General features: G+C 44.8%; 1 protein-coding gene across 1 annotated transcript; it reads left to right on the plus strand.

Moving 5' to 3' along the window:
* The first annotated feature begins 5,669 nt into the window (after positions 1-5,669).
* Positions 5,670-58,948, plus strand: LOC144761203 (potassium channel, subfamily K, member 16-like). The gene is made up of 5 exons (XM_078646696.1): positions 5,670-8,305; positions 22,919-23,033; positions 45,446-45,612; positions 53,548-53,716; positions 58,410-58,948. The coding sequence occupies exons 1-5, from the start codon at positions 8,093-8,095 to the stop codon at positions 58,664-58,666; spliced, it is 921 nt and encodes a 306-aa protein (XP_078502822.1). The 5' UTR covers positions 5,670-8,092; the 3' UTR covers positions 58,667-58,948.
* Positions 58,949-72,089: the final 13,141 nt, after the last annotated feature.

The raw sequence follows: 72,089 nt of genomic DNA on the forward strand, positions 1-72,089 counted from the left end.
TGTAAAACTTTTCAAAGGACCGAAACCAGTCTTTAAAAACATTCCCAAGAACATTTCCCAGGATTCGAAGGATTGCCAGAACATTGTTTTAAAGGACTGTCCCGCACAAGACATTGTTACATTCCCTCCCTTGTTAGAGAAAACTCCGCAACAGGAGTATAAGTTAAAGCTCAGGTCTAATAAGTCAGCCAGTTTGATTGTATAAGTCCTCCCCTAGGTGAAACGGTTAGACTGTTTCTGACATGTATAAAATAGACCCCCATAGTGAGAGAGTCAGTCAAAGCTCAATCAAATGTATCGTTTTTCTGAGTTTCGTATTATTCATCAGCATAATGATTTCCTGCACCAGCTATGCTTTCTATCTGTGTTTTTCAGTTCCTCATGTAAATATGTCTGCTCATGCTACAGTAGAGCACACGTTTAGTGATCTGCCTCCTCACGAATATGCATACCGCCTCGCTATGCGTAATAACACATTTATCCGTATGTTACATTATTCACACCAGACCAGCAATGCCACTAATTGTTGGGTGTGTGGTCGACTCCCCCCTTTCCAGACACCGAAGGGAGTTCTGCCACTCTTTCCTTATCCATTCTCACACAATGGTTCGTGTGGAGCATGGTCCACGTTAACGTCATCCTCAACAGATATGTCTTTTCTTAACAGTACATGTTTCCCAGACAAGCAAGGTTTCCCCCACAGAACAGGTTTAGATTTAGAAAATGAAGTATATAATTTAGGAAATTATTCGTCGAATTTCATGGTTCTGAATGTTCAGTCTGATACTACTCCAGACTCACCCGCTATTTCAGTACTACCAGTCAAAGGCGAATTATGTGTCCGTAGTTATGGTTCTGTACATATAGGTCATAGTGAATGTACTACTGTTATCAAGTATAGTGACAGTAGGAAATCTATTTTCAAAGCTTCACGTCATTCTTATTTTATTTGTGGTCAAACTGCATATGTCCGTCTGCCCCTCGATTGGGAGGGAACCTGTTACATTGCTTTCCTACTGCCACCTGTTTTTCTAGCCCCACCTGACTATCATAGGAATTCTTTCTTAGTACACACTAGACACAAGAGAAATCTCCCGATTGTCGATTATACTGAAACTGCCGCAGAGCAATTCATTGATATAGATAAAGGTGTTTTCCCTTATTTAGGTACAGTTGTAAATAGTAAGCTTATTCGTAGGTTAACAAGAACCCTTGAAGCAGTAGTAGATGAGACTGCCTCCGCTCTAGGTAACTTAACTGAAGAGCAATCCTTTATGAGAATTGTCGTTTTACAGAATCGTCTCGTCCTTGACGTCATACTGGCCGATAGGGGCGGGGCCTGTAGAATTCTCGGATCCAGTTGTTGTATTTTCATTCCAAATAACGCGCCGTCTGTTTATTCAGCTATAACCAGACTCCATAAAATTGCCCATCTGTTACACCAAGATCCAGGCACCTGGACATGGTCCGGTTGGTTCTGGAATATAATTTCCGCATGGGGATGGAAAGTCCTGTCCTTCTTAGGTATTGCAGTAGCGATCATATTTAGCTGCTGCCTCTGTATACAATGTGGCCCTGCGATTTGCAGCATGTGTGCTACCTCTTGTATTCCTAGTCCCAAGCCCCGTTCTAAATCTCGTTCCAAGACAATTCGAGACGAGCAAATGGTACTGTATGAAATGATAGACGGTATCATGAATATTGATGTTTCCTGATGGAAACGTAGTGACAAGGAGGGAATGTGGAAAAGTAAATTTTGCCATGTTCTGTGTCCCTACGCCTCATCCATCATATGTTATGTGTGCATGATCAATATGCATATGTTATTCCCCATTTCTGATTAAAGACGCAATTACAGTTGTGTCCACCTCTAGTATGTTAGTTTCCAGTCCTCGTGAATACTACGAATATCAGGCCTATGTAAATAATGTTGCCACGTTTCTCAGTGTGCACGTTATTCCATTATAAAGTCTCCGTTTCTAGGCCTCAAAAGGGCCCGGACCACAGATTCAGCTCCTGTTTTCTGAAAGCCTCGCTGAGGAGCGATACAGCCCCCACCTGTATCCTCGACCCTTCACTTACTTCCTGCCTTGCAGTGCCCGGTGCACCCCGGCTCTGCCTCTGAGTCTGCCAAAAGTATGTTATAGTTCCAGCTATCAGTTCAGTCCTCCTCCTCTGCATTCCTAAGCTACTGAACTGCATCAATAGTTTCCGTCATTGTCTAGCCTTCTCGTCTCCATGTTAGAGAAATACTGTATTTAATGGTCATTTAATATTCTTCACGCACTACATGTAGAATAATGCATGGTCCAGTCTTAGAATCAAGTTAGCTTTTCCCCTCATGACTTCTAGTTTATATCAACGTGTTCCCTAAACATCAGATACCAGATAGGGTTTAGGTACATGTCGCTCCGACCCTCCAGACTCTAGTCTCTGCTCCTAGCACAGAGTTCGTAGCCCCCAGCTTCTCCTAGTAACACGTCATTGCTAGTTTCCGCGCACCATTAGGTTAGAGGTCCCGGCTCCTTAGGTAGCCCCCTCCTATGTTTCCGCCCCATTCAGGACATATTCTGTTACGTTTTTGCATCACATGTCTAAGTAAACTCCCAGTTACACCCCTTATTTCTGTTATCTCTCGCGACTGCTACGCGTCACGCCTTCTACTCCACCCACTGCTACGCCTACTGCAATGTAATGCTATGTGTTCGCGCTATGTATATATGCCTGTGTTTTGTTATTGAATGTTAGCGCGCTCATCCCAGACCTAGCCCCAGCAGCTGCTGGGCCTCTTTTCCCCTGCTGGGCCCCAGTTGTCCTGCTGGGCCCTGTCATTCTGTTCCTATGCAGGTTGTCCTGATCCTGTCCTTATGCTGTAATAAACCTGCAGAAACTCCTACTACCTCGAATCTTGACTCTTATTTATTGAGCTATCTGTTATGCTATAAGTCTAGTCAAAAATAGGGTATTATTTATTTATTTACCACAGCCACACGGCACCAGTCATTCGGTGCCATGCTGCCCCATGTCACACCACGCTGCAGGGGTCCTGCTGCACGACACCCGGTTGTCTCAGTCTGTGCCACGCTGCAGGAGTCCTGTTGCACCTTGCCATGCTGTGACATGTTCTGCCAGCCTGTGCCACACTACAGGAGTCCTGCTATGCCATGCTGTCCCATGTCACATCATGTTGCAGGGGTCCTGCTGCACTACACCCTGCTTTGCCAGTCTGTCTGTGCCACACTACAACAGCCCTGCTGTGCTATGCTGTGCCACACTGCACGAGTCCTGCTATGCCATGCTGTGCCAGTCTGTGCTGCATTGCACCTGTCCTACTGTGCCAGTCTGTGCCACACTGCACCAATCCTACTGTGCCATGCCATGCTGTGCCAGTCTGTGCCACACTGCACGAGTCCTGCTATGCCATGCTGTGCCAGTCTGTGCCACACTGCACCAGTCCTGCTATGCCATGCTGTGCCAGTCTGTGCCACACTGCACCAGTCCTGCTATGTCATGCTGTGCCAGTCTGTGACACATTGCACCAGTCCTGCTGTGCCAGTCTGTGCCACACTGCACCAATCCTGCTGAGCCATGCCATGCTGTGCCACACTGCAAGAGTCATGCTATGTCATGCTGTGCCAGTCTCTGCCGCATTGCACCAGTCCTGCTGTGCCAGTCTGTGCCACACTGCACCAATTCTGCTGTGCCATGCCATGCTGTGCGAGTCTGTGCCACACTGCACGAGTCGTGCTATGTCATGATGTGCCCGTCTGTGCCACATTGCACCAGTCCTGCTGTGCCAGTCTGTGCCACACTGCACCAATCCTGCTGTGCTATGCTGTGCCAGTCTGTGCCACACTGCATGAGTCCTGCTATGCCATGCTGTGCCAGTCTGTGCCACACTGCACCAATCCTGCTGTGCTATGTCAGTCTGTGCCACACTGCACCAGTCCTGCTATGTCATGCTGTGCCAGTCTGTGCCGCATTGCACCAGTCCTGCTATGCCATGCTGTGCCAGTCTGTGCCACACTGCACCAGTCCTGCTGGGCCAGTCAGTGCCACATTGCACCAATCCTGCTGTGCCATGCCATACTGTGCCAGTCTGTGCCACACTGCACCAGTCCTGCTATGTCATGCTGTGCCAGTCTGTGCCGCATTGCACCAGTCCTGCTATGCCATGCTGTGCCAGTCTGTGCCACACTGCACCAGTCCTGCTGGGCCAGTCGGTGCCACATTGCACCAATCCTGTTGTGCCATGCCATACTGTGCCAGTCTGTGCCACACTGCACCAGTCCTGCTATGCCATGCTGTGCCAGTCTGTGCACCAGTCTTGCTGGGCCAGTCTGTGCCACACTGCACCAATCATGCTGTGCCATGCCATGCTGTGCCAGTCTGTGCCACACTGCACCAGTCCTGCTATGCTCTGCTGGGCCAGTCTGTGCCACACTGCACCAGCCCTGCTGGGCCAGTCTGTGCCACACTGCACCAGCCCTGCTGGGCCAGTCTGTGCCACACTGCACCAGCCCTGCTGTGGCAGTCTGTGCCACACTGCACCAGTCCTGCTGTGCCATGCTGAAGGTGTACACAGAAGGAAGAGCTCTGAGATGGGTGACAGGTTAAGTGCGGTGTCATCAATGCAGCCTCTGTCTGAGGGCTCTTTGAGCTAATAATTGACTGTCTCCTTCCACTTGTTCGTTTAGATTAGAGCGGAGGGGGGGGGGGTCGGGGGAGAGGGGGGGTAGAGGCTTTCAAGTGTTGCTGCGACCGGCCTGTACTTTCCATGATCTCAAAATGTCAGCATTTAGTCATATGTGGAGCCGGCCATGCAGGAGAGAGAAGCTATCAGGTGCAGACAGAGGTAGGACAGGGAAAACAGATCACCTGCAGCAGCTGTCTTACTGCTGACTTACATGGAGAGACACCACCAGCAGAGGTAACAACAGCCCCGGAACCAACTCCAGCAGAAGCACAGGTCTGGACCAGGGTACAAGACACCAGCAGCAGCTGTCTTACTGCTGGCATACACAGACGGACCCACCATCACCACCAGAGGCAACAACAGCACCACAGGTCTGGAACAGGCACAAACCACCTGTAGCAGCTGTCTTACTACTGACCTACATAGACAGACATCACCACCAGAGGCAACAACAGCACCAGAACCAACACAAGCAGAAGCACAGGTCTGAACCAAGGCACAAGTCACCAGCAGCAAGTGTGCTACTTCTGACCTACACAGACAGACACGACCATTAACACCAGAGGCAACACCAGCACCAGAACCAACACAAGCAGAAGCACAGGTCTGAACCAAGGCACAAGTCACCAGCAGCAAGTGTGCTACTGCTGACCTACACAGACAGACACGACCATTAACACCAGAGGCAACACCAGCACCAGAACCAACACAAGCAGAAGCACAGGTCTGGACCAAGGCACAAGTCACCAGCAGCAAGTGTGCTACTGCTGACCTATACAGACAGTCACAACCATCAACACTAGAGGCAACAACAGCACCAGAAGCAATGCCAACACTAGCACAGGTCTGGACCAGGGCACAAGACACCTGCAGCAGCTGTCTTATTGCTGACATACACAGAGAGGGACCCACCATCACCACCAGAGGGAACAACAGCACCAGAGGCAACAACAGCACCACAGGTCTGGACCAGGCACAAACCACCTGTAGCAGCTGTCTTACTACTGACCTACATAGACAGACATCACCACCAGAGGAAACAACAGCACCAGAACCAACACAAGCAGAAGCACAGGTCTGGACCAAGGCACAAGTCACCAGCAGCAAGTGCACTACTGCTGACCTACACAGACAGTCACAACCATCAACACCAGAGGCAACAACAGCACCAGAAGAAAAGCCAACACTAGCACAGGGCTGGACCAGGGAACAAGTCACCATCAGCAGCTGTCTTACTGCTGACCTACATAGAGAGACATCACCACCAGAGGCAACAACAGCACCAGAACCAACACCAGCAGAAGCACAGGTCTGGACCAGGCACAAGCCACCAGCAGCAAGTGTACTACTGCTGACCTACACAGACAGTCACAACCATCAACACCAGAGGCAACAACAGCACCAGAACCAACACAAGCAGAAGCACAGGTCTGGACCAGGCATAAGTCACCAGCAGCAGCTGTCTTACTGCTGACAAACACAGACGGACCCACCATCACCACCAGAGGCAACAACAGCACCAGAGGCAACAACAGCACCAGAACTAACACAAGCACAAGTCTGAACCAAGGCACAAGCCACCTGCAGCAAATCTGCTACTGCTGACCTACACAGACGGTCACAACCATAAACACTAGAGGCAGCACCAGAACCAACCAAGCACAAGCACAGGCACATGTCTGGACAAGGATACAAGTCACAAGTCACCTGCAGAAACTCTCTCACTGCTGACCTACACAGACGGACACAACCATCCCACCAGGGGCAACAACAACACCAGAAGCAAAGCCAGCACTAGCACAGGGCTGGACCAGGGAACAAGCCACCTGTAGCAGCTGTCTTACTACTGACCTACATAGACAGACATCACCACCAGAGGCAACAACAGCACCAGAACCAACACAAGCAGAAGCACAGGTCTGAACCAAGGCACAAGTCACCAGCAGCAAGTGTGCTACTGCTGACCTACACAGACAGACACAACCATCCCACCAGAGGCAACAACAGCACCAGAAGCAAAGCCAACACTAGCGCAGGGCTGGACCAGGGAACAAGTTACCATCAGCAAGTGGGCTACTGCTGACCTACACAGACAGACACAACCATCCCACCAGAGGCAACAACAGCACCAGAAGCAAAGCCAACACTAGCGCAGGGCTGGACCAGGGAACAAGTTACCATCAGCAAGTGTGCTACTGCTGACCTACACAGACAGACACAACCAACCCACCAGAGGCAACAACAGCACCAGAAGCAAAGCCAACACTAGCGCAGGGCTGGACCAGGGAACAAGTTACCATCAGCAAGTGTGCTACTGCTGAACTACACAGACAGATACCACCATCACCACCACCTAGTCAACAACAGCACCAGAACCAACACAAGCACAGGTCTGGAAGAGGACACGTCACCTGCAGCAAGTATTTACTGCTGACCTACATAGACAGACATCACCACCAGAGGCAACAACAGCACCAGCACCAACACAAGCAGAAGCACATGTCTGGGCCAGGACACAAGTCACCGGCAGCAAGTGTGCTACTGCTGACCTACACAGACGGACACAACCATCCCACCAGAGGCAACAACAGCACCAGGAGCAAAGCCAACACTAGCACAGGGCTGGACCAGTGAACAAGCCACCTGTAGCAGCTGTCTTACTGCTGACCTATATAGACAGACATCACCACCAGAGGCAACAACAGCACCAGAACCAACACAAGCAGAAGCACAGGTCTGGACCAGGGCACAAGTCACCAGCAGCAAGTGTGCTACTGCTGACCTACACAGACGGACACAACCATCCCACCAGAGGCAACAACAGCACCAGAAGCAAAGCCAACACTAGCGCAGGGCTGGACCAGGGAACAAGTTACCATCAGCAAGTGTGCTACTGCTGAACTACACAGACAGATAACACAATCACCACCACCTAGTCAACAACAGCACCAGAACCAACACAAGCACAGGTCTGGAAGAGGACACGTCACCTGCAGCAAGTGTTTACTGCTGACCTACATAGAGAGACATCACCACCAGAGGCAACAACAGCACCAGCACCAACACCAGCACCACAGGTCTGGACCAGGCACAGGTCACCGACCCAAGAGCGGCCAGCAGAGGGTATTAGTGGGATGGAGTGACCCACTCAGGTCCTTATCCCGAGGCACGTGCGCCTGCCCCCGGGTGACCTTGCAGCATGAATGGTCGGCTGCCCATGCCTCGAGGCACTCCCGGTGTGGATGGTGTGTACATGTGGATGGAAGCTCCAGGGGACCACGCGTGTGGACAGGGTGGCATGGACATGGCTGTCTAGGTCCCTCTCTTCAACGTAGGCGGTGGTGGTGACCCCACTGAAGTTCAGCGTCTCCAGCACGTGCACCCGGGGGTGCAACAATGGCCCTCATTCCGACCTGCAACAAGCAAGGCAACTTGGCACTAGCACTAATACTGGGCTACTTTGTCTATCTGCTTCTGGGCGCTACCGTCTTCCAGCTGCTCGAAAAGCAGGCGGAAGAGCATTCCAGGGTCCAGTTCCAGATGGAAAAGCTGAAATTCCTTCAGAACTACACGTGCTTGGACGGTCCAGCGCTGGAACAGTTTGTGCAGGTAGGCGCTTGAACGATTTTTTTATTTATTTATTTATTTTACATTTTTATTTTTTTATTTTTAAAAGAAAAAGCAAACTCAAGCGGGGAGATCAGTGGTTCTTAACCTTTTGACTTCTGTGGACCCCTACTTAATCATTACTGCACCCCGGGGATCCCCAGTGATTCATTGTTGATATCCGGGGACTCCCCACTGAGTCAATACTAGAAGCCGGGGACCCCAGCCTGAGCATTTTCTATGATTTGAACCGCAAAATAATATACAAAAAATGCAGAAACAAGCATTCACTAACTATATGAAAATGATAAAAATATTTTATTTAATTACAAACAAGTTTTAAAAAAAATCTAAATTCTCACTTTAATGGGGAGAATTGGAGTTCTCTAAATTCAATTCATTGTCCACACTACATTCTGTTTGATGCACTTTCTCTGCTCCCGCAAATCAACCAGCAGACACCCATTTCATTTTTAGCCTCCAATTTAAAATTCCTTCAAATTTACAGAACTTCTTAAAATGTTCAATCTTGCTTTTTTGTATACTCTTTATTAGTCTGTTAATATTATTTAATTTTCTAAGCAGTCGTGACCCCCTGAGTAGGGGTCTCCGGACCACAGATTAAGAACCACTGGGATAGATAACATATCATTGCATATCTTTCTAAGAAATCCGTATAGAAATGCTATATCCTGTGAACTTTGCTGACTTTATGTACCTTCTCCTCAGGGGTAAATTATCTGAAAACAATTGTTTGGCTGGCCATTGTTCCAACAGAGCCGCTGGGGGTCATTATGATGTCGGGCGGATTGAATGAAAACAAATATTTACCAATTAAAAAAATTAATTATGACATAAAACAATTAATTGCCAATTAATAATTAATTAAAAATTAAATATTTACCCATTAAAATAAATAAAAATAAATCATTAATTAAAATTATTTAAAATTAATTTACAATTCCTAAAAATTAATAATTAATTTAGTATCCGGTACTAAAACTTAAAATTTACTTAAAAATAACATTATTAATATATAAAAATAATACACATATAATTTAGAACAAGTAAAATACTTAACAGAAAAAATATTACACATACATAATAAAATACATTATAATAATACAAATATCGATATTAGTAACTTCGATATTACTTACATCGATATCAAAAAAATCAATATTACTTACCTTAGGGTCGATATTCTGTCCAACGATATTCTTGACCTCGATATTATGTACCTTCGATATTTCCAACACGATATTTTTGTACGTCGATATTTCAAACTCGATATTTTGACTGTGCACCTCTTAGCACCAGTGCAGGGCAGGCACCCTTGCGCTATGTTGAAAGGGTGCCTGCGATGCACGGGCAATTGTTTATGTACCGGAAGGGACACCTTCATGCACATAAACAATCTTTAAATGTGATTTGCTGTTTCTATGTGTGCTGCAGAATGCATGGAAAGACAAAAAACAAGGAAAGAGGAGAAGCTAATAATCTTTCCTCATATCGCCATTCGAACAACAGGTTTTAATTGGTCTTAATTTTAGGTTCTGCCCCAGCCTTGTACATCTGGTGCAGCATCAAAAAGCATGGGTGTGGCGGTGGAACGCTCACCACAACACCCACTGCACACCCTTTTCACGCTAAGTAGAGCGTGAAAGGGGGCCTTATTTACGAGATGGCGTTAAGCCAAATTAAGTGGCTTCATACTGCCTTGTAAATAAGTTGAAGAATATTGTTACGTTCGTGGAGTTCCCAAACTATTTGAACATTTAAAGAACCTTCCCTAAGTTTGCGGAAGGGACGTTTGCCACGTGCATGCAGGGGTTCGATAGATTTCCCCCATGTTGCTATCACTTCCCACTGTCGCATCAGCATCACCATCCCTGTCGCGATATCTACGGCTCCATGCAGCTTGACCAGGATGTCCTGTAAGACTCCAGGCACAGACTCCTGCTCTCCACCTGTGACTTCATTCTCTTCCTTTTACACATTTGTGGGAAACACAAGAAACAACGCTAGGCTAAATCAGTGCTCGACGGACTTGCAGTAGCAGGTGCAAGGAGCTGCACCACAGGAGTTTGGTATTGTTGTTTAACTTTTGTACAGCGCACAACGTGCCATTGGTGTATCCCTCGCTGTAAAACATTTTGAAAAGAGACACTTTAACCCGTTCGTGCTGCCGTCGGCCATTGGCCGACGGGAGCACTACCTCCCTAGTGCTGCCGTCGGCCAACGGCCGACGCTACCCCGCCCACCCTTTAGAACGCCCACACCGCGGCGGAAAAACTGCAGCGGTTAAGGCGTTAAGATACAAACAAACACACGAAAGGGCATTGTAAGGAAAAGACACCGCTGTGCACTGACTCTTGCACAAGTGATGCTGGATGGTTCGGATAGACTGTGCTACTAACAAGAGGACTAGTCTGGTCCCCTTTGTTCAGGATAAATACTCTCTCTCTGTCTCTTCTCCCCCCGCCCCACTCAGGTGTGGACAAACGTCTGGGCAAGGAAGGTGAAAAATAAAGCTTTGATTTACAGTAGAGTACTGTGCATTAGTTCTGGAGCACAGTGTTGTGAATCAGTTCTGGATTCGAGTACTGTTCATCAGTTCTGGATTCGAGTACTGTGCATCCGTTCTGGAGTATAGCACTGTTCATCAGTTCTGGATTCGAGTACTGTGCATGAGTTCTGGGCTAGAGTACTGTGCATCAGTTCTGGAGTAGAGTACTGTTCATCAGTTCTGGAGTAGAGTACTGTTCATCAGTTCTGGATTCGAGTACTGTGCATCAGTTCTGGAGTAGAGTACTGTTCATCAGTTCTGGATTCGAGTACTGTGCACCAGTTATGGAGTAGAGTACTATACATCAGTTCTAGATTAGAGTACTGTGCATCAGTTCTGGAGTAGAGTACTGTTGATCAGTTCTAGATTAGAATACTATTCATCAGTTCTGGAGTAGAGTACTGTGCATCAGTTCTGGAGTAGAGTACTGTACATCAGTTCTGGATTAGAATACTATACATCAGTTCTGGATTAGAATACTATACATCAGTTCTGGAGTAGAGTACTGTTCATCAGTTCTGGAGTAGAGTACTGTGCATCAGTTCTGGAGTAGAGTACTGTTCATCAGTTCTGGATTCGAGTACTGTTCATCAGTTCTGGATTCGAGTACTGTTCGTCAGTTCTGGATTAGAGTACTGTACATCAGTTCTAGATTAGAGTACTATACATCAGTTCTGGATTAGAATACTATACATCAGTTCTGGAGTAGAGTACTGTTCATCAGTTCTGGAGTAGAGTACTGTGCATCAGTTCTAGATTAGAATACTATACATCAGTTCTGGAGTAGAGCACTGTGCATCAGTTCTGGAGTAGAGTACTGTACATCAGTTCTGGATTAGAATACTATACATCAGTTCCTGGATTAGAATACTATACATCAGTTCTGGAGTAGAGTACTGTTCATCAGTTCTGGAGTAGAGTACTGTGCATCAGTTCTGGAGTAGAGTACTGTTCATCAGTTCTGGAGTAGAGTACTGTTCATCAGTTCTGGATTCAAGTACGGTTCATCAGTTCTGGATTAGAGTACTGTACATCAGTTCTAGATTAGAGTACTATACATCAGTTCTGGATTAGAATACTATACATCAGTTCTGGAGTAGAGTACTGTTCAGCAGTTCTGGAGTAGAGTACTGTGCATCAGTTCTGGAGTAGAGTACTGTTCATCAGTTCTGGAGTAGAGTACTGTGCATCAGTTCTGGAGTAGAGTACTGTTCATCAGTTCTGGAGTAGAGTACTGTGCATCAGTTCTGGAGTAGAGTACTGTTCATCAGTTCTGGATTCGAGTACTGTGCATCAGTTCTGGAGTAGAGTACTGTGCATCAGTTCTGGATTAGAGTACTGTGCATCAGTTCTGGATTAGAGTACTCTGAATCAGTTATGGATTTGAGTACTGTTCATCAGTTCTGGATTAGAGTACTGTTAATCAGTTCTGGATTAGAGTACTGTGCATCAGTTCTGGAGTAGAGTACTGTTCAGCAGTTCTGGAGTAGAGTACTGTGCATCAGTTCTGGAGTAGAGTACTGTTCATCAGTTCTGGAGTAGAGTACTGTGCATCAGTTCTGGAGTAGAGTACTGTTCATCAGTTCTGGATTCGAGTACTGTGCATCAGTTCTGGAGTAGAGTACTGTTAATCAGTTCTGGATTAGAGTACTGTGCATCAGTTCTGGAGTAGAGTACTGCTCATCAATTCTGGATTAGAGCATTGTGCATCAGTTCTATATTAGAGTATTGTGCCTCAGTTCCGGATTAGAGTACTGTTGATGAGTTCTAGATTAGAGTACTGTGCATCCGTTCTGGATTAGAGTACTGTTGATGAGTTCTAGATTAGAGTACTGTGCATCAGTTCTGGATTAGAGTACTGTACATCAGTTCTGGAGTAGAGTACTGCTCATCAATTCTGGATTAGAGTACTGTGCATCAGTTCTATATTAGAGTATTGTGCCTCAGTTCTGGATTAGAGTACTGTTGATGAGTTCTAGATTAGAGTTCTGTGCATCCGTTCTGGATTAGAGTACTGTTGATGAGTTCTAGATTAGAGTACTGTGCATCAGTTCTGGATTAGAGTACTGTGCATCAGTTGTGGATTAGAGTACTGTTCATCAGTTCTGGGGTAGAGTATTGTGCATCAGTTCTGGATTAGCGTACTGTGCATCAGTTCTGGATTAGAGTACTGTGCATCAGATATGGAGTAGGGTACTATTGATCAGTTTTGGATTAGAGGTCTGTATATTAGTTCATAAGGAGTATGATAACATTACTTCTGAGGTACAGCATTGTGAATCAGTTCTGAAGTAGAGTACTGTTCATCAGTTCTGGGGTAGACTACTGTGCATCAGTTCTGGATTAGAGTACTGTGCATCAGTTCTGGATTAGAGTAATGTGCATAAATTCTGGATTAGAGTACTCTGCATCAGTTATGGACTTGAGTACTGTTCATCAGTTCTGGATTAGAGTATTATGCATCAGTTCTAGATTAGAGTACTGTGCATCAGTTCTGCATAAGAGTACTGTGCATCAGTTCTGGAGTAGAGTACTGTTAATCAGTTCTGGATTAGAGTACTGTGCATCAGTTCTGGAGTAGAGTACTGTGCATCAGTTCTGGAGTAGAGTACTGCTCATCAATTCTGGATTAGAGTACTGTGCATCAGTTCTATATTAGAGTATTGTGTCTCAGTTCTGGATTAGAGTACTGTTGATGAGTTCTAGATTAGAGTACTGTGCATCCGTTCTGGATTAGAGTACTGTTGATGAGTTCTAGATTAGAGTACTGTGCCTCAGTTCTGAATTAGAGTACTGTTGATGAGTTCTAGATTAGAGTACTGTGCATCCGTTCTGGATTAGAGTAGTGAGTGCAGAGTAGTGAGTGCAGAGTAGTGAGGGCAGAGTAGTGAGTAGTGAATAGTGAGTGCAGAGTAGTGAGTAGTGAGTGCAGAGTAGTGAGTAGTGAGTGCAGAGTAGTGAGTAGTGAGTGCAGAGTAGTGAGTGCAGAGTAGTGAGTAGTGAGTGCAGAGTAGTGAGTAGTGAGCGCAGAGTAGTGAGTAGTGAGTGCAGAGTAGTGAGTGCAGAGTAGTGAGTGAGTGCAGAGTAGTGAGTGCAGAGTAGTGAGTAGTGAGTAGTGAGTGCAGAGTAGTGAGTAGTGAGTGCAGAGTAGTGAGTGCAGAGTAGTGAGTGCAGAGTAGTGAGTAGTGAGTGCAGAGTAGTGAGTGCAGAGTAGTGAGTAGTGAGTGCAGAGTATTGAGTGCAGAGTATTGAGTGCAGAGTATTGAGTGCAGAGTATTGAGTGCAGAGTATTGAGTGCAGAGTGCAGAGTATTGAGTGCAGAGTATTGAGTGCAGAGTATTGAGTGCAGAGTATTGAGTGCAGAGTGCAGAGTATTGAGTGCAGAGTATTGAGTGCAGAGTATTGAGTGCAGAGCATTGAGTGCAGAGTATTGAGTGCAGAGTAGTGAGTGCGTAGATTAGTGAGTGCGTAGAGTAGTGAGTGCGTAGAGTAGTGAGTGCGTAGAGTAGTGAGTGCGTAGAGTAGTGAGTGCGTAGAGTAGTGAGTGCAGAGTAGTGAGTCTAGAGTAGTGAGTGCAGAGTAGTGAGTGCAGAGTAGTGAGTGCAGAGTAGTGAGTGCAGATGCAGAGTGAGTGTGTAAATGCAGAGTGAGTGTGCAGAGCAGTGAGTGCAGGTGCAGAGCGGTGTGTGCTGTTGAGTGCAGTGCAGAGTGGTGTGTGCTGTTGAGTACAGAGTGGTGTGTGCTGCTGAGTGCAGAGTGCTGTGTGCTGTTGAGTGCAGAGTGCTGTGTGCTGTTGAGTGCAGAGTGGTGTGTGCTGTTGAGTGCAGAGTGCTGTGTGCTGTTGAGTGCAGAGTGGTGTGTGCTGTTGAGTGCAGAGTAGTGAGTGCTGTTGAGTGCAGAGTGCTGTGTGCTGTTGAGTGCAGAGTGCTGTGTGCTGTTGAGTGCAGAGTGCTGTGTATTGGCAATGTAAATGACAATGCCATTTATTTATGATTTAAAGAAAAAAAAGAAATGTCATGAGCAATGCCAATAGCTCTACCTTTAATGATGCCGAGACCATGGCATTGTAAATGCTTGTTCTTGATGTTTGTATACTCTTATGGTTTTTGCTATGAACCGAATAAAGTACTTTGACTTTGAAACATAAAAGTAACTAGTTGTTACATCAAATAAAACATTTAAATGAACATTAAACAACATAGAAACATGTTTTAACAAAAACATATTACATCAGTAAAATAATTATAAACCACCCCAAATAAAAATATAGCTAAATATATAACAATATTTTCTTGAGGGTATTTTAACCAGGTGGAGTGTAGATCTTGAGACATTCACTGCACTACCTGGTTACACTTAATTAATTGACCTAGAAATCGTCTTGTTGGTGTGGGTAGTATAACACATCATTGTTGGGGGTATTGATCCAGGCCGAAACATGTTGCTCACTCCTTTTGGGTTGAAATAATACCCGCTCTTTGAACTGCTTTCTACCCATTGGATGCAAAAATGAAATTATAGTCTACCGAGAGGTAGGTTAAATCATTTTTCTCATCCACCATTTTTTCCCTGCTGCACTTACCAAAATCTATACACCCACACCAGTACTCATGGGAGTTCTTCTATTTGTACACCTCAAAAAATGTCTTTTATGGAGGACTCGGGCATATGCACGGTGGCAGTCAGCAGGACTGTTTCATGTTGCCCTCACACATCCCAAGAGATGTCATGCTTCATTATAGGTGTTATAGCAAACAAATGATGGACGGAATGCTGACAATGCAAACATTCACCACCAGTCAAAAGATCTGGGTTAAATCCATTGTTCTTTTGCTCACTATGCCACCCCAGTTTTGACCCAGCCATATGCAAATCAGTCTTGACCCTGTGCCCCATGGGAACAGTCCAGACCGAACTGCCAAGCCAGGTCCTCCCTGGACCAGAATCAAGCATCCTGGGACCGGTTTCAGGGTATGTCACCCTTCTTCAGCCAGGCTTGCTTGAATCCAGTGGCACAGTGAGCAAGGGACCCACGTCTGGGCATACCCATCCCACTTAGGGCGAAAAGTGTTACAGCGAACAAATGATGGATGGAATGCTGACAATGCAAACATTCTACCCCAGTCAAAAGATCTGGGTTAAATCCATCATTCACATGCTTCATTATAGGGCCATTGCTCCTTGTTGGGCTGGCGCTGCATGCACAACGGGTCCCCAAAGGGTCACTTTGGTGGAGATCTTTTATTGGTATGTTGAATGACAAATGCAAGGTAGAGTCTAGGTGAGATGGTATCTAATGTTCGATGATGTGGGTTAACACTGGTCAGGGAGGCCACCAGTTATTTTAATAACTGAACCGCCCTGTCAGATCAAAAACCTTTATAGGTTAATGCTACCAAAGGGGTCATAAGGTACCCTGTTGGTCTGATGTGAGTTCCCTCTTTAGGGTCAAACTACTTTTTGATGTTGGCTTTCCAACCTCCAACTGGAGATTAAACTCCCTAGGGTGTGGCAGAGGTGCGATGCTCAGTCATGCTAAAGGTTTCTGTGCGCGATCTTGTTGTCGCACCTACCTCGTCCTCTGCTTCCCCCAAATGAGGTTGGAAAGCCAACATCAAAAAGTAGGTACCACTCAAAGGGCACAGCTTTTGACACAGTTGTGGGGTAGGAAGATTCACTCACTATTCCTGTCCTGACGAAGCACCACAGATCCTCCTGACCACGAGGGGCGCGAAACATGTTGACTGACTAGAGTTGGAATAATATTAATACCATTCATAATAATATTAATTATAACAATAGCATTAACAATACCATTCATAATAATAAGAAGAAGAAGAAGAGGAATTAAACCATTATTAATAATAATAGTAATAATGTTATCATTAATCATAATAATAATGATGATAATTCATAATAACAATTTGTAATAAGAATGATTACAATACTACTAATAATAATAATATTATCCATAATAATAATCCATCAATACTATGTATAATATAATACAATGTCAATATTATTAGTATAATTATGTTTTATTATTAATAATAATAATAAGAATAACAATAATAAAAATTATCATTATTATAATTGTCTTATTGTTATTATCAATAATAATAATAATAATGCTTATGATTTTGGTGATGATGTCGGCAACGAGGGTTTGTGCAGTCTGTGCAAGGTCAAGGCCATGAGAGCTGGGGTGCTGCGGCCCCAGCGTCCACGCATAGAAGAAGTCTGGACCCTTTGTAACTGGAATGCAGCGTCAGCCTTTATTGTCCACTGGTATAAAGTTTTAGCTATTTCTCCCATGTCCATCTCCCCACTGCTAGAATCACACTCTAGAACCCATTCACTACATCATCCAACACACATAGGGGCATATTTACAAGGGAAGTGGCGGAGCGTGGCATTGGCCTTCCTGGTTTAATGCGCACTCCGTCACTTCCAAAGCACAGAGCTGCACCATATTTACAAGGATATGGTGCAGCCCTGCGTTACCTGCTGGCTGTCGCTACACCTAGCTGTGTAGCACCAATGCAGGCAGCCTTGCACCATAGTGCAAGGGTGTGTGCTTGCAGGGGAAGATTGTTTATGTAAGGTCTCCCTTCCTGCACATAAACAATCTTTAAATGGTGTGTTATAACTTTTATGTGTGCTGCTTAATGCAGAACACACAGAAGTTGCAAAACATAATTTTTTAATGATTGTTTATAAACAGGAAGGGGCACCTTCCTGTACAAAAACAAGCATTGGCCTTTTGCTGTTTCCATGTATACTGCACAAGGCAGCTCATATGGAAACAGCAAAAACGAGTACGAATAAAGCATTTCTCCTCATTGCACCAAGGTAAGGCCAGGTTTTCCCTGGTCTTAATTCTGGCGCCGCCTCCTATTTATGCCTCTCTTGTAAATAGGATGCAGCGTCAAAGTCAATGGGTGTTGCAGCAGAACGCCCACCTCAATACCCATTGCCCTCCCCTTTCATACTAGGCATGGCGTGAAAGGGGCCTTATTTACAAGGCGGTGTCAAGCCACGTTAAGTGGCTTAACACCGCCTTGTAAATTAGGCGAAGCCCCTATCGCCAAAGGAATGTCATAAAAAGTGACGTTCCCGTGGCGATAGGGGCTTGTACACATACCCCACTGGGTCATTTAGAGTTGTGGCTCACACTAGCACTGACATCTGGCCAATGTGTGAAGCAGCCCAATAAGGAAGCACGCCGCCCTAGGGTGGGTGTGGGCTTTCATCCTAAAGGAGCTGTTCCTCTTCAGGTTGCACCAAAGAGATCTTTCCATCTTGTCTACACCTAAAGCACTATTTCTGTGAGGTAAAGTAGGGATGGTGTACTCTGGGTACTCTCCTCTCATCTGCCTCTTAGCTCATGAGTGCAATGGTTAATTTGCGCCTGTGTCTGCTGGTGCTCAGCACCAGCACTTAATTCTCAACACCAGCACTTATGACAGGCCACCGCCTGCTGCTGCTGTTTCTCTAATTTTGGCTTGACGACAGCGCAGTGTTTCATTTTTTAATATACATTAAAAATGAATAATGCCTTTCACCCTGCCCATCTCTATAGGGTTGTGTGGATGGAATAGTCCAAATTTTCACACTTGTATGAGTGTGCTGGTTAGTGGTTCTGGTATTGGCAGTGCTGGCAGGGGGTAGTGGGTTGTACAAGCTGAGGGGCCTCCTGAGAAGGGTCTTGGCACTTATGATTTATACAAAGTAAGCACTGCTTGTCTTCTGATGCTTGTCTCAGCTCCACTTGTGTGCATTGTCGCTCCCATGCCCTTGCCTTGTGAGTGCTGGCCCAGGCTGAAAGCAAAGGGTGGTCCCAACACTGATGATGCATCAGTGATGCATGCTATTCGGTGAGAGAAGGGAAGCCGATTGACATAAAAGTGCACCATCCCTCTGCGTATGGATACAGCGTACATAGCTGATGTACCAAACTCTTCCAGCAGCTGGGTGTATCTGGAGTTAGACAGCTCACAGAGGGTCATATGTATCAAGCAAATTCGCATTCGTAAACGCCGAAATTCGCAGAATTTCGGCGTTTGCGAATGCGAATTTGCCAAATGGTATGTATCAAGGAAAATCTGGTGCAAAACAAGGAATCGCAAAATTTGTGATTCCTTATTTTGCAATTGCATTAAAGGAATCACACATTTTGCGATTCCTTAAATGCAATGTATGAAGCATAAAAAAATGAAAATTGTCCTTAAGGATTCGCAAATTACCACTAACTTCAAGTTGGTGGTAATTTGCGAATTCCTTGAAAAATGCAATTTTTTTTCATTTTTCAAAGTGCCATGTGACGCACATACATGCCCTTAGGGCATGTATGTGCGCCACATGTGCACCCATGCTTATTTCAGGGGTGCAACAGGGTGTCCTTTGGACACCCCTGCACCCTTGAAATTATTCTCAATTTACGATTCTCAAATTGCGAATCGCAAATTTAGTATAACTTCCCATTCATTCCTATGGCCCATAGAAATGAATGGGAAAGTATTCCTTAATTTAGATTCACAATTTGCTAATCGCAATTAAGGAATACTAAGAATTCGCAAAAAAATTGCGAATTTGTACATACATTTCTATTTGCGATTCTGAAATAGCGATTTCTAAAAAATCGCTATTTCAGAATCGCAAATCAGGTTGATGATACATATCACAGAATCAGGACCTGCATGCTATCATGTGTATTCCTTGGTCAATGCTGCCATCTAGTGTTGATAGAATAAAATTCAGGTTTAGGGCTGACTGGCAGGAAAGTGAAACAACTACTCACAGTGCAGCTGGAAACCAGCAACATGCCCGGGTCATGAAAAAGAACACAATAGCGATACGGATAATTTGGCGCATTCAGGTCCCTAGAGTAAACGCAGGCTTCGTGTAATCTCCTCCTAACCGTTGGAGAACTTTGAAGTTAAATTAGTACTATCACTAAATATACTTCATTACACTGCATAAATTGGCCTTTCTTGCTGCATAATTTAGTCAACGCTGCTGCATAATTTGATCCTCCCCACTTCATAATTCAGGTTGCTTTGTCTATAAGTGATGTCATCAATTATGTCATGCCATGAATGATGTTATTTAACATATCATGAGTGATGTGTGAGGTCATAAGCAGTGCATGATAGGGTGCAAGTTATAGCTAGTTCACTATCTATCTATCGTTCGTCCGTCCGTCCGACCGTCTGTCCATCTGTCATCTGTTGTCTGTCTGTCTGTCTAGCTATCTACCTATCTACCTATCTATCTATCTATCTTTCTATCTATCTATCTATCTAGTTATAGCTAGTTCACTATCTATCTATCGTTCGTCCGTCCGTCCGACCGTCTGTCCATCTGTCATCTGTTGTCTGTCTGTCTGTCTAGCTATCTACCTATCTACCTATCTATCTATCTATCTTTCTATCTATCTATCTATCTAGTTATAGCTAGTTCACTATCTATCTATCGTTCGTCCGTCCGTCCGTCTGTCCATCTGTCGTCTGTCGTCTGTCTGTCTGCCTATCTGCCTATCTATCTATCTATCTATCTATCTATCTATCTATCTATCTATCTATCTATCTATCTATCTATCTATCTATCTATCTATCTATCTATCTATCTATCTATCTATCTATCTATCTATCTATCTGTCTGTCTATCTGTCTGTCTGTCTGTCTGTCTGTCTGTCTGTCTGTCTGTCTGTCTGTCTGTCTGTCTGTCTGTCTGTCTATCTATCTATCTATCTATCTATCTTTTACTCCGGGCCACTGGGATTTTGTGAGTCTTTTTACACATAATTATGGATTTGCTGCATTTGCCACACAATCCATCATCTACTGCATAATTTGCAGATTTAAAACCACAAAAAAATGTTTCTAGCTCAAATAGATCAAAGTTACTAAAAATGCAGTGACACATGTTGCTGTGCAGCGGAAGGCACTTCACAAAAGATGATTGTTCGCCTTTCAGTTGCATTCTGCTGTATTGGATGTGAAACTAGAACCAATAAAGGTGAATCCTTTGACCAGACAGTGTTAACGTGTAAAAATTGCAAGATACTGAATTGATACTATCACAAAATGTGCTACATTATACCACATAATTCGCATTTTCATGCTGCGTAATTTAGTACGCCCTGCCACATAATGTTGCCCTCCTTCGCCCGCATGATTCAGTGGCTCTGCTTATACTGTGGTACTGCAGCCTTATAACTGCATTTAATGCATATGATATGTATTTCTTGGAAAGGTAATTACAGGTGCATTTAATTTCTATACATTTGATGTGAGTACACCTGCATGGTGACAGGGGCACTGCAAATATGCAACTGCTTTAATGTCTGTGACGATGCAATGAATTGGAAGGGCAGCTGTAGCAATCGTTTGGCTGAAATGACATTCGTATCTTAATAGTGGCAGTGAAGACTTACACCAGCCTTTAACATCTGTTCGGAAATGCAGAGGTGGTGAGTGGAACTACAGACACCTTTCATTTCTATTTAACCCCTTGCCTGCTCATGACGGAACCATGGCGCGATGAGACACGGGCGGCGTGTGCTCATGATGGCGTAGTTCCGCCATGCAGCTGCCGCTCCGCCCACTCGGCATTAATTCCCCACCTGTGCGGGTGAATTAATGAGCGTGCGGGACTGTGACGGAACCACACCGTCATGACCACACGCCAGACATGACTCATGGCGGCGTGGTTCCGTCACGAGCACAGCGACGCCGCGCACACCACTGCGCAGCGGCAAATTTCGCACCGCGGCCAAGGGGTTAATATAACATATGTTGCTTAATAGGTGATGCAATGTATGTTGTCTTTAGTGACGTCATCCCTGATGTCCCTTGTGAGGTCATGAGCAGTGCACTGGTGGGCGCCATGATTGCATAACCCACCATATTTGGGTGGAGGTCCCTGGGGAGTTAGATGATGGTCTGTAACCATCCCATCTCTTCTGTAGAGGCCTATATGGTCCTAGATGCTGCTAACCATAATGTCATTATCAATATATAAATATATACTGGCGTTTCTTACAGCTGTAATAATCCTTTACATTGCAGATGGTTTGTCAAATGGGAAACAGCCTCTACAATGCAGCTCGAACCACGCTGTGCCTTTACAACATGGTCTGAATCACAAATGCCTCTTTACAACACATTCCTTTGGATGTACGTCGTTACAACGCATGCTTTTACAACACATGCCTTTACGATGCAAGTTTTACAACGCAAGTCGTTACAACGACTTGCGTTGGGGGGCGCTGGATAGTGAATAGTTTAATTTACTATTCCAACACCAGTCCCCATGGATAGTAGGGAAGGTGTTGGATAGTAAATTAAAACTATTCCCTATCCTAGAGCGCCCCCCAGCGAAAGCATTGTTGGACCGATGTTGGACATTAAGTCCAACACTTTCCAGGTCTGGTGGCTCAGTGGACTAAAGCAGCCACTGCAGGGGCCTGTGTTCGACCTCATAGTCACAGGTTCAAATCCCCGCGGGTCCACTCGGCCTTTCATCCATCTGAGGTTGATAAAGTGAGTACCATTGAGTTGGGTAACAATATACATCTGTTATTCAGAGCCAGGACACCTACGGGTAATCATGCGCTTTACAAATACACCTGTTATGTTATGTTCCCTACTGTTGCAGAGACTGGAGTTGGAATAGTAAGCCGTACTATTTCAAAGTCCAGCGCATTCCCTAAGGCAAGTCATTGTAACAACGTGCGTGGTAAAGGCATACGTTTTAAAGATGCATTCGTGGTTCGGACCGCGTTGTAAAGGCATGCATGGTTAACACACAACCTTGTCAAATACCCCAGAAGGGAGGAACCGCTGAAAGTTACAGTAAGTGGTCACCGGCGGCCAGCTCACCGCCTACCTCGAAGCACTGCTGGAATCAAACACCCACAAATCACTCTGATACAACTCTGTGGATGTGGCAAACCTCATGCCTAGAGCCCCTAGAATTATTATAAGATCAAGTATTATCCGTTAATACCTTCTAATGTGTGAACCAAACTGTGTTTCTTTCAGATCATCATGGAAGCCTGGGAGAACGGCGTGAACCCGAAAGGAAATTCAAGCAATCCAAGCAACTGGGACTTCAGCAGCTCCTTCTTCTTCGCAGGAACAGTTGTCACTACTATAGGTAACTGCGTCACTTAGGGTCATACGTAATCAGTCCCCTATGGATTATAGATGCAAGCCTCTTTAACTAGGCAGGACCATGAATCTTATTTCTGTAGGTTTTTAGCATGATTCCCTTTAAGTAGGCAGAACCATGAAGCTTCTTTCTGTAGGTGTAGGCGCAAATCCTTTCCAGTAGGCAGGACCATGAAGCTTCTTTCTGTAGGTGTAGGCGCAAATCCTTTCAAGTAGGAAGGACCATGAAGCTTCTTGCTGTAGGTGAAGGCGCAAATACTTTCAAGTAGGCAGGACCATGAAGCTTCTTTCTGTAGGTGTAGGCGCAAATCCTTTCAAGTAGGCAGGACCATGAAGCTTCTTTCTGTAGGTGTAGGCGCAAATCCTTTCAAGTAGGCAGGACCATGAAGCTTCTTTCTGTAGGTGTAGGCGCAAATCCTTTCAAGTAGGCAGGACCATGAAGCTTCTTTCTGTAGTTGTAGGCGCAAATCCTTTCAAGTAGGCAGGACCATGAAGCTTCTTTCTGTAGGTGTAGGTGCAAATCCTTTTAAGTAGGACGGACCATGAAGCTTCTTTCTGTAGGTGTAGGCGTGAGTCCCTTTAACTAGGCAGGACCATGAAGCTTCTTTCTGTAGGTGTAGGCGCAAATCCTTTTAAGTAGGCAGGACCATGATGCTTCTTTCTGTAGGTGTAGGCGGAAATCCTTTTAAGTAGGCAGGAACATGAAGCTTTTTTCTGTAGGTGTAGGCGCAAATCCTTTTAAGTAGGCAGGACCTTGAAGCTTCTTTCTCTAGGTGTAGGCGCAAATCCTTTTAAGTATGCAGAACCATGAAGCTTCTTTCTGTAGGTGTAGGCGCAAATCCTTTTAACTAGGCAGGACCATGAAGCTTCTTTCTGTAGGTGTAGGCGCAAATCCTTTTCAGAAGGCAGGACCATGAAGCTTCTTTCTGTAGGTGTAGGCGTGAGTCCCTTTATCTAGGCAGGACCATGAAGCTTCTTTCTGTAGGTGTAGGCGCAAATCCTTTTAAGTAGACAGGACCATGATGCTTCTTTCTGTAGGTGTAGGCGGAAATCCTTTTAAGTAGGCAGGACCATGAAGCTTCTTTCTGTAGGTGTAGGCGCAAATCCTTTTAAGTAGGCAGGACCTTGAAGCTTCTTTCTCTAGGTGTAGGCGCAAATCCTTTTAAGTAGGCAGAACCATGAAGCTTCTTTCTGTCGGTGTAGGTGTCGTGTATTTCTATAGGTTCTGAATCAGTCCCCCTATTCCTGACCCTATTCTGGTTAAACTAACTATCAAGTTAACTAACAGTCAGCCCATGAGGCAAGAAAACCCCCATGATGCAGATACCGTTATCTGACGCAGTCACACTACGGCACAGGAACGTGTTATCTGATTAGGTCATAACGCTTGAGATCTAATTAGACAAGCGACATTCCTCCAGCCCCTGATAAGGCATACGACGTTCTCATAACAAATCAAACCTATGACAACCTGGATAATCCGTGCGGCCATTGTTTTGATTTCACAGAGAACTTTAGTAAAGAATGTGCTAACGAGCAAGTCGTATGACATCTTTATTGACGTATCTATGTCCATCCTTACGTCAATCTCGGCACCTTTAAGGTATAAATATTGCCGACCTTGCCCTATGCAAACACACGCGTGGTGACAAGACGGAGCAGCAATACTTGCCGAAGCCGAGAGCAGAAGCAGACCCCGCTGGCAGCAGCCCCGCCTTCCTGACGCGCTGAGAGACGCGCTGCTATCTCAAACCGAGAGACCCAGCACCGGCGCTTTCGGGCAGCCCTCGCAGGCAGCCTGGAATATCGAGAGCAGAGAAAGAGATACCATTCCTCATTCATCCTAACTTCCAGGTACAGAACTGAATAACCCCTCACAGAGAATTCTTTAGTTATTCACTTGGCAAAAACAAACTTAACTTAAACTGTAACTTTCTATTCCCGCCCACGCATTAGACTTAGGTCAGGTACACGGGGTAGGCGTATTTAGAAACACCAGTTGAGTACGTTTAGTCAAATGTATATGTGTGTGTAAATATATTTTAATCATTTCTAAACATCATATGGCTCAGAAACCATATCAATGTTTTTACAGTATTATTTTATACTATTGCTTTTAATGTATGCACTTTACTTAACTATAAGTATTGCAATAATATCGATCCATTTCTCATGTATGAGAAAAGAGACTGATCAATAAATAACACCTTTTTATTGAACACGCCCGTCTCTTACTTTTCTCTACATTCTGATGAGACTAAGAATGCACGTACTGACTGAGTAAAATAATTGCCTTGTGCTCACACGACTCTCGAGATTGACTCTTGATTAGGGGAGAGCAAAGTTGTCATGTTCTATGGTTGTCAGAAACTAAATCCCTTCTTGTCTAATCAGGGGAGTTAATTCCTTCCTTGAACATTCGAGAAAGTTTCTAGCGAACTCTGAGCTTAGCTGGCAAACCCAAAAATTAAGTCTAGTATCGACAGTAGTAGACCTAGTTAACGTCTGGCCTAGGCCTTTACTGCTGTAGGTACTATTCCAATGCGCAGAGCCTATTGGGAAAATAGGAGCTACACTACATGGCGCCCAACGCGTTTGGAAAGGGCGATAAAACTAACGTAAGACATTTAGAGTAACTCAGTCGTGCTTTCTCACTCAGACCCCTTTTCCCAAATACTCCAAAGACGTCTGGAGTGGGTGAAAGGTTATATCCTCCAAAACCTCGCAGGAGGGAACTCCTATGTATGGTTCTTGGTATAGTCAACGTTGAAGGATAAACAGTTCCAAAATATTGTGCATCTAATCTCTGTTTCCATAAAGAAACCTGATCTGCAAACAAACATAATACCATCCTGTCTGTAAAATGGCAGAGAGTGATGATGAAAGAGAGGCAGTAAGATTAGCAACTGAACTCGCAGATGCTGATGCTACCATGCAAGCAGCAGACCCGAATATAACACTCATTCCGGTCATTAAAAGGAGATCTATAACCTTAAAACTTATAGAAAATGGACTGACACCTAGAGGTGGCACAGTCATATTCGTAATCGAGGCACACGAATATCGGCAGACAGAGGTATACTATTCATGGATACATTTTCCAGCAGCTAATGCTGTAACAAAGTACTTCCACTATTACAAAGTAGAGGAACCTCCTGAAATGTACACTCCTTTCGAGGAGGTGGAAGTACCACTCAAATTCCAAAAGCATTTGCTCTTATTTGATGGCGCCCTAAAACATAACAATCACATTACCAGGCTCGGTCCTTTAGGTAGACCAGGAGCAACGTGGCCGGTCTTAGCCGGATACACACCACATCCAGACATCGAAAGAATGCCTGCAGCAGAGCTGTTAATACAGCTAAAACAACTACTAAAAATTCATAGACAATTAGTTCAGTATGTAATGCGGACTTCAACAATTCAGCCAGCGATTAAACTTCCACAGCTGACCCCTCACCAGGGGAACACAAATAAAATTACACCACAGAACATCCAATCCTGCCTAGGTAAAGTTCCAGCTAAACGGGAACAGATACCATTCTGGTTGGCACAGAAAATTACCCAAATAGAGGCGGTGTTTCCTGACACCACCCCGCTAGAAAAACACAGGATTCTGACTATATGTCTCCCAATGGGAATCGCACCACACATTGAGGACTGTGACACTTGGGGTACAGTCTTTGCTTCCATCTACACAAAAACGCACGGTGTTCCATCCATTTCGGTAATACCAGATGTGCTAAAACAAATTCAAGATGAATACGGTCCAGAACCTGCTTTAACTCTTGGTATGAAATTACTGAAAGACTTCAAGCAGGTCTCGGCTATATTACTAGCCAACATAAAAGGTGAAGCAGCAAACGTGGCGATCCGCCAGAGGTTAAAAGAGACAGATATAGCAGACCAACCAGCTGAAATTGCCAGAATCATAGAAAAATCCTATGAAGAACTAGGCAGAGATAGTCTAGGTGGAATACCAGTAAAACCGCAACTGACTACAAGTCCAGAAAAAATATTTTTTAATAATAATAATTCACCAAAAAAGAACTGGGATGGAAACAAACAATCCAATCCTAAAGAAAAGAAATTCCAGTCCCGAGGAAGGCAGAGGTCACCGCAGAGTGACCCCTCGGGGAATAGATATAACCTTAGAAATAGGGATAATATTAAAAAACCTGATAGATATCAAGACATTGATACACGTCCCTCTCAATCTTTTCAGACTTCCTCGCAGAAATCGGAAAGAAGAGGACGATCAGAAGAGCACGCCAAGTCCAAAGACAAGGAACCTGCTCAGCTAAAAAAGAAATTACAATTTCTAAAAAAGAAGGTAGCCAGTATCAAGGTAGTTAACAATGCCGAGAATACTGAGGACACAACTGAAAAACGGAGAGTGGGCTCAGACAATGCTAGACAGCGCAGCAGAGGTGAGCATAGCTCGCAAAGTCCTTATGAATCATCTGGAGACAGTGGACACGAATGAATACCTTTAAGTGGAAACTGCAGACACCAGAGTTAGCAAGCCCCACAAGATATACGAGATAACATTACGTATAGAGGGAGATAAGACTAGGAAAATAAGGGGACTATTTTGGGATAACCTCTCCAAAGGCTATGACATCCTTCTAGCTGAAAAAGACTGGCCACCAGAGTTTGTCAGGGAGTGCCCTCATGGCGAAGAAGTAATTATGCCTGCCTTCTCGAATCAAATACCGATTCATAAAAAATACACACTTGCTAGAAAGTGGGCAGTGGCCTTAGCACCTGCTTTATATAAAAATCATGTAGGATGGGATGAGGATTCTCCTCCTCACAAAATCCAGTTAAAATCACAACCTACTGCACAAAGGCAGTACCCAATTAAGCAAGAAGCTAAAAAACAAGTAAATGAAATACTAGATCAGCTAGAATACCAGGGGGTGATTGAAACTTGCACCTCACAAATGAACAATCCTTTGTTTCCGGTCTCCAAACCAGACAATTCATATCGTCTAGTTTTGGATTACCGACACCTTAACACATGTTGCAAAACCTTTGCAGTGCAAAACTCACACAGTGCTGCACTAATGAATAACATAGTGCGCAAAAAATACAAAACAACCCTGGACATCTCCAATGGATTCTTTTGTCAAAACATAGCACCAGAGAGCAGATATTTAACTGCATTCTCAGTAAATGGCACTCAAAAACAATTCTGTCGGTTAGCCCAGGGGTACAAGAACAGCCCGGGGGTATTCTCAGCGAGAGTAACAGAATTACTACAACTATATGATGATGAAGCATTATCTTATGTCGATGACATTTACTTAACAGATGATGACTTGGATACTCACTTGAAAAGAGTGAACACCATAATACTTGGGTTCGCTGCAGAGGGTTACAAATTCAACTTTAAAAAATCCAGAATTGCCCATCTGACGGTCCTATTCTTAGGATATGAGTTATCAAGTGAAGGCAAAAGCCTGGCAGACAATTTCCTAGAGAAATGTGCCGTAATCCAAGCTCCTAAAACACTAAAAAACTTACAGTCAATTCTAGGCTTCCTAAATTTCGGAAGAACATACATTTCAAATTACGCAGAAAGGGTCAAACCCCTTTATGATCTAATTAAACCAGACTTTAAAAGATCCAATTGGACTCAAACACACACAGAAATTTTGAGATCCTTACAAACAGACATGCTAATTAAAACAAAATTAGAAACACGTGATAACACACGCAACCTTGTGATCCGAGTCATCCCAGGGAGATGCGGATTCACATACCTGACCTCTAATGAGGGAGAAAAGGTACCAATTGCATTCAAATCACACTTGTATACAGAAGCTGAACAGAAATTCAGTAATACAGAAAAAATAATTCGTGCAGTTCAAACCGCAATAGCTAGAGAATTAGACATAGCTGACGGTAGACATATCACAGTCAGAACAGCAGAATCAGCCTTTGAGGCACTAACAACACCTTGTAATTTACCAACAACAACATTGAATCCGGAATGGATACAATGGGTAAATTCAATCACAACGGACAAAGTATACTACTACTTTGATCCAGAACTAGAAGAATTAAAAAATCTAAAATATGAAAAGACGTATCCTCTGCCAATCGACATTCTTCCTCTACGACATTACGCCTGTGTAATCTATACAGACGGACATGCTCAACCCTCCGTTTGGGGAGAACATGCATACAACCCCACATGTGAGATTACAAAAGAAGTGTGGCGTGGAGGTAAACTAAGACCTCTATTAACAAAATCACACTCAGTAGAAACTAATTCAGAACTACAAACTGAAATAATAGCTTTGAAAATGGCGCTAGATAATGCGGATCGCGAATTCCCGACACTTATAGTGTCAGATTCATATTACTGCGTCAAAGCATATAACAAAGATTTGCAGACATGGATTCAGAACGGTTACAAAGATGACACAGATGCACCAATAAAGCAGAAACTGCTCTGGGAACAAGTAGCTCTTTTACAAAAAGAACTACCAAAGACTCACGTGACACACTCACTGAGTCATCAGCGTGATGGCGTTCACGTTGTGGGGAATTCATTGGCTGAAGCAGCCGCAGCGGCAGCCACTAAACCGGCTCCCGTAGATCGAAAAAAGCGTACATTAAAATACATTGACGGTGAAACAATGCTGGCGGTGAAAACGTCATCAAGAGGCGACTGCTCAGCGTTACCGATCAACTATCCACTCAATTATACATACATAATCGATGCAAACTCCGTCCCTTTTGCTCGAATCCCTGGAGTGGGGGATAGAGTGATTCCAAACATGGACAGGAGAAGCTTGTTAATCGCAGACGCACACATGGGCGAGGGTCTCAGACACCTCAAACTGAAAAATTCTCTGGAAGAATTACAATCACGGTACTGGTGGCCAGGCATGAGCCTGCACTACACCATGTTTGTAAAAAACTGCCCAAACTGCAACAGAGATCGCAGTGGGGAGAGAAACAGTTTAATACCTCGTCGTATCAAGGCAGATAATATTACCAGCAAAAAGAATGGCTTGCGATTAACATATACAGGCTAGTTTCCACTTATAATGTAGATCACCAGCACTCGGCTGACGTCCGGACTATTATCCAAGATTTGCGAGTCTAAATGGCATATACGCTAAGAGCATGTTACGTTTGACCATTGTTTTCACTCAGGCATACCAGCCTGGGGGGAAACATGGCCAAATGAGCACAGCCCAGCGGGAATCTTCTCACTTCCTTCCTGAGGGTACTGGATGGTGTAAAGAAAAAACCAAGGCAGAAAGCAATCTATAATGGAAAGGATATTAGGTTCGGGAGCTGGGTGGGTCAAACATCTAATAAGTGTCCAACGTAGTCTAAATAACTTGCCAAGAAATTCTCTGAAGGGATTCAGTCCGTACGAATTATTATTCTATTCTATTCTATTCTGAATTTGGTAAAGCGCAACAGCTACCCCGGCAAAGGGGTGTCCCGGCGCTAAGAACAGACAAACTAATCTGAGGTGGGGGGGAGGGGGAAACTAGGCGGCGGGGAAGAGGTGAGTCTTGATTGCTTTACGGAAAGCAGGGAGGGAGTCAATAGTGCGAATGCTAAGGGGGAGATCGTTCCACCGTTTGGGGCCAAGGACCCCAAAGGAGCGGCCTCCAGTTCGGCAAAGTCGAAACCTAGGGATTGACAGGAGGAGTTGGTTGGCAGAGCGAAGAGCACGACCAGGAACGTAAGGTTGGACAAGGCTTCGAAGCAGAGGGGGGCTTCCCAGTTTCACGATCTTAAAGATCATGACTAAGGCCTTGAATTGGATTCTGTGGTCCACGGGTAGCCAGTGGAGCTTGCGGATGGTGGCTCTGGCTGAGCACCTCCGTGGGAGGCCAACCAGCGTTCTGGCTGCCGCATTTTGAATGCGTTGGAATCTAGCTGTTTCCGCTTTATTAGCTCCCAACAGGAGAACATTAGCGTAGTCCAGGCGTGATAGGATGGTGGCCTGGAAATGAGCTGGCGAGCCTTGGCATCGAAGAGCCCAAGTATGGGCCTGAGGTTCCTTAAAAGGCCTATGCAGGTGGCTGCCACCTTTTTTGTGTGGGACTGGAAACTAAGGTTGGCATCAACCCAGACTCCCAGATTTTTCACACAGTTTTTGGGGAGTGGGGTGTCGCCTAAGGATGACGGCCACCAGTGCTCGTTCCAAAGGCTGGTGTTGCGGCCCAGGAGGAGCACCTCGGTTTTTCCGGCGTTGAGTTGGAGGTAGTTGTCCGTCATCCAGCGGGCCACAGCAGACATACCCCCTTTGAAGTTGGATGCCACGAGGGACGGGCTTTCCGAGAGGGTGACCACCAGCTGGGTGTCGTCCGCGTACGATACAAGCGTGAGCCCCCATTCTCTAGCCACGTCCGTGAGTGGCTGGACGTATAGGTTAAAGAGAGAGGGGCTCAGCGCTGAACCCTGGGGGACCCCCTGAGCGATGGGGTGAGGTTTAGAGAGGTAAGGAGGGGCTGACACCTTGAATGATCTATCCTTGAGAAAGGATCGGAACCATGCAAGTGCGGGGCCAGTCACCCCGGTCGTCTCCAGACGTTTCAGCAGGATGTTATGGGATACCGTGTCAAAGGCTGCGCTGAGATCGAGGAGGATCAGCGCAGCACTATGACCGGCATCTAAAATCATCCGGAGACGCTCCGTGGTGGCTAGTAGGGCAGACTCCGTACTATGGCCTGCACGGAAGCCATTTTGGGAAGGGTCCAGGATTCCGTGATTGTCCAGGTGTTTCGAAAGAGACTCGTTGACATGGGTTTCGGCAATTTTGGACATCCATGGGAGAAGGGATATAGGCCGAAAGTTTTCTGGCTTGGTGGGGTCAAGGGTGGGTTTTTTAATTATCGGTGATACCCATGCTTGTTTCCAAGCGATGGGTACGAGTCCTGTGGAGAAGGAGAGGTTGAGGATGTTCAGCATGGGGGATGAAAAGAAGTCCATCGAAGACATGAAATGAGAAGGGCTCATGGGATCAGCTGGAGAGCCAGACTTCACTTTCTTGCCTAGTTTGGTCAGGTCTGCAGCGGTGATGGCAGGGATTTGGGACAAAGGTAGGATGTTAGGGGTCGTGGTCAGTGGTACTTCCTTGAGGGGAACAGTCTGTGGAAAGGTTGCATAAATTTTCTGAACTTTTTCGATGAAATAGGTTGCAAGCTGTTCACATTGCTCGTGGGAGGAAATTTTTGGGGGGGGCGTCCTAGGGCTTTGGAGCTCTTTCACTAGTTTAAAAATGATTTTGGATGGGTTCGCATTGGAGTTAATTTTGTTGGAATAAAAAGAAGCACGGGAAGATCTAATAGCTTTATGATAGGTCTTGAGCTTGGATAGATACACCGCCTTGTCCTGGTTATCATATTGCTTCCTCCAAATGCGCTCAGCCTTTTTACACTCCTTGCGCATAGTCCTAAGGGTGTCGTCGAACCATGGGTTGGAGGGTGTATTGCGTCCTTTCGACGGCCTGGCTGGGATGAGAGTGTCGAGGCCGTTGCTGATCCAGTTGGTGAACGAAGAATAGATCGCGTCTATATCCTGGTTAGCCTCGTGTTGGAATTCACCAAGGGTTTCATGTAAGTCAGGTGGGGAAAGTTTGTGCCAAGGTCTTTTTAGACTCTGAAAGGATTCGGTTTTGCGTTGACGTTGTGGTGCCGGGACACTCATTTTAACTAGGTGGTGGTCCGTCCATCCCAGAGGGGTGGGGGTTTCTGCTGCTGCCTCATGTATGTTAGAAAAGATCGGATCTAGGGTGTGTCCAGCTATATGGGTAGAGGTGAGGACGAGGGAATTAAGTTGCAGAGCCGAGAGGTCGGCAAGAAGATTAATGATGGTATTGTCACCAGTCGCATCAAAGTGTAGGTTCAGGTCACCTAGGATGGTGAAGTTGGCGAACTTAGTGGTGAGCGTTGTCGCCGTTTCGAGAAGGGCGTTAATGAATTTTGTGGCCTGGCCTGGAGGGCGATAGATGTATAGGCCAGATAGCATAAATTGGGGGGTCACACTAATTTTAAATTGGGCGCATTCACAATCTTGAAGAGGTTCCTTAACAAAGGAACAGGTCAGTTGTTTTTTATAGATAATGGCAATGCCGCCACCGCGTGAATCACGATTGATGGTGACCAGATTAAACTCCTCTGGGAGTGATAGATTGGGGATGGTGGTCGAGCTATCTTGGAGCCATGTTTCGCATAGAAATAGTACGTCGGGGTTTTCTTCCTGAAGAAGCGTGTTCACCTCCGGGTGGTGTTTAATGAGGGATCTGCAGTTGAGTTGGAATATCCTTAGTGGCGATATTGTAGTATTAGGGAGGTCACACCGTACCCTGGTGGGTGCGTTGGTGGAGAAGTGGCAGTGGGTGCATTGTAAATGCGTAAGACCTAGGATGCCAGTGGTGTTAGGGCATTTTTGGTAGGGGTTCAGAAGTAGGAGTTCCTTACCGTCATAGCGTATGCGATGACAAGGTCTGGGCGAGCCAGGGGGGGTGGCGAGAGGCGATGACTTGGCGAGGACGGGCGAAGACGGGCTTGCCTTAGGCGCGCCTTCGGCGCGCAAACGGCGCGCCCGCTGCGCCCGTCCGCTGCGCGTCCGATGAATGCACATCCTTAAGGGAGGTAGAGGGGGAGGAAGGGCGTGGCCTGCAAGTGGGCGTGGCCTCTGTTCCTCGCCGGTAATGGCGGCAGAATTGACTTTTCTGGCGGCCTCGTTGCAGCGAAAGGTTCGCTGTTTCAGCGTACTTCTAACCCAGGAGGAGATGCCTGAAGGGTGAGTGCGCAGGTTTAAAATACAGTTTTATATCATTCAGTGACACAAGAAATAAGTTTTAAAAAGGTGCGTTTGTTGTCTCCCGGCTTCCGCCTCAGGAGTAGCTTTGTTCTAACTGGGTCGCGCTGTCGGCAGCGTTTATATACTCGGGCGGGTGGGCGTGGCCTGCAAGTGGGCGTGGCCTCTATTCCTCGCCGGTAATGGCGGCAGAATTGACTTTTCTGGCGGCCTCGTTGCAGCGAAAGGTTCGCTGTTTCAGCGTACTTCTAACCCAGGAGGAGATGCCTGAAGGGTGAGTGCGCAGGTTTAAAATACAGTTTTATATCATTCAGTGACACAAGAAATAAGTTTTAAAAAGGTGCGTTTGTTGTCTCCCGGCTTCCGCCTCAGGAGTAGCTTTGTTCTAACTGGGTCGCGCTGTCGGCAGCGTTTATATACTCGGGCGGGTGGGCGTGGCCTGCAAGTGGGCGTGGCCTCTGTTCCTCGCCGGTAATGGCGGCAGAATTGACTTTTCTGGCGGCCTCGTTGCAGCGAAAGGTTCGCTGTTTCAGCGTACTTCTAACCCAGGAGGAGATGCCTGAAGGGTGAGTGCGCAGGTTTAAAATACAGTTTTATATCATTCAGTGACACAAGAAATAAGTTTTAAAAAGGTGCGTTTGTTGTCTCCCGGCTTCCGCCTCAGGAGTAGCTTTGTTCTAACTGGGTCGCGCTGTCGGCAGCGTTTATATACTCGGGCGGGTGGGCGTGGCCTGCAAGTGGGCGTGGCCTCTATTCCTCGCCGGTAATGGCGGCAGAATTGACTTTTCTGGCGGCCTCGTTGCAGCGAAAGGTTCGCTGTTTCAGCGTACTTCTAACCCAGGAGGAGATGCCTGAAGGGTGAGTGCGCAGGTTTAAAATACAGTTTTATATCATTCAGTGACACAAGAAATAAGTTTTAAAAAGGTGCGTTTGTTGTCTCCCGGCTTCCGCCTCAGGAGTAGCTTTGTTCTAAGGGCTAAGTTCGGAACTAGGATGTTGATCTCTGACCTTGATAGTCAGACTTCAGTGGTAATAGAAAAAACCTTTGATGTCAAAGACCGTTTGGCTATTTTGCAGGACTTAAACAAAACAAGAAAAGACCTGAGCAACATACAGTTGAAACAACAGCCAACAACCACTGAAGAATCACCACCTGTCCCAGCAAGACCTGTCTGGATTCCAAAAGTCGGGGATCTAGTCAGGGAGAAGATCGCGGTAAAGAAGGAATTTGGGCCTTCTTACAGAAAAACAGTTCCTGTCTTGTCTGTCAACGGGACAAGATCAGTTGTACTACCGCCACTTGCTGGTAAAAAGGAGAACCGAGTTGTATCCATCGACCTGGTAAAACCACAACATGTGGCCGATAACAAACAGTAGGCCAAGTGGACTCCCAATAAGTAGCAGAACACCAAGGTTTGCTACCAGTACAGAGGTCCTAACAAAAAGGCTCATCACATTCGAAACGCCTACAGAAGAACAACAAGGACTATGCAACAATGCAATAGAACTCAGACCTCTGAAAACCCAAATAAAAACATTTAGCAGAGACACACCAATCTATACTGAAGTACCAGGTGAAAATGCAAAAAACAGAAATCCTGAACCAATTGGAACAATTGACAGAACTGCATCCGGTTACTTCATCAACTTCGATGATTCCTCTGACGGCTTCAGTGAATCAAAGACACAGCCATCATCAAAATCCTTTAAAGACAAAGCTAAGGAACTTTTGAAACATCTAAAAGAAACATATCTGGTTTCTCCATGGATTGAATTTTGGGTGGGTTTTGGTGCATTTATCCTCATACTTTGGCTCATCATGGTATTTACTTTGGGACGCTTCATTGAGGGAAAATATGCTAAAATGGACACAGCAAGTCAGAACATCAACTTGGTCCTCAAACCACACACATCTTCACACGTCGAGAAAAGAGAACTTTCTTCAGCCAACTTCACAGCCAATCCTATACCTGGTGGGGTAGCCTGGGACAACACTGACTATGAAATTTATGGTCCGGTCGAGATCCTGAAATATCCACACCAAATCAAGATCTCCTTGAGTGACTTTGCAAAACCAAACTCATTTGCTGATGATTGGGACTTCGAAAGTATTAACAACATGATGTCTGACTTAGTAATGTCTGCTAAATTTACAAAACATGATTATTTGCAAGGTTCTACAAATTATGACAGTATGTATTGCTATAACCACTATGGTAACCATTTTTTGCATAAATCTGCACAACCTAGAAATGTTTTAAATTATAATCAATGGGAACATTGTGCTACACCTCCAAAAGGGAGCTCAAGAACCGTTTACGACAAATATTCATATTTTTCAGGTTTTAACATAAGTAATGCTGAAACATTTTATTTTAAATTGTCAAACAAGACAGGGATGAAAACCATGATAACCAACACAAAATTGATTTATTCAGACTCATTCTTTGAACAAATGAATACTTTTGGATTTGATTATTGGGACAAAAATGTTGATTTGAAAAGTGTTTGGGGTACAAAAGAATGGCAAGTACAGGGTATAGAAGCTTTGTTTAGAGCCTGCATGATCCCAGAACAAATGATATTTTTAAATGACACTGTTCAACAAACCACCTGTCTTGGCTTAGCCAAAATCAAAGATTTAATTAAACCGTCTATTCCGAAGCCAACAATGTTTAGCAATAGCTCTGATACAGATGAAGAAATAGACGTAAACCATATACTAAACCAAAACAGAACACATCCTGATTGGAAAAAATGGTTGATCTGGCCCACAGATACAAATAACTGTCAAGATAGATTCCTGAATAAAACACAGGGTTTCAAAATGACCAGGCCAGACCCTAGATATCCCCAAAGACATCACCCAGGGATAATAACAACCTACAGTGTGGGCAAATTATGCCTTCAATGGCTACAGACTTCCACACTACCTGAAATTAAGCAACACCTAACTTTACTTACTGATGGTGCTGACTTGCGTGATTTCATACTGGGACCACGCAAACAGCGTCAAAAGCGTTTCATAGCAGCCTCTGTATATGCAGCATACAATGAGGCCTGGAAGGTTACTCAAATTGAGACAGCAGAAAGAATTCGGGAAATTGACCGTATTAATTTGGAAAAATCACTTTCTGTAGTGGACAATGGGTTAATGACTCTGTCCTCCAGAATTTTTTCATTGGACAGCATTGTGTCTTCAGCAATCGATATATTATCGCAAGACTTACTGTTATTACAACATGGTCAGTCACAATTGCGTTCCATTGTACAGCTTGGCTGGACGTTACAAAATCTGCGTTCAGGCTATGTGCCTTGGCGTTTAATCAACACAACGTCACTATTCCAAATCTTTAACCTTACTGATAGACAAATCGGTATGGCGCAAAAGGGTGCTGATTATACAATCTTGAGCATTGAAAAACTAGAAAGATTACCAATGACAATGTCAGAACGACCTGTCAGTGAATGGATAATCCACGGAATCATAAATATTCCAATCTCAACCTTCAGGTTTCAATACTGCCAAAAATATATACAGGCTGGCATGTACGAGAAATTGGGAAAGGGGTACCTTAAAACAACTTGGAACCTGCCCTATTCACATGCATGTGTCAGTAATAAAGGACAGAAAGTGTTTCTTAGTGGCAACAATTGTGCTATGTCACTAAGCGGCACGCTTCTGTGTAACGGAATTAGTTTGCATGGAGCCTGTGAAGGGAATTCATACAACCTTTCATGTCACCAGCAAGGCGCACCTGCAACTGAAATAGAACCATTCTTTCAAAGACTCTATAATGGGAGTTACATTCTTATTGTAGACCGCAGATGTTGTAGTCTTATGCCCGGGACTCCTTATCTAGTCACTACGGCGGCGAAGGTCAAGTGCTGTGGACGTTCTTTATTCCCCAGCTCCTTTCCAGACAGGGAGGCAAGGGCATGGCCCAGTTTGAAAATTACTTCTATTCGAATAGATACTTTAAGCAGAATGAAAACAGTGCTTCTTCAGACGCCTACAAGGCTCACGTCATCAAAAGAAACGTATGATCTACAAGTCGCAAGGACGACTGCAGAGATACATACATTATTATCAACTAATTCCCCCGTACATTTCGCGGAAATCCTGAGCGAAATCTTAAATATTTCTGATACCAATGGGATCTCAGGGGTATTTAAGACAGTATTTTCGATGGCATTAACACCATTCAAAGCCATACTGGGTATTTTTCCAGATTTCGTCCATTCGATTTTTGGCGGACTTCCCCTGATCCTAGGACTAATTGCAGGAATCCTATTCTTAGTCCTTATTTTTCGTTATGGCAACCCATGTCACAGATCAAACTCTCGCGACAATGGAAGATACGATCCTAGCCATTGGATACAGGGACCGGATATCAAAAATCCTGGGACTCTCCCGGCTTAGAGACCTAAACATGACTTGGTTTCTATCATTTCGACCAATGTGGCAAAGGTGTGTTTTACCTGTACTAAGGTGTCTGCTATGCGGAGAAGAATGCGTGTTAGACACCTGTCTGACGCTACAATCGGATGCGCCAGTGGATGCAGATACACTGTTGGTTCCTACCAAGGTTCACGCTTTGTGCTGCCCTCAAAGGCTGCCAATCCTGATGACGGCATTCCTGGAATCTTCACCACTGCGATTGAAGAGTAGTGAAGTTCAAGATGAAAGCAGCATCGAACAGGTACGACCTTCTGTCAGCAATGCGAATCAGAATGTCAATGGAGACAATCATGCGCACAAATGCATGGTTACCCCTATTTCCGACTTAGTGGAACTTTCCCATGAAGCTGTTGACAGTTTTTTCGAAAGCCTGAATGATATGATGTTCTCTCCAGAACAGAAATAGAGACTTTTGAGTAAACTCGCACACGGCGTTCCCTGAATTCGGCCTTCAACTTTAAAAATAAAGTCACATGAACAATTTCACTCCAGCTCACGGACAGCAATATTTTTCAGCAAGCCCCTTAAAATATTTTTCTACATATTTTTTCCCCGGGACACTGATCTTCTGCTTAAAGTAAGAAACTATTCCTAGAGAACTAAAATTTCTATTTTTAGATACTTTATAGACTTTAGCTGCTCGCTGGGATGTTCACGAATATTTTATTATGTGATGAAATGGTCTCAAACTTCCTTTCTGTATAGCCATATTAAGAGCCATTTCATGTGTATTTCTCATATACCAATAAGCAATAATGCATACAAATGCGTGTTTACTTTTGCATTTAATTCATAGCTTAAGTGCATACAATATATATGACTGCAATTTTTCAGTATATTTGAAAATTTCGAAATGCATTTATGTATTTTGGGGTGGTAAGGTATACACTATACTCTATAGTATGTTGTACTATGTTATACTATGCATAGATTAGTAGATATGACCATAGTTAGCGTGGAGTGGGTGTCGTGTATTTCTATAGGTTCTGAATCAGTCCCCTATTCCTGACCCTATTCTGGTTAAACTAACTATCAAGTTAACTAACAGTCAGCCCATGAGGCAAGAAAACCCCCATGATGCAGATACCGTTATCTGACGCAGTCACACTACGGCACAGGAACGTGTTATCTGATTAGGTCATAACGCTTGAGATCTAATTAGACAAGCGACATTCCTCCAGCCCCTGATAAGGCATACGACGTTCTCATAACAAATCAAACCTATGACAACCTGGATAATCCGTGCGGCCATTGTTTTGATTTCACAGAGAACTTTAGTAAAGAATGTGCTAACGAGCAAGTCGTATGACATCTTTATTGACGTATCTATGTCCATCCTTACGTCAATCTCGGCACCTTTAAGGTATAAATATTGCCGACCTTGCCCTATGCAAACACACGCGTGGTGACAAGACGGAGCAGCCATACTTGCCGAAGCCGAGAGCAGAAGCAGACCCCGCTGGCAGCAGCCCCGCCTTCCTGACGCACTGAGAGACGCGCTGCTATCTCAAACCGAGAGACCCAGCACCGGCGCTTTCGGGCAGCCCTCGCAGGCAGCCTGGAATATCGAGAGCAGAGAAAGAGATACCATTCCTCATTCATCCTAACTTCCAGGTACAGAACTGAATAACCCCTCACAGAGAATTCTTTAGTTATTCACTTGGCAAAAACAAACTTAACTTAAACTGTAACTTTCTATTCCCGCCCACGCATTAGGGGTAGGCGTATTTAGAAACACCAGTTGAGTACGTTTAGTCAAATGTATATGTGTGTGTAAATATATTTTAATCATTTCTAAACATCATATGGCTCAGAAACCATATCAATGTTTTTACAGTATTATTTTACACTATTGCTTTTAATGTATGCACTTTACTTAACTATAAGTATTGCAATAATATCGATCCATTTCTCATGTATGAGAAAAGAGACTGATCAATAAATAACACCTTTTTATTGAACACGCCCGTCTCTTCCTTTTCTCTACATTCTGATGAGACTAAGAATGCACGTACTGACTGAGTAAAATAATTGCCTTGTGCTCACACGACTCTCGAGATTGACTCTTGATTAGGGGAGAGCAAAGTTGTCATGTTCTATGGTTGTCAGAAACTAAATCCCTTCTTGTCTAATCAGGGGAGTTAATTCCTTCCTTGAACATTCGAGAAAGTTTCTAGCGAACTCTGAGCTTAGCTGGCAAACCCAAAAATTAAGTCTAGTATCGACAGTAGTAGACCTAGTTAACGTCTGGCCTAGGCCTTTACTGCTGTAGGTACTATTCCAATGCGCAGAGCCTATTGGGAAAATAGGAGCTACACTACATAGGCGCAAATCCTTTTAACTAGGCAGGACCATGAAGCTTCTTTCTGTAGGTGTAGGCGCAAATCCTTTTCAGAAGGCAGGACCATGAAGCTTCTTTCTGTAGGTGTAGGCGTGAGTCCCTTTAACTAGGCAGGACCATGAAGCTTCTTTCTGTAGGTGTAGGCACAAATCCTTTTAAGTAGGCAGGACCATGATGCTTCTTTCTGTAGGTGTAGGCGCAAATCCTTTTAAGTAGGCAGGACCATGAAGCTTCTTTCTCTAGGTGTAGGCTCAAATCCTTTTAAGTAGGCAGGACCATAAAGGCTCTTTCTGTCGGTGTAGGCACAAGTCCCTTTAACTAGACAGGACAATTCAGTTTTTTTCTGTTGGTGTAGGTACGAGTCCCTTGAAGTAGACAGGATCATGAAGCTACAGTCTGTAGGTGTAGGCGTGAGTCCCTTTAACTAGACAGAACTATGAGGCTTGTTACTGTAGGTGTAGGCTCGTCCCTTTAACTAGACAGAACTATGAGGCTTCTTTCTGTAGATGTAGGCGTGAGTCCCTTTAACTAGGCAGGACCATGAAGCTTTTTTCTGTAGGTGCAGGGTTGAGTCCCTTTTACTGGAGAGGACCATGAGGCTTCTTTCTGTAGATGTAGGGTCGTAAACTAGACAGAACTATGAGGCTTCTTATTGTAGGTGTAGGCGCAAATCCTTTTAAGTAGGCAGGACCTTGAAGCTTCTTTCTCTAGGTGTAGGTGCAAATCCTTTTAAGTAGGCAGAACCATGAAGCTTCTTTCTGTAGGTGTAGGCGCAAATCCTTTTAACTAGGCAGGACCATGAAGCTTCTTTCTGTAGGTGTAGGCGCAAATCCTTTTCAGAAGGCAGGACCATGAAGCTTCTTTATGTAGGTGTAGGCGTGAGTCCCTTTAACTAGGCAGGACCATGAAGGTTCTTTCTGTAGGTGTAGGCACAAATCCTTTTAAGTAGGCAGGACCATGATGCTTCTTTCTGTAGGTGTAGGCGGAAATCCTTTTAAGTAGGCAGGACCATGAAGCTTCTTTCTGTAGGTGTAGGCGCAAATCCTTTTAAGTAGGCAGGACCTTGAAGCTTCTTTCTCTAGGTGTAGGCGCAAATCCTTTTAAGTAGGCAGAACCATGAAGCTTCTTTCTGTAGGTGTAGGCGTGAATCCTTTTAAGTAGGCAGGACCATGAAGCTTCTTTCTGTAGGTGTAGGCGTGAATCCTTTTAAGTAGGCAGGACCATGAGGCTTCTTTCTGTAGATGTAGGGTCGTAAACTAGACAGAACTATGAGGCTTCTTATTGTAGGTGTAGGCACGAGTCCCTTTAACTATACAGAAGCATGCAGCTTCTTTCTGTGGTTATATGGACAAGTCCCTCTAACTAGAGAGGACCATTAAACTTCTTAATGTAACTGAGGTCTTTCCTTTAACTTTAGAGCACTCTTTCACTCTCTTTACAATGCTCTCACATTGCTAAAGTAAGGAAGGAAGGTGATTTTTATGGTCTTGTTTTAGTCTTTTCATGAAAAATTGAAGTCTCCAAGGAAGATGCTGTTTTGAAAATCTTGTGCTAAAGTTAGATATTTCTCAGATGACTGCTGCTGGGAAGTCAGTGGATGAGGTAAAACGTGATGGCGTTTGAGTCGATATTAGGCCTGTGATGGAATAGCAGTTTGGAGGTGTTCAAGGCTTTAACCTTGTTGTAGGCTGTGGATGTATGATGGTACTACGCGGTACATAACACCGCAGTACCATCACAACGCAGCTTTTCAACACAAGTCGTTACCACGTCTTGCGCTGTAGGGGGCTGGACTTAGGAATAGTATGATTTACTCTTACAACTCCAGCCTACGTACAGAAGGGAAGGTGTTGGAATAGTACATTACACTATTGCTTAGTCTAGAGCGCCCTCCAGCGCAAGTCGTGGTAACGACTTGCGTTCTAAAATCCGCGTTGTAATGGTACTGCGGTGTTATGACCGCGTCGTAATGGTTGTTTCCCGTAGGCTGCACGGTCAGAAGATTTCAGTGAACATCTACACTCCCTCGTGCTATCTTGGTGCATTCAATGTGCTGGTTGCTGTACCCTTGTGGTGCTTCAACATATCAGATGTGGCTGGTGGATGCGGTGAGTGAGGCTTTAGAATGAAGATGGTCTCCAGGGTTCTTTAGATTCCTGGAGAGTGGAGATGCAATATCATGAAGTGTGGCGCGTTTGCCTGCTATCAAAGGCTACCAGCACCAGGAGGCAGCGCGTCATGGTCCTGGTGTCAGGGTGGCTGCTAGGGCACAATGCCAACCAGGGTGGCAGAGGATTGGTTGCTTTACACTTTTCTTGTGATGTGAACCTGGGCTCGGACAGGATTGCTGGGCCCGGGAATAAATATTCTGCTATCAAACTAAGGGTCTGATTTAGATCTTGGCGGACGGGTAACTCCTTCACAACGGTAATGGATTCCCCATCCTACAAAATATAAATCCCGTAGGATATAATGGGATTTATATTTCAGCGAATGGAATATCCATTACGTTGCTTGTGGCAGAGTAACCCGTCCACCGAGATCTAAATCAGACCTTAATCCCACTGAAGCAACAAGGATCCCATTCCCGGCTTAATGTCTTTATGGTACGGGTGGTAAATAACACAGGGCCAGATGTAGGAAGCGTAATTCCGGTCGGTAACAGCCGAAATTACCGAATTTCGGCAGTTACCAACCGGAATTAGGCTTTTTATATGTAGGTGGTTTCATTTCAGATTCGGTAATTTACCGAATCGGTATTTAAGAATTCGGTAAATTACCGAATCCTGATATGTAGGGAGCACTCAAATGAGTGCTTTTCCCATCTTAGGATTCGTTATTTACCACCAACTAGAAGTTGGTGGTAAATAATGAAAACCTTAGAAAAAGCATTTTTTTTGCTTTTCCAACAGTGCCATGTTGCAGACATACATGCCCTTAGGGCCCTTAGGGCATGTATGTCTGCAACATGTGCACCCATACACAATTGAGGGGTGCAACAGGGTGTCAAAGTGACAACCTGCCACCCTTCAATGTTTCCCCCTTTTACTGAATCGGTATTTACCGATTCGGTAATTGACATTCATTCCTATGGGCCTCCAGGCCGATTTGGTAATTACCGAAACTTATGGCAATTACTGAATCGGTAAATACCGATTTGGTAATACCGAAACTTACCGATTCGGTAATTATTGAAGAAGAATTACCTACATCCCATTTGCCTGTTCTTAAATACCGAATCGGTATGATTCAGTATTTAAGAATCGGTAATCTGGGATTATCTACATCGGGCCCACAGTTTCATAGAATAATGGAGGTCAATTCGAAATTACTTGCCCTGTTCCACCCCTTCAGAAAGGAATAGTAGGCTTTCGAATAGTAATAGTGGAATAAGGTACTCAACCCTATATTGTGACCGGGGTGAAAGGTGTCAGGGTGAGATGCTTGTTAGGTCTTCATTTAATTGTGTGGGCTTTGCTGCCTGCTTTTAATATGTTGACCTGCCATTAATGATTAGGCAGTACTAATAGTGTAAAGTTAATGTTTTAAATTAATTGTGGAAAAAGTGGTGGGATTGCTGTACATGTAGTACAATTGGCAGATTGTACTAAAAGCTGGGTCGCCATTTGTGACGGACAAGAGGGACAGAGCTTCCATTGCACAGACTTTCATCCTCTCCACTTGAGAGTAGGACACTGAGTCAACCACGAATGGTCTGAACCTGCTGTTGGCCCGCCTCCTCCTGGGTAGACAGCCGTGCAGGAAATGAGGAGGATCCAGGCGCATCCCGGATCCGGCAGTTTTTACACATCCAGATCCGGGAACTGGGCTGGTCCCAGTGACATAGGCTGAATTTGTCCTGATGTAATTTGCTGACACCGGGACACATTCAGTAGCGCCCACGTTTTGGGCATGTTTTAATTCTTGGCGGCAATAGTGCTCTATTGCAACGGCGATGGAGTAGCCATACCACCATAAATGTGATCCACCTGCCAAATTTAGATGCGAGCGGAACTTTGGTTTAATCATGGAGGAGACTTCAAGCAAGGGCAGGTTCATTGTCAAAGACAGGTGTACATCAGGATAAACCCAGCTGGGTACGGCACATTCACAAGGGTTTAAACGAATATTGGGGCATATTACCAACAAGTAGCGATATTTATCGCTAAATAGGCTTAGTGACGATTTTTTTATCGCTGAGCATCGCCGGAATTTATCGCTGAGATAACGTGCTATTAGCAACGTTTATCTCCAAAGCGATACATTTTCCGGTGATAGCGGCGAAATGCTTGAATATCGCTGAGAATACAGCGATATTCATGCATTAGCGACGAAATGCTCTTAGCCATGTTATCCACCTCCCATTGGATAACATGGCCAAGAACTGGTCTGGGCAGGTGTTAGTATTTGGAGATATTCGCGCTTAGCGCGAATATTTTCATCGCTACGCCTGCCTTGCTAATAGGCGATAGCGATGTTAGTGACTGATAAATATCGCTAACATGCAAAGCGGGCCCTAAACCGCTCGCTATCACCTAAAAGCTGTCGCTAACTGCTGTTAGCAACAGCTTGCTATTAGGGAAATAGAATTATCGCTGCTTAGCGGCCGAAAACGGCAGCTAAAGCGGCGAAAATTCCCTATCGCCCCCCTTGATAATATGCCCCATTGAGACTTGCCTCACAATATTATCATTCAGCACTTGTCCGAATCCCACCACGGCTAGTATTACGTGGCCTTAGATTCAGTACACACCTCTATAACCATGTACTCATTCCTTGCCCTTGGTTGCAGGCTACGGTAACTTGTACCCCAGCACGGTGGCGGGGCAGGTCTTCTGTGTATTTTACGCCTTGCTGGGGGTGCCGCTGAACCTGGCCTTCCTGAACCAGCTGGGAAAAGGACTCAACCTCCACCTCGTTGCCCTCGAGAGATGTGTGCAGCGGCCAGGTCAACCTGGGGTAAGTTGGTCCCTCAGCTGCCTCTTTTGTGCTTCGAATCAAATGGTTTCCTATTGGTCGTGGTTGGCAGACATTAAGAAAGTACTCTCCTCCCATTTTCTAAAATATATGACCAATATTCACAATTCCATGAGACTTGTTAAACAACACACTTCAGTCAACTTCTCTACCTCTCGCTCATGACCTTGCTTCTCTCTATATCACATTCTGTGTTTACATTCATATCCATCACTCTTAACCCCTTAAGTACTGCCGTCGGCCAATGGACGTTGCGAGCACTACCTTCGTAGTGCTCGCAACCGCAGCCCCGCCCGTTTTGCGGAAGTTCCGCACTACCGCGAAATCGCAGAAAAGACTTTGAAGACCTGGCTATTCAGGGAGGCCTACCATTAACCTTCCTCCCTGCTTTCCCCTCACACAGTTTTCCTTTCCCATCTTTAGCGCCTTGACCCCTACGGGTAAAGTAGCGCTATACAAATTTTCCCTCAACTGAACTCTAGCAGCAAACAGGTTAAACACGTCTCTCTGCCGCGATACGCTGTACCTCATCCCTCTCCGTTTACCTCATTCCTCTTTTTCCTCCTGATCTCAATGTTTCTGTGAGGATCTGGGTGTATTATATGATATAGTTGTGGGGCCTTATCATGGAATACACTCACAAAACCCTTATTGATCCCAGTCAGGCTCATTTGAACAACCTTAAACTCAACCCTGGGTAGCTATGGCTTTCAAGCAGCAAGGCTTGAACATAGGTGTGTAGTGTAAAGTATTTAACAGTACCAAACAAAAAAGTAGGAAAGTCACACAACAAGAAAGAAAAACAACACCAATTTATAAAAGTAAAGTGTAGTTTTATGATTTTTTGGAGTGCAAGATGAAAATTGACCGGGCATTCTTGAGATATGATTTTTCAAATATTTTAGTGCTTTTAATTATGACGACAAACAAGCATTGGTCAATAAAAGTTTGGAAACTTTTCAAATGCTTGTGGAAGTTAGTTTGGCTACTCTGGCCCTGCTTGGGCAGCCGAATCTGACAGGTTGAAGGTATGGGGGGGGGAATGGGGGAACAATGGGGTAGATTTGGACACTCACATGACCACTATAGCATTTTCCAGTTCAGTTCCAGCCTTTACAGTATGAACGCCAAAGACGTTAATGGAGTGGTCCTGATGCTGGGGATGCACGCTGAAAAGATGCTCAATGATGCTCCAGATGCTGTGCGGTCAACAGGAGTGCCTCTGTGGTGCTTCCCTGGTCCACAGGTGATGTGGGGCCTCTTTGTCCAGAAAATTTGAGTCCCACAAAGACCTCTTTCTGGAGATCAAATGGCTAGGGCAGCTGGACTTCTGGTTTTTGGGAACAGTGGTTGGAGTAGGATCCCTTAGTGGGGGCTAGTGTTCCTCTTGGGTGACCAATTCAGACTCTGATGGCACTCTCTCATCCGGCTGATTCAGATGCAACTTTTGTCCATCGAGGAACGGTCTCTTGGGGCGCCCAGCAGCAGCTAGCAGGGAATCTTTTCCTGTGGCTAGTAAATCTTTTTCTGTGGCTTCTTCAGCTCTTTTGTCCCTGGGCTGGTTCCAGGGGATCATCAGACTGATCCTTGGAGTCACTTATTTGGTCTGGGGCTGTGGCTCAACTTTTTTCTGATCTAGGAGCTACAGGAACAGTCCAAACCTCGCTAGACCGCAGTGCAGCCGATGCAGTCAAGCAGGCGGTGCAGCCTCTCTTTGTGCAGCTCCTAGGACAGCAGGGCAGTTCTTCTTTGGTCCTCTTTCCAACTCCAGCATGATCTGAGGTTCAGGGTGCGAGGGGTGCCATATTTATCGCAGGAAAGTGCCCCAAGAGTGCCACGTGGTCACTAGTCAATGGGCTACCAGGCCCCTTCCCTTCTGGTGACTACTTTCCGGTGATGTGTGGCACGCAACAAGCTATCTCACATTAATGCGCAAGGATGGTCCTCCTGAGCATGCTCAGGAAGAAAGGGAGGGTTCCCCGGGGAGGATGGGGGGGTCAGGGGTCACGGGGAGAGGGTGGGGGTGGGAAGGGGGCACGGGTGGGGTAGCTGGGGGTAAAAAGAAAAAATTGAGTCCTCATTTCACCTTAATTCATATGAGTCTTTTATTAAGCAGATGGGCGTATGGGCGACCGCTCAAGGCGTGGGAGATCGAGATTACAAATGACCTGTAACAAGATACCATTTATCTCCTCGAATGAGAATGGGCTTCGGTGTCCTCGGAGACGTAGACTGATAATGAGCTTTTTGGAACGATCTATGGCCAAAGTTATTCTCCTCCAAGAAACTCACCTCAGTTCCAGTGAAAGTAAAGAGATTTTTGTGAAATATAGATGGATAGGTTCTTTTTGTTGCTCTGCACAGACGGTGACAAATAAGGGTGTTGCAATCCTGATTAAGGCTGGGATTGGGGGATTCATAAAGTCATTCTAAACGGATCGGTCAGGAAGATGGGTCATGGCACTGGCTGACTTTAGTGGAAGCAAGCAGACAATTGTTTCCTATTATGGGCCAAATACAGATGACCCCGCCAGTTTACTCAAAGTTCAGTCTAGGGTGGTGGGGGTTACTGCACCTGTGGTCATAGGGGGGGATTTTAATGTTCTTCTTGATCCTCGACAGGATCGATCCAATTATAGTCAGCATGCCGCTGCTCCGCGTTCCAGGAGAACTATGGTCAATATGATGCACGAGTTAGGCCTTTTTGACGCCTGGAAGACTAAGAGCGGGGGGCATCCGGCTTCACTTACTTCAGCAAAAAATACGGGCATGCGTCACAATTAGACTATGTCCTGGTGGATAGGTCAGCCCTAGAGGCCTTGGTCGACATAAAGATACTCCCTAGCATCTTATCAGACCACGCTTCCATTATGTTTACACTTCTGATTGGGAGGGCAAGACGTATTACAACACCAAGATGGACTCTAAAAAGGGCTGTTTTGCACAATCAGGACATAGTCACAGCAGTTAGCATATCTACTAACAACTACTTTTTAGACAATATTGGCTCTGCTTCACCCGAATTTGTCCGGGATGCATATAAAGCCCATGTCCGAGGCCAGCTTCATAGCTTGACCAATTCAAGTAACAAGGAGGAAGCTATGAAATTTAAAAACCTAGAAGGCAAAATTTCCTCTCTAGAGACCAAAAGGCTGACCGCCCATAGAGACAGTCTGTCACAGATCTTAGCCGATTTAGAATGCCTTCGCCTGGAATATCGGGGAATGTTAGATATAAAAGTCAAGGCACAATGGGCAGTACATGCTATGGAGAATTATGAATATGGAGAAAGGGCTGGGGCAATTTTAGCTAGTAAGATTAGAGCGGATCGGGTTAGGAATAATATAAATAGACTAATTATTGACGATCAGGGAACTATATCTTGTCATCAGGAGGACATGGAAAAACATTTGCTTTCCATGTTCTCTGAACTTTATGATGAGAAGGAGTCATCGCCAGGCTCTGTCAGCACTTTACGGTGGTTGGAGAGTAAGGCGTTACCCAGGTTAACAGAGGAAGGCCGATACATTCTTAATAGTCCTTTTACAGAGGTTGAAATTAGATCTTGCACCAAAAAAATAAAAAATAACAAAGCGGCCGGGGCTGATGCTCTCCTAGGGGAGATTTATAAAGTGTTTCAGGATGAGATGATACCAAGGTTATGTGATCTATTTAATTACGTTTATAGCCTTGAGGGTAGGGCTCCGCCCTCGTGGAAAGAGTCCACAATTGTGCTTATATTAAAACCAGGTAAGGACCCTCTCAAGGCAGATTCTTTCAGGCCCATCTCCCTGCTAAACGCGGATTATAAAATCTTTACCAGCGTTTTGGCAGGGAGATTGGCTAAATTGGCCCCACAACTAATTAACTCGGATCAGAAAAGCTTTGTGCCTAGAAAATATATCCATGATCTCACTCTCCAATTGATTGCTAGTATAGACCTAGCAGAGGCACGATCGGAGCCCTTGGCGGTGGCTGCATATGACGCTGCGAAGGCCTTCGACCGTGTCAATTGGGGCTTTTTGTGGGATGTACTGAGCACGATGGGCTTTGGTGCAACCTTTATTCAAACATTGAGGGAATGTTACGAGGGTGCATCCGCTGCGATATTATTAAATGGCCTATTGACATCACGCTTTAATATAAAGAGGAGAACTAGACAGGGGTGCCCCATTTCGACCCTTTTGTTCGGTCTCTATATTGAGCCTTTGGCACAGGCGCTGCGGATGGACGACCGGGTCACACCTTTCAGAGTGGGAGACTACAGTTGCAAGTTGGCGCTCTACGCCGATGATTTGCTGATCTATACCAGCAACCCTGCTGAGGTGCTCCCTAGAGTCGAAGAATTAATGACCGATTTTGGCCAGTATTCTGGGTATAAGATCAACAACTCTAAAACCGAAATAATGTGCTGGGGGGTGGATAACTGGGTGGGAGTTCAAAGCTCTCAGTTTAGGTATTTGGGTAAAATAATAACACCCGACCTCAACAGCATAGCACAGACTAACATAAAAAAGGTGGCTAAGGATATTGATCATCTTTTTTCTAGATGGCAGAACCTCCAGTTGACAATTTATGGATGTGTCAATCTAGTCAAAATGGTAATCTTGCCTAAATTAACATATCTGTTCAACATGTTATCTTTAACCTTTTCTTCCAAAATGCTGGGGAAAATTCAGGGGAAAATAGGTAGCTTCATTTGGGCAAATAAAAACTCTAGACTATCCTGGAAAAAGTTAAAAAGAAAGCTGCTAAAGGGAGGGTTAGCACTTCCGGATGTTCTCTGCTACGCTTTTTCCTTCCAGCTGAAAAATGTCCGAAGCCTTCTTACTTGCCCTGATGATTCCAACTGGGGGTGGTTATTGAAAATAATGGTGAATCAAGAGGGGGGCGGGCCTGGTTTTCTGTATAAATTTGGGTCGCCAAGATTTTACAAAAAGGTACGCCTCAAGGTATTAAAACACGCACTTTCAGTATGGACTAGAGTTAAGGAGAGATGGGGCATAAACTACTATTCAGATTACGCCCCAATCTGGGAGTCTCCGGGTTTGCCGTTATGTCTAGGGGATAGTCTGTCTCTCCCCATTAGGAGAGCAGGGATAACAATATGGTCTGACCTAGTAACATCAGAGGGGGGTTCTTCCCTGGGAGGTTTTAAAACTTAAGATAGGGGACTCCCTCTCCAGATTCAAATACATCTAACTCAGTTCCTGGTTCGTCGCTGAGAGAGAACATCGGTGGGAACGGGGATATTGAGCTTGCTCTCCAGTCTCCCAGCCGCAGGAGGAAGGAGGTGGGATTCTGGTATAGAAAAATGCTGGAGGAGGAGGAAATACAGACCCCACCAATGTATCAAGTTTTGAACTCACCTGCCCTAGAAGATGCTTCAGCTGCTCTCTATGACACATCTCTCCACGTCTTGTACAAGTATATCGGGAAACATCCTTTACAACGCAACTTTTACCATGCAGTGCCTTTACAACACGGTATTTACAACGCAAACCATTACAACACATTGCGCTGGGGGGCGCCCTAGGATAGGGAATAGATTTAATTTACTATCCAACACCTTCCCTACTATCCACGGGGACTGGAGTTGGAATAGTAAATTAAACTATTCACTATCTAGCACCTCAAAGCGCTATGCGTAGTAAAGGCATGCATTGTAAATACCGCGTTGTAAAGGCATGCGTGGTAAAAGCATGCATTGTAATGTCATACATCCAGTATATCAGGTCAGCCTCCCTTAAGAAAAACCATTTTTTCACCATTAGTAGGTTATACTATTCGCCAAAAAAGATAGCGAAATTCGTAAGCCCGTCCCCTGGGTGTCCAAGATGTGGACTAGTCGAAGCAGACTACATTCATGTTTTTTACGACCCATCTTGGGCTCCTTTTGGGTTGGTGTGGAGAAGGCTGTGGGGAGTATTTTTAAAGTCAATTTGACTCTGAATTTAGTTAGAGTTTTTTTCGGTTTGGACACGGATCTTCTTAGTGGGTTAAGGGGGACACAAGTGGCATTATTTCTTAGTCTTATTATAGTTGCTCGCAGAGAGATCTGTAAGCAATGGAAGGACGCTAGTCCTCCTCTACATGAAAATTGGCTTCAAGCGAGATTGAGTATTGCACGTTTGGAATCTGGTACGGCACGAAATGTAAATAGTAATGTTAATAGCACGGTTTGGGATCCTTTAATAGAATGGGGAAGGGAAATGAGGTTGCTCTAAGGCCCCGTAAAGTCCTATGATTACACCATGCCTCGGTATAAAGGGGCTGGCCGGGTCGGCTCCAGGTGAATGCAAGAACACCAGCCATGGGCGCCCAGGATGGAACGGGGCTGTGAAAGTTTATTCACACTGCCTTTTGGTGAAATGAGCACTACAAATTTTTTTTTTTTTAAATGCACAAGGATGGTAACTACGAAAAGAAAACGCGACAAAAAGTGGAAAAGGTGGAACCAAAAGCACTGCTGTGTTAAGACGAGAGCTCACCATAGGGCTCCATATGCTTCATCATAGGGTCCCCTCTTCACACTGGGACTGCAATGTTCTCAGTGTGGGCTACAATTCTCCCGTAGGAGAGGAGCAGGGTTTTTTTTTGTAATCCAAACTATGGGTTTCCTCTATTGTATAGTGGAGAGAGGGGCAGAGTGCAAAACAAAGACTAATATGTGAATTTAAAACTATCTCTTGGTGGGTGAGGACTAACCCTGGGCGTAGTTTGCGAAGTGGGCGCTACACGTAAGTATGCAAAGTGCACTTCGCACTACGTGAGCTACGTGTAGCTACACGTAGCTACGCGAACTGCGTAGTGCACTGTGTAAAATGTTGTTCCCACTGATTGCACAGTGCCGGATGCTTGTCCACACTGTGCAATCAGTGCAAACTGCATCTTGCACAGTGCAAGCTGTCGTTTTCCGCTGCTCGAGTAGATGTCTACTCTAGCGGCAGCTTCCTCAATGGGGACTGGTGGTTTCTCATCGCGAACCCAAGTCACATTGGGTTCTCCGGATGGCATAGTAAATCTCACATTGAGGCCTTGCATTGCTCTTGGGTCAGCTTGTGTGTATCAAGGGCAGTGCAAGCCCTTGATAATTCTGGCTCCTGATGTCATTGCTTATGTGTTGTCGCGTTTAGAGATTACACTACTTTTCCTTGCTTGTCGAAACACTGGCTGTGCCTCAATTTGGAGGGGGCCATTCTTACAGAGTTCTGATTGGCTATCCCACTGGGTATGCCTTGGATTGCTCTGCCCAGCTACACTGCAGGACAAGTGCAAACGGTCTTACTTGGTATTCAATGACGGGTCCAGTACTACAGAGGCGCCAGGACTCCTGCAGCAGAAAGCTTCAAAAGATACAATTAAACTGATGTAACCCCTGTCTGCCCTGGGTCACCCTTAACCAGACCCCACAATAATCAATTGAGAAAAGATGGAGGGAAACTGACTGCACTCACAGTATTTTAAGATTGTAATATAATTCTTGGCCTAATCCAAGTTACCAGGATGTCCCCTTGGGACACATTACATGCAATCAATCTACATACAAACCATTTACCTGGTCACTGGTTATCATGAATGTCTGCATTGGGTCAGGGAGGGTGAACGCCTCACTCCAAGCCAGTATGGACGCTGTCTCAATTCCTCAGCCCTAGTCCTAGAGATTATGTTTTTGTGGTTTGTTAGTTCAATGGAAACAAAACAAGACTACAATACCCAGAATGCATTAGGTTATCACACTAAAGTCAAGGACTGAAGCAGTATCTGTGATGTCCCAGAGAGAGGGGGACATGCCTATGTGGACCATCATTGGAGACCTGTGATGTTCATGAGAGGGGCTGCTGACTACTTTACAGGTCAAAGGGCAGTGATGCATGTCACTGACATCTGTGTCCTCTCGCTTTCTATGCTGCACAGAAGGTGGTGAAGACTGTGACGGTGACATTGTTCCTGACGTCGGGTACCCTCCTCTTCCTCGTCTTCCCTCCGATGATCTTCAGTTACATCGAGGGCTGGAGCTACGGACAGGGTTTCTACTTCGCCTTCATCACCCTCAGCACCATTGGATTTGGGGATTTTGTGCTAGGTAAGGAGTGGCAATTGTCTGTAAACTTGTTCCAGTTTTCCCAGACACTCCTGGTTTTTTAGGTCTCGCCAAGGCAGTGCATGCTCTGTCTCTTCAAGACATGTTGTATCCACTCTGTGGCCTTACAGCCCGCCCATTGCTTTTGATTCATTTCTTCACATGACCTTTCCAAAAGCTTTCTTCTATGTGGGTATTCTGTGTTTTTTGTTCCTCCTTCTTGTGTGTTCACCTGTATCATTCTATTGACAACTTGCATTATCATCACATTGAAAATCTGTGGGCTCTTTAAAAACTACCGTATGGCGCACGACTGAACATATAGTGCACAACTCACTGAGCTACCCTGTGGAACTTAAATGCGCTTGTCTGTGAAGTGAGAAGTACCAAAGGAGTTAGCAATGAAAACCAATGCAGAGGAAGGGGAAACAACCTTTACAACGCAACTTTTGCAACACACTACCATTACAACGAAACTTTTACAACGCAACATCCATTACAACGCATGCCATTTCAACGCAACCATTACAATGCTTGCCACTACAACGCACACCACTACAACGCATGTCTTTACAACGCAGTCATTACAACGCATACCATTACAACGCATAACATTACCATCCAACACTTACCCTACTGTTGCACCCCCTGGAGTTAGAATAGTAATTTTTACCCCTACAAAATCCAACATGTACCCTACTGTTGCACCCCCTGGAGTTAGAATAGTAATTTGTACTCCTACACTATCCAACACTTACCCTACTGTTGCACCCCCTGGAGTTAGAATAGTAAATTTTACCCCTACACTATCCAATACTTACCAAATGCAATGTAATGTTATGTGTTGTAATGGTATGCGTTATAAAGGTATTATGCGTTGTAATGGAATGCGTTGTAAATGTAGTTTTTTAATTTTCGTTGTAATGGCATGCGTTGTAATGGAATGCGTTGTAATGGATGTTGCTTTGTAAAAAATGCGTTGTAAAGGTATGCGTTGTAAAAGTGTGCGTTGTAGTGACATACATCCCAGAGGAAGTGTAGCAGCCTGTACAACACGTCAGGGCATGGGTACAAGCTCCTGATTTTGTGAGGGTGGAGTGAATAAAACTGCTTCATCAATTTGTGTACATCTCTTGCAGCAGAACTTGTCATATATAACTGCAGATGAGAATTGTGTTACCCACAGTAGGGCTGCTCATCATGTCAAACTGTAACTGGCCTGACTTGCAGCTGCCCACCGATGATGCGTGTGCCAGAGACATGAATGGACATCTGTATCCCAAAGCAAGAGAGCCACAAGCAGCCCAGACTGCCAGGAGTCCAGGGTGACCTGGTAGGAATCAACTCTATGGCTGCAAAGTTCTCTGTAACTCTTAGGTCACCCGCAGCTCACCAACATGTACCATGGCTGCCCAGATCACACCCACCAGGGTGACCAGATGTCCCGGATTTCCCCAGACACTCCTGGTTTTTTAGGTCTCACCAAGGCAGTGCATGCTCTGTCTCTTGAAGACATGTTGTATCCACTCTGTGGCCTTACAGCCCGCCCATTGCTTTTGATTCATTTCTTCACATGCCCTTTCCCAAAGCTTTCTTCTATGTGGGTATTCTGTGTTTTTTGTTCCTCCTTCTTGCGTCTTGTTCCCTCCCATGGTGCAGTGACCCAGTACGTGCATCATTTCACGTTTGCCTATTTCAGTTCATTGATGCACACAATTCTTTTGTTTTTTTCAGCCCGTGATTTGGGAAGGTTACCTATTGTTTCTTTGCAGTGTAAGGTTCCCTATTGTTTCTATGAATCTCTTAGAACCATTTCTGTAAACAGCCCTGTAAATCTTATCCTTATCTCATCACATTTGCAGTTTCTGGGGGCACCTGTTCCATCCACCCAACCCCTCCCTCATCACTGCTTGGCACCTCTGTCATCTGCCACTCTTTCCATTTCCTTCCCTCTGATTCCCACTTTTGCTTCCCAGCCCCTTGTTACAACTGCTTCCAATTGAGAGCTATACGCACTTGAGATACCGCCAATCATCACACAGAGGCATAATGCATTAACAAGAATTATTGCAACATATATGCAAACCTAAAACTTTACAGCTATATATTTTATAGAAAGAACCATTTGTGCACAGTCTTGCGGTTACCCTGCATGTTCCAAAAGTTAACATTCAGCAGCAAGGAAAGCAGTTGTGCGTGCCGTCTACTTCACCTTCATCGTGCTGCATCATGTGACTCAACTTCGCTGATGGGCGCAGGCACGATGCTGCAAGAGCTGATTAATTTACAGACATTGATTCACACTTTTACATCAAATCGCATCAGCAATACTCCACAAACCAGCGACCAGAGAGGAGAAAACAAAAATAGAACCTCTGTTTAAAGTGAAACCTATTTGCTTTGTCAATTCTTGTTTAGAACTGCCCTGACGTTCTGACATATTGCAATAAGTTACAAATATGTCTTGATTTCTACAGCTGGCAGTGCGGTGCATGCTCACATTTCCACAGACCCTTTCAAGAGGAATCATATAATGGACAGAAGGCAGATATTAAAGATGGCGGGGTGAAACTGCATAGGCGAAGACCTTAGCTCAAAATCCAAGCTCATGTGCCTTCCTTTGGGCTTCAACAAATCAGGGTGATGTGGAAGCAAGAGAGTGGTGGGATTTAATAAAAAATGTGACACATGAAAAGATAGTTTAAGGAATCCCCAATAATAACCTATGAGAGGAGCAGACCTCACAGTAGTTTGGGTGTTTGTCTCTACTAGGACACTTAAGTCAACTGGCTTGTTACCTGGTGAGAAGCAAGGCTGACGGTTGTGGCCCATTTCGTTTGGCCATTACATTGAGAACGGACCTCAAAGTTAATATTGATTGGACCATGTTGGATTGTATTTGGCCCCAATAATGACGGTAATTGCATTGTTCCTGCAGGCACTCTTCAATTATGTATTGCCTGACCGAAGTCGAAGACGGTCTGCCAAATTGTGTGAGGACAGGACTCTACCCATTGAAGAGTAGGTGTCAGCTCCTTCCTTTTATCTTTGACAAGTGGGCATTCCTCTGCTGTCAGCTCTTTTTGGGTTTTGAAACCCGTATCCTGTGTTTGTGGCTGTCTAGAGATAAAGCACTGATCAAGCCCCCATAGATAGGCTGGCATACAGGACTGGGCTGAAAGGGGACCTGTGCACATCGAAGGCTTTGCTTTGAAGTCACCTCCACATCAAAGGCACTTTTTGGTATAAATACTGGGTCTCTGACCCCATCTAATCAGACATTGCTGGACGTATAACTGAAGCTCTGCTAGACAACTGGTGTGCTGCCTAAAGAACTCAGCTGGACTGCTTTTCTGGGAGGACTGCTTTTCCTCTTGTTGCCTTGCTGCCTGCTGTTCTCTGACTCTGTTGAAGGAGAGCTAGACTCTGCCTTCTCCAAGGGCTTGATCAAGAAGTCTCAGGGACAACAAAGACTTCATTTTTCCCTATACAGCGGCTGGGCACTGCCTTCTGCTGGAGTGACCGAGGAGCTTGTGTACGATCAGCGCTTCATGCCTGAGTGACAGCTGAGTTTGTTTAAGATCAGCGCTTTCTGCCCGAGAGACAGCGAGTTTGTCAACAAGTTTGTCACAATATTTTCTATTTAGGAATCATCATTAGTAGCTCAAAAGAAAATCCTTCACTTTGGGTGCCCTTATGAAGTGGGAGGCAAGCAAGCATCACCTGGATATCATTTACAAAATAAACTTCTAAAGTTTGAATGAGCACATGGACAAGGGGTGGTCATTGCATTTTGAAGCTCCATTGTTGAAGTAATCGCAGTATGTCTGATCCTCGTCAATGCATGTGAAGTTCTGTTGTTGATGCCATCGGAGTATGTCTGATGCTGGTCACTGCTTGTAAAGTTCCATTCTTGATGTCATTGGAGTATGCCTGATGGGAAGTTCCATTGTTTTATGTCATTGGAGTATGTATGATGTTCGTCACTGCCTGTGACATTCCATTGTTGATGTCATCTCAGTATGCCTGATGGTTGTCACTGCATATGAAGTTCCTTTATTGATGTCATCGGAGCATGTCTGATGCATGTCACTGCCTGTAAAGTTCTGTTGTTGAAGTCATCGCAGTATCTATGATCCTCGTCAATGCATGTGAAGTTCTGTTGTTGATGTCATTGGTGTATTTCTGATGTTCGTCACTGCTTGTAAAGTTTCATTGTTGATGTCATCTCAGTATGCTTCATGCTGGTAACTGCATGTGTAGTTCCATTGTTGACATCATCACAGTAAGTCTCATTTCTTTTGACGCTCCAGTTTTAGATGTCATCAGAGTATGTCTAATGATGGCCACTGTATGTGTCATTCCAATGTTAGTTGTCATCGCAGTACGTCCGATGCTGGTCACTGTATGTGACATTCCAATGTTAGAAGTCTTCGCAGTTTGACTGATACTGGTAACCCCATGTGACGCTCCAGTTTTAGATGTCATCGGAGTATGTCTAATACTGGTCACCATATGTGACATGTCTAATGCTAGAAGTCTTCGCAGTATGTCTGATGTTCATCACCACATGCGGCACTCAAGTTTTACATATCATCGCAGTATATCTTATGTTGATCACCGTATGTGACGTGGCAACGTTAGATGTCATCGGAGTATGTCTGATGTTGACGTTTATTCCTTACTCGCTTCCCAGGAACGGATCCAAACAAGCACTACATCTCCGTCTACAGGAGCGTGGCCGCCATCTGGATCATCTTTGGACTAGCCTGGTTGGCTCTGGTCTTCAACCTGGGAACCACCTTAATGGAAAAATTGCTCCACCTTGGCTTGCACCCGGCCAGAGCTGTGAGACTGGAAGAGGTGGGGGCTGTTTCCAAGCTGGAAGAGCGTCCCAACCAGTGCCGGGATCGCCACAGAACTTCCAGGGTCTACGATGACTACAGCGGCTAGAGTAAGGTTCACGCTCCAATACCAGAGACTAAGGGCCTGATATGGATCTTGGCAGACAGGTGACTCCATCACAAAAGTGGCGGCTATCCCAAATTTAAATCCAATAGGATATAATGGAATTATATTTCGGTGGACGGGAAATCCGTCACCGTTGTGACGGAATAATCCATCCCCCGAAATCTGAGTCAAGCCCTTGGCCAAGAAAGAAATTAGGTTAAGGCATTGGTTGGAGGACAATTTATGCGCAGACTACAGTTTTAGAGAAAAAGAGAGAAAAAAAAATAATCCATAGTTTTAATGAAACAATGACATATTATTCTACAGTACACGTGCCTTTTTCAGATTATGCACCAATAAGAGTCTAGATAAGTTACGTTGCATGTCTGAGCCTATAGTTGAAGTTGTCTGATTTTTGCACCATATTGTGCCACTCATATGCTTGTCAAAATGCTGTGGGCCCGATTCACAGAACTAACTTAAGACAAAATCCTAAACTTACTACCATTTTGATATTCAAAGAAGGCACTTACTCATTTTGGTATTCACAGAACGCACTTACTCATTTTGGTATTCACAGAAGTTAGGAGTCCTAACTTTAGGTCTACTAATCGCCTTCTGTGAATACCGAAAGTCTTAAAGTTAGGATTTTTCTCAGTTTAGGAGTAGTAATGTCAGGACTCATAACTTTAGGACTCCTAAACTGAGAAAAATCCTAATTTTAAGACTTTCGATATTCACAGAAGGCATTTAGGAATCCTAAAGTTAGGACTCCTAACTTCTGTGAATACCGAAATGAGTAAGTGCGTTCTGTGAATACCGAAATGAGTAAGTGCCTTCTGTGAATACCAAAATGGAGGTAAATTTAGGATTTTGTCTTAAGTTAGTTCTGTGAATCGGGCCCTATATGTTTGTATATATTTGCCAAAATGAAAACGTTGTGAGCAGTAGACTACATTTTGTAAATACATTTTCTCAAAATTCAGATCGTATTTTGTAGTCACAGATTAAATGAGGTTGTTTCATCAGTCGGTGCTCCCGCCTTAATAAGACTTCATGATAAAAAAAATTGCTCAAATAAATATTCTGCGTATGCAGAAAGCCTCTCGTAGTATTCATCTATGTGTTTTTTTGTAGAAATTCATTGTATGACAACTACAGTGAAATTAACCACAAAATATTGCAAAAATAAATCTAGTCAGCCAAGCTTTCATTTTCATGTAGGCAAGTTCCAAGTTTATTGATGAATTGCTTTAGAGTCCTGCTGAAGTCAACAATACGAAATATAAAACTTGACACATCATACAATAAATAAAAGTTTAACATATTTCAAGTAGATTTTATAGGACCCGATTCACAGAATGAACTTAAGACTAAATCTTAAACTTACTACTATTTGGTATTTACAGAATGCACTTACTACTTTCGGGATTCACAGAATGAATTTACTACTTTCGGTATTCACAGAATAGATTTAAGACTACTAACTATACGTCCGCACTCGGGCTAGAAATTCTGGCCCGGAGGTGGAGCTTCTGGCTTGGGGGCGGAGCTTGCGGCCCAGAGGCGGAGCTTCCCATTTCCCGGCTAGTGATCTGATGGGGATAATTCTGGTCCTTCCATTGAAAATCAATCTTCTAGCAACAGGATCTAAAGATGATGTGACCTAGGGCTGGGGTTGTTTTACTAATTCCCTATTCGAAATGGTTTTGTACTTCTACAAGGTAGAGCAAAAACCTCTGCATGCAGTAAACTTAACAGAGGGGTGGACCTTTCCAAGGTAAGTCATGGTGGCTGAGAAACCAGGACTGTAATAAGTCAGTAGAAATTACAAACAGTTGCAGTGCATGGGAGAAATCTAAGGTACTAGTGAACTGTATACTATTAAAGACTCCTTGGGGCAGATTTACAAGCCCCTTGCGCCACTTTTACGCCGCAGTTGTGTCACTTTTGTGACACGGCGGTGGCGCAAAACCAGCACCATGCTGCGGGGTATTTACAATGTGACGCATGCGTCATGTTGTAAAGCCCTGCGCCAGAAGTAGGCGTTCCTGCGCAGGGAGGGGGGGGGGTGTTCCGGCGCAGGAACGCCTCCCAAAAGTGGCTGAGTGATTCACTAAGTCACTTTTGAGCCCATGCTGCATCAAAACCCTGCGCCTGCTTGAAGCAGGCGTAAGGATTGACGCAGCATTGTGAAGATAGGGCACCCCAGAGTCTTTGCAGAGCTGTGACGCAACTCCAGCAATGCGCCGCCTTTGCTGATATGCAGGAATGCGCCAGTTATTGTAAATCTGCCCCTCGTTTCTAAGGTTGCTTCAGAGATCAGTTCGGCAGGAGTTAAACAATTGTCTCATCGGATAACTGCTGGTACAGCCGGAACGTAAGAGTAAATTAAGCCATATATACGAGGTGCAGAATATGCACTGTGATCTCAATGTGGCTAACTTTGTGAGCTACTACCTTCATATCCAAGAACAAAAACCACCAAGTTGTAAATGGAGCAAATTCTAAGCCGCAAGTCAGGGTAGGAGGAAATTTTAGTTCTGTAGCATTCTAATAAACATGCTAAAGAATTGATTAACCACAACGCATGGGACATTGCCTTGCCCCAACATGATTAAAATGATGTTTATTGTGCAAATCTGAAGAAAAACATTATACTAAGATTACAGTATGTTCTGGCTGATTGTAATTTATTCTGTCCTAATGTCCAGTTGAAGGTAGCATCTTTTCAGACCTCTGGAGAAAACAACATTCCCTTTGGATTCTTTAATCAGATTTAGCTCAGTTAGTCATTGAAGAAGGGAGCCCCACTGAATGTGTCACAGTTCCGATCGGTTTTTTCGCGTTCACCATACGGGTGATTCGAGGGGATTAGCAACCTAATCTAAGGTGAGCGATTAAAGATACGAGTTTATACACTCATCTACTGTGTTGTCGTTGTCAACAACACTGGTATCCGTTTACTCGCTTATATTTACTCCTTATTGTTCGTGCATTCTGTTTCAGATACCGAAGTGAATGGTCTTAACCAAGATACTCACTGTTTTCTACATTCAAGCACTGTTTGGTAATGTTAAACTCGGGACACTTTAACATCGCTGCTTGATAGTTTCCCCTGCTGTGCTGGACAGCAACGAAAACGGGTGTGGTCATGACGAGCTCAGCTCGTCATGAGCACCTGAGAGGTATATGCCATGACGAGCTGAGCTCGTCATGAGCATGGAAGGGGTTAATAGCAAAGGTCGTTCACTTTACAGATTTCTTTACGGTACCGTGACAGTACTGTGAACAGTGACTACGATTCAAAGGTCGTAGTAAAGGTTAGTGTCGGTCACCATTGCACATTAAGCACTTGTCAGCCGTCTGTGTATGTTTTTGCTTCTACAGCGTGGAGGGGAAGTGCTAGACTCGGTTTCTTCATATTTAAATTTTACGAGTGGTTATGTTTATTTTCCGGCAATATCACAATATGTTTAAGTCACCTATCACTGCATGTACACTACACGCCGAATAAGATGTGACCTACTTTAATGCCTAGTGGCATTGATGTATAAGCAATTCAAATCATGTGTAAAGTTACTCTGCAGAACTAAGCATGTTTGTGTTGAGAATCACGATAAAGATTTATAAATGATCCAGACAACATTACGAATGAAGTTGCAATATGGTGGGAAACTCAGCATTTTCAGTGGCTTGTAATTTTAAGGACGGATAATCAAAGTGTTGAGAAAAAGCCTGTTTATGTTAACTAACATGTCTTGGTAACAGTATATCACATTGTTTTATTTACAGTGACCCCTGAGGAAAGGACGCCGGTCCCGAAATGCATCGAGCCCAATAATCAGCAATCGCCGTTTAGGTTGCATTGAAATTCATGAACTACATGTAATGTTGTAGAAATGATGTGTATGAAACACAAAAAAAATTTTTAGAGGTTGTTATGAACCAATAACAATATGTGTATGAAGATAGATTTTTTGAAAAAAAAGTAGAAATGAAAATTCATTAAGAATATAATTAGCAGTTAAATAAAAGACAAAAATTGCGAAAAGTCCATATTCAGAAGTTTATTGGTAGGAAATAGTGTAATAAGAAGGCAAGAAATTAATTAAGCAGTGCGCCTGGTTAGGTCGTGATAGACTATCACGTACCCCCATTTCCAGAAGTTAATAGCCTAGGGATAGGCAGCCCAATGACATCAATTGGCACGCTATAGTAAGAAAAAACACTAAAAACATTTTTGGGTAAAAAAGCAGACAAGCATTTCAGATAAAGGTGTGCCAGTGACCACCCACGTTCTAGTCAAGCCTGTAGTCACAGCCTGAGTGGACTCCCATGGGTGGCTCAACACATGCTTCAGCCCATGGAAAACCCCTGGTGCACCTATGCCCTGAGTACGTTAGTACCATAATCTAGGGACTTACAAGGGTATACAAGTAGCCAATTGTGGATGTACAAAAGTAATTACCATGGTACATTCAGGGAGAGAGCACAGTGACTGGGGTCCTGATTAGCAGGATCCCAGTCAGATTAGGTCAAAAACATACTGACAACAGCACAAATTTGGGCTAACCATGAATGCAGACCCTTCTTTCCCACACACGGGTTTCCCATAAAGTCTGTATCACTTTCAGGAGCCAAAGATTCACAAAGAAGGCCAACAGAAATCCATAACTGTCTGAGATAATAACCATCTCAGGTGAACATCGACACACAAGAAGTCCGAAGAGGAAACAAAAGCCTAGAAACAAATACCTACAAGAAGGAAAAATACCAAAGGCTGTTCCTTGGCAACCTATATTCCAAGTATTTAGACCAACTTCCTAGTCAACTTCAGAACCACCCAACCCTCAATTATACGGTTCCTACAAATATAGCAGGACTGCATATTAGCCGAACACGAAGGTCACAATAGAGGGACTCAGTCCACATATACTATCAGTACGCCCTGGCAGGTTTTCCACTAGCTCAGAGTGCCATATCCAACCCCATAACTAACCAGGGTAATAGATGTTGTTGGCAACCTCAAACATGACACTGATCATCAAGAAATCGTGGAAACAGATCTAGCCCTTTCGTTTGGTCACTCTCGCATGCCTAAGGAAAAAACAAGAAAGGTACATCAATACATTTTCAAACATTTATTAAAATGATTGTATTCCTGCACAGAAAGCATGAGCTGCGATTATTAGAAAGATGAGACGTGCTACTGTGATTAGCATTATTAGAATGGTAAACAATATGAACAATTCAACCATGTTAAGTGTTGCTAATGTTTGATTACTTCTGTCTGTATCTAATACTATACTAAAGTGAGCATAGCGGGAGCACCCTCTGCCAGATCTATTGGGATAGTCTAACACCCATACCTTGGTCTTAGGTGTCAGGAAGCCGATCGCAGTGCACAGGTTATCTTACCTAGAAGGATGGAGGTCGTAGTCAGCAAGGCTGCATTCCAGTCACGGTTCGCAGCAGTTCCATGATAATTGCAGCATGGAAATGCCCCTCTCACTGAGTGTAAGCAAGGAAACCATCTATGCAATAAAGCGTATGCTCCTATCAAACTGTGGCAGAGGCGCAGAGCAGCTCATTTGGGTTGGTCCAGATAAAATAGAGTGTCTCCGAATGAGGACAGGGAGAAAGGAAAACAATTACAGCGTGTTCTACATGTACAACCCTGACACTAATTGTACAGACCACAGGTTATCAGTGCCTATGAGAAATGCACATTCTGCACATTCATACATCAGTAGACAAGTGTCGCAAAAGTCACCACGAGAAAGAGATGTCAACTTAAAGAGTATTACAGAAAGGAGCTGACGATCTATGTCTTCAGATAACACTACGCCTTTATATCATCAAAACACTGGACCACACAAAGGGTACATTTTCTAAGATTTTGCGCTGTATTTATTGATGCAAAACCTTTTTTTTCCAATTTACTTTCCAGCACAAAAATTGTTTTGCACTCTACATTCACTTCAGAGTAGCACAAAGCAGAGCCCAGTGCTGTTTTCATTACTTAGCAGTAAGGGGGAAATTCCCTTCCATGGTTTTTGACACAGAATCCTATAGAATTAAAAAAAAGTAGAGAGGATATTGCTTCATCATATAACACTCTTTTGACACAGGGGTAATCAAGAAGAAATGCTTTTATTTATCTTTTCTTTTCTGACTTTTTTGTGTGCTGCAATGTACACCACACAAGTGTGAAAAGTTTTAAAGTTAGTCTAAGCATAGTATTGTGTTCTGGAACGTTTTTCTTCCAGTACAAAACCTACGCTAGACTCATGGAGACGGCTTTGCACCATGGTGCAAAGGTGTGCTCAGGGCTCTCTGCAGCCTGGTTGTGCACCTGCATTATGTAGAGGGGAGGAGAGTGCGGAATCTTTGTAGATATGCCACTGTCTGCTATCTCCTCCTCACGCGACGCAGTGCAGTATTTTGCACTTCTGCACTACGTTGTGTGAGAATTAGGGGGCATATTTAGGAGATCTGTTGTGCAGCGCAGTGAGTCACCTTGCTGCAATGCACTGTGTGACAGGGACAGACGAGGAATGTGCTGCATAAAAGAATGCGGTTCACACCTGCCTTTTCCCCTGCGCTGGTGCCGCTATGGCTGCCTAGTGCCAGACACGGTGCAAGGGTGCCTGCGTTGCTAGCAGGATTGCTTTTGTGCAAGAAGGGGCACCAGGTTACCCATGTCATTTATGATATCTTCATCAAGCCATGACTTGTATCTATCTCTGCTTTGCAGCCTGGGACTGCAGCTTCACGGCTATGAGAAGTCTGACATCATTACCAATAAGGTCAGATCAAGTAATCGGATGTACGTCGTTACAACGCATGCCTTTACGACGCAAGTTTTACAACGCAAGTTGTTACAACGACTTGCGTTGGGGGCGCTGGATAGTGAATAGTTTAATTTACTATTCCAACTCCAGTCCCCGTGGATGGTAGGGAAGGTGTTGGATAGTAAATTAAAAGTATTCCCTATCCTAGAGCGCCCCCCAGAGCAAGTCGTTGTAAAAGTTGCGTTGTAATGGTTGCGTCGTAAAGGTACTTCGTTGTAAAAAAACGCTGTTCCCCGCATAGATCTATGCCTGAAATAGAAAAAACGGGGGCATATTATCAAGCAAGGGCGTTAAAATTATCGCCGCTTTGGCGGCAGGAAACTGCCACTAAAGTGGCGATAATGGGCATGATAATATGCCCTTGTGAATTCCCATAGAAGCCCAGGTTCTGGTGTGAACATGGGCTTCTATGGGAAACCCATTATCGCCGTTTTAGGGCAGTTTCCTGCCGCTAAAGCGGCGATAATTTTAGCACCCTTCTTAATAATATGCCACAGAGAACTGTTGACTTAAATGTCAGAAGTAGCTTTCGGAATGCGTCACATGACACAGGGACATAGACTACAAATGGCAGCATTCTTGTCCTTTTCCCTTGTGTTGGGGCCATTTTGGCAGTCTAACACTACAGTCAGCCTACATCATGGTGCAAGGGTGCTTGTGTTGTAGTCAAGATTATTTTTTGTGCAGGAAGGGACACCTTCCTGCACAAAAGCAATCCTGAATGCAGCACACATAGAAAGAGGAAGTAACTAGGAGAATTAAGGATATTTATCCTGCGGAGTCTGTGTTTATGGCGTATTCCCAGGTTCACCTGTTTATGTAAACCTGTGATTGCATCAAATCCATGGATATACGGAGCTTACGGCTTGGGGGCGGAGCTTCCGGCCCGGAGGCGGAGCTTCCGGCTCAGGGGTGGAGATTTAGCCATGGCTAAAATCTCCACCTCTGGGCCGCAAGCTCCGCCTCCGGCTGGAATTTCCGGCCCGAGTGCGGGCGTAAAGTTAGTAGTCTTAAATCTATTCTGTGAATCCCGAAGGTAGTAAGCGCATTCTGTGAATACCAAATAGTAGTAAGTTTAGGATTGAGTCTTAAATTCATTCTGTGAATCGGGCCCCATACAGAGGGATTTCCTGGAAAAACAGAAAACAATAACATCAATGGCCTTTACTCTGCAGGTGCAATAATGTGCATGTGTGCAATCTCTGCACCTGAATCATACTAATTCCAGTTCAGTGCCTTCAGATCAGGGTAACCTGGCTCACTAAGATGGGCTTTACTCCACAGCAGCAGGCATTGAGGTACTGTCGGAATAACCGGCACTCTAAGATGGACTTTAATCCACAGCAGCAGGCAGTGAGTGACAGTCTGAGTAACCACACTGTCCCGTCGGACATCATACCGTTAGCTGAGCTCTCCTCAATTTCTAAACAGGAATTATCCACGATCACGGACCGAGTCAAATCTGGCTCCCTGATGGATCCATGCCCTCCCGAAGTGTTCAGGTTGGCACTACCAGGCATCGAGGAAGAAGTTTTGCACCTGTTGAACACCTCCCTGTACACAGGACAGGTTCCTCTAGTTTTTAAAGAGGCTCGCCTGATTCCTCTATTAAAAAAATCTGGATCGGACACAAAGTGTTTGAAGAACTTCCGTCCCATCTCCCAGCTGCCGTTTCTGGCTAAGGTGATCGAACTTGACTGGGTGAGAGTATTCTGCTTAATTCAGAGACTCTGTCCCTCACCACCCCTTGTTGTAAATATTTTTGTCCACCCTAAGCGTGGAAGGGTATACTCAGACATGAGTCCCTTGCTCATTGCACCATCAGGATTCAAGCAAGCCGGGCCGAAGACGGCTGTAATGCCAGAAACCGGTCCCCGGAAGCTTGTTTCCTTCCCAGTGTAAGAATTGGCTTTTGTAGTCTGGTCTGCCCTGTTCCCATGATGCACTGGGCCAGGGACAGACTAATTTGCATACAGCCAGGTTCTGAAACTGGGATGGTGCAATGAGCTAAAAAACGGTGTTGGATCTAGCCCTGATCTCTTGACTGGGTGAGAGTATTCTGCTTAATTCAGAGACTCTGTCCCTCACCACCCCTTGTTGTAAATATTTTTGTCCACCCTAAGCGTGGAAGGGTATACTCAGACATGAGTCCCTTGCTCATTGCACCATCAGGATTCAAGCAAGCCGGGCCGAAGACGGCTGTAATGCCAGAAACCGGTCCCCGGAAGCTTGTTTCCTTCCCAGTGTAAGAATTGGCTTTTGTAGTCTGGTCTGCCCTGTTCCCATGATGCACTGGGCCAGGGACAGACTAATTTGCATACAGCCAGGTTCTGAAACTGGGATGGTGCAATGAGCTAAAAAACGGTGTTGGATCTAGCCCTGATCTCTTGACTGGGTGAGAGTATTCTGCTTAATTCAGAGACTCTGTCCCTCACCACCCCTTGTTGTAAATAAGGTGATCGAACAGCATGTGTTGGCATTGCTCTCAAAACATCTAGAGAGCAACAACCTGCTGGAGGCCAATCAGGCAGGGTTCCGTGCTAATCATAGCACGGAACTAGTTATGCTATCAATCCTAGATGAATTGAGGAGTCGGGCTGATAAAAAAACACCGAGTGCCCTGGTACTATTAGATCTCTCCGCGGCTTTTGATACCGTGTGTCATGACCAACTTTTGTCGCGGTCGAGGTCTTTTGGTATCAGGGGCACAGCTCTCGCATGGCTTACATCTTTCCTGCAGGGCAGGACACAAAGAGTACAGTTGGGGGACATGCTTTCCACCTCCGCGCCCATCACCTGCGGGGTCCCACAGGGCTCTGCCTTGTCACCCCTACTCTTTAATATCTACCTACAGCCATTAATTGCACTCCTGAATAGGATGGACTGCCTAGTATATAACTACGCCGATGACACCCAGATAATCATCCGGCTGGATGACGGTCCAGGAGCGTCTTCCAGGCTGCAGGACATACTTAAAGCCACGGTTAACTGGATGTCTAAAAACTCCTTAAAAATTAACCCGGACAAGACGGAAGTGTTGCCCATTTCCATCACGGGCAACCCCTGGAACGAGAAATTCTGGCCGGTGGAGCTGGGTGTGCCACCGAAACCGGCGACCGCAGTTAAAAGTCTGGGCTTGTACGTGGATGAGAAACTCTCCATGGAAAAACAAGTCACTACGGTTGTGGGTATCTGTATTGGCCTGATGCGACAACTGAGAAAAATTTCAGCACTACTCTCATTCTCCACTTTGAGACATGTGGTTTCAGCCACAATCCTGGCTAGGCTGGACTACGGAAACTCCTTGTACATAGGGCTACCCCAGCGGCTGCTGGATAAGTTACAGGGGGTTCTGAATGACGCAGCCAGGTTGATCTACAAGAAACCCAGGACGGCCCATTCGTCCCCTCTGATGCAGGAGCTACATTGGCTCCCGATTCGGCAGAGGGTGGTATTCAAAGGATTGTGTATTGTACACAAGGCATTGTATGGTAAGGCACCAAAATATTTGAAATCTCGCCTATCCCCTTACACGCCGAGCAGGACTTTGCGCTCGTCGGATGCTACCTTTCTATCTCAATCCCGTTTTAAATTGGCTACGGTGGGGGGACGTGCTTTTTCCAATACACTCCCAGCTCTGTGGAATAAACTGGCCCCGGAACTAAGGAAGGAATGCAATTTGCTAGCCTTCAGAAAAAAATTGAAAACTGTTTTGTTTAAGCAAGCATGGAGTAGCCTTTAGGTGCACTGCTAATATCAAGTAACATGCCAAATCTCACTATGTAATCTGGACAATCAGCGTTTAGAGACCCCGGTGGTTATAACGCGCTATATAAATTAAATAAATAAATAAATAAATAACCGGTCTCTCTAAAATGAGCTTTACTCCACAGCGGCAGGCGGTGAGTGACAGTCAGGGTAACCTGGCTCACTAAGACGGTCTTTACTCCACAGCGGAAGGCGGGGAGTGACAGTCAGAGTAACCTGGCTCACTAAGATGTGGCTGTACTCCACAGTGGCAGGCGATGACTGACAGTTGAAATAGCCCTATCTCGCTAAGCTGGGATTTACGACACTGCCTGTCACACCATACTATACAGCTTTGGCTTCTAGATGAGGAGCGGTCTTTGCTGTGCTTTGGACTTCGGCCTGTATCTACAAAGTATTACAATGGCTGTAAGAAGTCGGATTATTTTTAGAGGTGTGTGACTACCTAACTCAAGGAATAACCACAACCCTTGTCAGGGTGAACCGTGAGAGTCACCTGAGCTCAACCCCCTGTTAGTTATGGCACAGATCAGACAGGCTTAACTTAGGGGAAGGTGTATAGTATTTTTGCAGTAACAAAACAATTACAAAGTAGAAATGCAAAACATAAAAATCCCAACCCTAATTAGAATCACAGAGTAAAATGTAATGCATGACACCAAAAGGACACAGATCAAATAAGGGGAACAGGAGATATGACTTTTTAAAAGTTTTAGGTAGGAATAGTGCTAAGAAGCACAAAGTGAATATGTATGAAGCAAATTCGCATTCGCAGAATTTCGGCCTTTGCGAATGCGAATTAGCAAAATGATATGTATGAAGTAAAATCTGGTGCAAAATAAGGAATCGCAAAATTTGCGATTCCTTATTTTGCAATTGCATTTAAGGAATCGCAAATTTTGCGATTCCTTAAATGCAATGTATGAAGCCCAATAAATTAGCAAGATGCCCTTAAGGAATCGCAAATTACCATCAACTTCTAGTTGGTGGTAACAAGTTGGTGGTAAGTTGTGATTTCTTTGAAAAATTCACATTTCAGCATTTTTCAAAGTGCCTGATGCACATACATGCCCTCAGGGCATGTATGTGCGCCACATGTGCACCCATGCATATTTCATAGTTCATAGTTCATATTCCTTTGAACACCCCTGCACCCTTGAAATTATTCTCAATTTGCGATTTTAAAATTGCGAGAATACCTTCCCATTCATTCCTATGGGCCTCCTTGCCCATAGAAATGAATGGGAAAGTATTCCTTAATTGCGATTCGCAATTTGCTAATCAAAATTAAGGAATACTAAGAATTCGAAAAAAAGCAAATTTCTACATACATACCAATTTGCGATTCTGAAATAGCGATTTCTTAAAAATCGCTATTTCAGAATCGCAAATCGGTACCTTCCTACATATGGCCCTAGGACCTGGGTACAATTTGAGGCTGTCAGCGATGGAGCGCGGCTCAGATAAACCAAGCAGGTTCGCACTCGCCAAAGAGTTTACAGCCTGGTGTATCCCTTTAAATTTCAATCCCCCACAGGATTACTCTTTTAAAGCCCCCGGGATCACAGGGGAAGGAGCTTAGAGGCACTTAGAGACACAGGGTGTCAGGCAGAGGCCAAGAGTAGTGTCCAGCCCAGGTCCAGTTGCTACTGTTCAGCTGGACAGTTCCAGGAATGGTCTCTTGTATCTTGGCGTATCCTTGTAGCTCGAACAGGAACAGGAAGTCAGTTTTATCACCCTTGGAATCCAACATCTCTGTCCGGGGCACATGTGGAGTAGGTCCAGTCCTCAAGGGCGCTTCTCAGGATGAAGACAGCAGGTTCAGTCCTCTTCTGAACTCTTTGGGCCCGATTCACAGAACTAACTTAAGACAAAATCCTAAACTTAGTACTATTTTGGTATTCACAGAAGGCACTTACTCATTTTGGTATTCACAGAAGGCACTTACTCATTTTGGTATTCACAGAAGGCACTTACTCATTTCAGTATTCACAGAAGTCATTTAGGAGTCCTAAAGTTAGGAGTCCTATCTTTACTACTCCTAAACTGAGAAAAATCCTAACTTTAAGACTTTCGGTATTCACAGAAGGCATTTAGGAGTCCTAAAGTAAGGACTCCTAACTTCTGTGAATACCGAAATGAGTAAGTGCCTTCTGTGAATACCAAAATGAGTAAGTGCCTTCTGTGAATACCAAAATGGTAGTAAGTTTAGAATTTTGTCTTAAGTTAGTTCTGTGAATCGGGCCCTTTAGGTCTAGAAAGTGTTCTGAATTGGGTGCATAGAGGTGCCACAATTCTGCCTGGCACATGCTAGTGGATGTGCAATGATTACTGTGCTTTTCAATGCAGAGACTTTTTTTATTTCAGTATGCAAACATGTTATTGAAAATGCACTAAGGGGCCTATTACGATTGCGGATTTCCCGCATCCTCCGTGCCGGCGGAAGCCACCGCCGGCCCGGAGGATGCAGGAAAACCGCCGTGGAGGCTTGAAAGACCCACCGCCAAATTAGGATGGCTGGTGGGTCTTGCAATCTGTCCTCCGCTTTTCCGCCGCGGTCGCCTTCCGACCGCGGCGGAAAAGCATTAACATGGCTGGCGGTGCCTATCAGACACCGCCAGCCATATTAGGATGGAATAGAAAGTATGCTTTTCCACGGCGGCTTTTCCGCCGTGGAAAAGCATACGGACCTTCACTTCTGGGGCCCGTTGCGGGCCCCCTGGGTGAAGGGGGGGTGGGGGTGCACATGGGGGTTACCTATGGTACCCCCCTGCATTTGCATGAACAAAGCGGCAGGCACC

This window comes from Lissotriton helveticus, chromosome 6, assembly GCF_964261635.1.
Source record: "Lissotriton helveticus chromosome 6, aLisHel1.1, whole genome shotgun sequence".
Classification (NCBI taxonomy): domain Eukaryota; kingdom Metazoa; phylum Chordata; class Amphibia; order Caudata; family Salamandridae; genus Lissotriton; species Lissotriton helveticus.

Coding starts and splice junctions, on each gene's coding strand:
- LOC144761203 (XM_078646696.1), top strand. CDS start 8,093: ATGGCCCTCATTCCGACCTGCAACAAGCAAGGCAACTTGGCACTAGCA. Junction 45,613..53,547: donor AGCGGCCAGGTCAACCTGGG/GTAAGTTGGTCC, acceptor TATGCTGCACAG/AAGGTGGTGAAGACTGTGAC. Junction 53,717..58,409: donor ATTTGGGGATTTTGTGCTAG/GTAAGGAGTGGC, acceptor CTCGCTTCCCAG/GAACGGATCCAAACAAGCAC.